The sequence below is a fragment of the Scomber japonicus genome, chromosome 12 (genome assembly GCF_027409825.1).
Source record: "Scomber japonicus isolate fScoJap1 chromosome 12, fScoJap1.pri, whole genome shotgun sequence".
Taxonomy (NCBI): Eukaryota; Metazoa; Chordata; class Actinopteri; order Scombriformes; family Scombridae; genus Scomber; species Scomber japonicus.
The window spans coordinates 26,828,762-26,900,582 of record NC_070589.1 but is presented as its reverse complement, the minus strand read 5'-3'; the positions used below and the strand labels follow the sequence as shown (position 1 = coordinate 26,900,582).

The following is a 71,821-nucleotide window of genomic DNA, read 5'->3' as shown; positions in this document are numbered from 1 at the left end:
ACTGAATTAATCAACCAACTGAGAACTTGTTTGAGTCATTCTTAAGAAGGAAATGTCCACATTTTCTGATTCCAGCTTCTCAAATGTGATTTTCTGGTTTGTTTTGTCCTCTAAGGCAGTAAAGTGAATATCTTTGTGTTAATTGTTATGGTCTGAACACAATAACACATTTCAGGATGTCACCTTGAGCTCAGGGAAACAGTAATCGAGATTTTTCACCATTTTCTAACATTTTACAGACCAAACAACTAATTGAGTGAATACTGGACAGCTTAATAGATAATGAGAAATGATTGTTAGTTGCAGCCCTAAGCTTTTTGTCTATAAAGTGTAAGTACATTAGGAAGAATTGTCACTGTAGTTTCCACAACCCAGATTTGTGTCTTCAAATGTCATTTTGTCCAATGAAAAGTCGGAAAACCGAAAGATATTCAGTTTATAATTAGAAAACATCAAATTCTAACATTTAAGAATCTGCAGCAAGCAAATATTTATGCTTAAAATAAAATAAAAAGTCTAAAACAATTATTCATCAATAAAATAGCTGTCAATCAATTCTCTCAAGATAGAGCAATCGATTAATGGACTTATTATTGCAGCTCACATTAGATATAAACAGACAATGAAGGCACCACACTCATGAACAATGCGCATGCGTACAACACATGCTTACAAAACAGGTCTCTGTGCATTACTTAAGCAAACTTAGCTTTAAATAACAATAAAACACCACAGTGACACATTTAGAGGTCAAAGCTTTCATGTAGCTCTCTAGTGTAATTATAACTTTAATTGTAATTAACTCACTGGTTCGGAAAATGAACTTATGCCCACAATGCTAACATTATCTAACAGCTAGCAGGCAGCATTATGTCACTCTGACCTTTCTGCAGCTACTTTAAAATATAAACTTAACTCTGGAAAAAACTAACATACCTATTAAGACTCTCATGGTTCCCAAATTAGCGTCCAATGTTGACTTGAATAACGAGTGTGGCTGCAGGAGTCTCCGAGCTTCATGAAGGTGATGTTCAGAGAAGTGGCTGGGAGTTGTTTTGAGCCTTTTTGGACCAAGCGGAGTTCCGTAGCGGGTTATTACGTCATTTTGTAGTTTAAAGTAATTGTAGTTCTTAAGGCTCTGTGTTCAATAACGACCTTGTTTAAACACTTTTTCTATTCTAATCTATTAGTTATCTCTACAGTTGTTATTGATTTTTATTTTACATTAGTGTGTTAATGAGGCTTTATTAATGTTTTATATGAGAGGGTGCAGATGCCTAAAAGCTAATAAAACTAAAGCTAATAAAATTGAATCAAGTTTAATTCATATAGTTTAACTGTATGAAACCAGTCATTACAGTTCATAAATAAGAAAAAAAATTTATAATCAATATTTAATCATTTCAGTAGAAAGAAAGAAAAAGAAACTAACTAAATAAAGGTAAAAGTGAAAGACATATTCAATTAAAAAAAATTCGGAATAGATTTTGATACCAGACCAACTTTTTTATACATTACAGAGACTCAAAATAATGATTTTTATTTCAATTAAAAATAACAAATGATGGGGTTGTTCTGGGATATTTTGGCTTTGTGGATATGAAACTTAAACAAAATAAAAAAGGTTTACAGGGCTATAAATATTTATATTTTGATACACAAAAAAAGGAAATAATACCTTTTTTTCAATACAGATCTTATGCGAAGTTTTCCAAAATACAACACAAAGTGAGCAATTAAAAAAGAAAGAATAATCCTCTTTATTAGTTCATGGCTATCTTTTTTAATTAGCTTTTTATTTTTTTAATCTTATATATGTTTAAAACAGATATAATCTTTATTTTTATTTAATTTTAATTTTATTTTTTTTTTATTTCATGTTATCATTTTAATTTATTTTATTATTATTTAATTAATTAATAATTGTATGATTTTATTTGTATTTCATATTATTATTTTATTTTATTTCGTTATTAGATTATTGTTATTTTATAGTATTATGTATTTTGTTATTATTTTATTTTATCTTATAGTATTATTTTATTTTATTATTATTTTATTATTATTGTATTAATTTATTTCATATTATTTTATTTATATTTTCAGGCTGTGTTATTGACCCGGAAGCTTCCTGCCTTGTGACGTCGGACAGCAGCAGACACCACGTGGTTTAGATAAAGAGATAAATTGAGCTGCAGCCTCATTAACAGCCTTTCTCTCTCTTTCTCCTCCTCGTTGCGGGTCGTTGGTGGTCTGTCGTGTCTGAAAAGAAAACCAGCGTGTGTTGAAGCTTCATGCACGGTACATTTTAATCTCCTCCTTCATATTTATCTGAGTTTATTTGCAGCTGATGTGTTTATTTGTCTTCTTGTGGTTTTTTTTTTTACCTCATTTCCGCCTTTTTTATTGTGATTGCTAGCTGCTTCAGTAGCTCCAGCAGACCACATGGTTGCTACTAATGAGCCATGTTTGACCTTTTTTTAATAATTCAGACTGCTGTTAAAGTTATAATCTTGCACCTGGATGCTGTTTTTAGAGTCAAATGTCTAAATAAATGGCATTTTAATGAGGTACTACATGTGGTTTATTTAATTACATGAGCTGACCACAGGCCTCAATCCTGGCTTTGGTTTCTGGGGTTAGTAAAAACAAAAGTGAAATCCTGCTGCACCTTACTATGGCTGCAACTATCTGATTAAAGGGCAGATTCGCGCTTTTTTTTATGAAGTGTATTGAAAACACAGGTGCTTAAATGAACTTTGAAACCTGTTTTTTCTTGCTGTAATCTTTCCTCTTGTTAATATTTGAAGCTAATATGAAGCTTCAGCTATCCAAAAGGAGTCAAATCAAGTAGATATCTTTAAATATTTGTCTTTTTAGAGCCAAAGTTCCTTTTTATGTTACTATACTTCATCACAGCTCAACAGGGAAACACAAAGAGGGAGTTTGGTGTTAAAAAGACTGTAAATGTGGCAGATATATCCACTAACTCAGTCTGTTGAAGCCTCATATAAGCTTCAGATATACTTTTAGATGCATTTTTGCACAGAATAACTAGCTTTTAGCCTCCATCACTTACATTGAAAGCACATTTGAGGATCTTTCTTTATAGCCAGTATGAACAGGAGGGATGATTTACAGCTATTTCACTATTCATTTGGTCACCTGTTTTAAGATTGACTTGAAAAATTGTGAATTTCCTGATTAACCGATGAGTAGTTTGGTCTATAAAATGGCAACCAGTGTTCCCCCAAAGCACAGGATGCAGCCTAAAATGTCTTACCTCTACTAATGGTCCACATTTAAGATTCAGTTAGTCATAAAAGACTAAAACAAGAAAACATTAACATTTTATAAGCTTGAATTTGAGTATTGGTGTTTTAACTCAAAGTGACTAATAGATTTATCACAGTAGCTGCAGATTGAATTTAAGTCTGCATGAGTTTTTTTTCTGGTGCCTTCAGTTCCTTACAGTCAAACCTTAATGATGAGTTGCATGTGAGTCCGTGTTTCAGCTGAACCTCATGATTATTCTTTCACTGCACTGATGGGTTTGACAGAACGATGATAGACAGGATGTTCATGGTTTGTTCTGCAATTGAGACTAAATGTGTTTGTTTTTTTTTCAATTTTTTTAGGACTAAACATCTGGACTGGATTGATCTCTATAAAGTTAAGGTCAGTATCTTTTTGGTTGTTACATGTGCTGATAACATGAAGATGCCCATTGCTATAGAACAATCAATAAGCCTGCACTATATATGTAAACTAGGGCTGCTACTAGCAACCATTTTTATTTCTAATGTAAAAAAAAAAAGGTATTCATAATTTCTTAGAGGCTGTGTTTAATGTCTTCAGTTGGCTTATTTTGTCTAAATAACACTCAAATATGAAGTTAATCTGTCATTTATGAGAAGGAAAAACAGAAATTGGACATTTTAGAAGCTGCAGCCATTAAATGACAGTGATCAGTGATTTTTGAAAGTAGCTGCATATTATGAATCCATTTAATCATTTTAGCTTTAATATAAAAGATTCAACACAGCAAACTCAGATCAACTCATCTTTGTGTTTTTACTCTTACAGGTAATGTGAACGTGTGAAATGCATCCAACGCTGGAACACCTCAACTTTGAAATAGTGTAATTTTATAAGCACTTAAGTAAAATGTTATCTATCTTGGCATGTGTTCATTTGTAGGATAATTTTATATCAATTAAGTCTCCACATGTCTGAGCCTTAACTCCCTAATTAACAGCATAGAGGTTTCTTGCACAACTCAAACTACTAAGGTGCATAGAGAAGGAGGGAAAGTCAAAGCTCAGCAACATTTGTACTATAGAATAACTTTTTAGATAAACATGCATGCAGCCAATGTGTTATGATGACCATGATTAAAGACTGCAAACTGGAGCTTTGACTTTTTGGATTTTAAATCCCAAATTATACATATCTAGTCAAGTATTATGATGCATGGTGAATTAATTGTATGTATTAACCTTAACGATTAATAAAGTGTGTTGTGGGAAAATGTGTTGCCTCTTATCTTGTATATAAATGAGGTTGTAATGCGCAGGTGCTTCATAAATAAGTCCAGTAAATGAAACCGCAGTGGTAAAGACTGATGGGTATAATTAAAACTTAAACACTAAACAGATGAACAATACAAGTATAATTGGTTTTAAGTAGGTAACTTTAATCCAGTTTATTGCATCTTTAGTTAAAATAACTTGAAGCTTTTTTGACTCGAGTTTCAATATCTTTTTTTTTTATTGAACAGCATCAGAGCATGTTGGATCATTTATTTAAAAAAACCATACAGTGCATAATACTGTTAAAGGTCCAGAGATGAAGCTGTAATCTTGAGTTAAGCAGAAATACAAAATGCTGATAAGGATTGATAGAGGTCATGAAAAATTTATTATACAAAGCGAAACATGATCCAGAACATTCAAACTTAGTCGGATAAACTCTCCCACCGTAAATTAAACTGTTCAAAGCAGTCTTAAAAAATATATACTTTATTTAGATTTACATTTATGGACAAAATCACTGAAAACTTGTTGAAATGTTTTTATAAAGGCAGGTGGGACGGAGGTGGACGCTGAACAGTGATCACATGTCAGGAGTCAAGCTGCAGATTTATAAAATAGTGGTGAAGTGATCTGAACTGTGTGGGTTTGAATATTAACCAGATTCTGTTCAGACTGTGATGCGTTCAATGTCTCTACAATACAATAATACAAACAAGTGTCCCAGTTCCCGATTTGACTTGAACGTGTCTCAACCCTCCTGTCAGCCTCCCGGGTTAAATTGACCCCATCTCTTTTGACTGTTCTTTCCTTCCTTCCTTCCTTCCCTCTTTCTTTGCTCCCTTCCTCCCTCCCTCTCCTCTCCTCCCTTCCTCCTTACTCCTTTCCTTCATCCCTCCCTCCCTCCTTTCTTCCTTCCTCTCTTCCTCCTTCCCTCCTTACTCCTTTCCTTCCTTCCTTTTTTCCTCCTTACTCATTTCCTTCCTCATCCCTTCCTCCTGTCCTTCCTTGAACTTGAACTGAATAAAGGTTTTTATAAATTTATCTGAAGGCTTAGTTTATTAGTTTATTACTGGAATGAATGAGTGAATGTTCTGCTGTTTGGGAACAAGTAGTAGTTAAAGTACAGTGTTTTCTGGTAATTATATTTGCCTTGTTCAAGTGTTCCTACTCCGTAAGGAACACAAAAAGTAAAAAAATAATATAATACAAATATTAAGAGTATTTACAGTCCTGTTATACAGATCAGGTCCAAGAAATTAATTTCTCGCGCCTGCGCCTCCGACATTCAGTCAAACTGAAAATGTTTCAATGCGTATCTACAAAGCTCTGAGCTAGTGCTTCGGTTTGTTCTGTATTTAATTAAAGGACGAGTTCACAGTTTTTTCAAGTCTGTCTTAAAACAATCAGGTGCTCAAATTACCTCATCTTTTTTCCACAAAAAATAATCCCTCTTTGTTGATGGATAAAGGTTTTCTGTTCAGCTGTAGGAGCTAAACAAAAAAAGGCAATTTGACACAAAAAAAACAGTAACGCTGAAAAATATTGACTTGATTTGACTAATTTGGACGGCTGAAACTTCATATTAGCTTCAAATAGACTTTTTTTTAACACATTTTTGTGGATTTTGCCTTCCATCACTTACACTGTAAGTACATTATGAAGGTGTCTTCTAATAGTCAGTATGAACAGGAGGAATGCTTGAAAAAATGTGAAACTCTCCTTTAAACACAGCTCATATGTTGCCTTTAAATGTCGTTTTAGAGCGCTCTCTTTTACACTCAAAGTTCATTCGACGCCCCATTTTGTGCGGCACAATTTGCCGAATTGGAATCAGCGTTACTGGTTCCCATTGTGTGTTTTCCTGTGAACCGACTCTTCTTATCTTGGTCTTGTGAAATGCCTTCGAAGAGTCGAGCCATGAAGGCGAAGCCATTCTGTCTAATATAAGACTTTGCAGCGAAGGTGTAGAGGACAGGATTGGCACAGCTGCTGATGAAGGCCAGAGCCGACGTCACCGCACGACTGGATTTAGCGATATGATCCAATCTGCAGACAAACAGAACATCTTAGACCCCAAGTAAGTACATTTATTAGTACAAATGTCATTTACTGCTGTATACAAGTACAAATCTGAGGTACACTTGAGTATTTACATTTTGTGCTACTTTATATACTTCGCCACATTTCAGAGGCAAATATTACTGGATTACATTTTTTTCCACAGCCATCGTTACTAGTTACTTCAAATCTGAGCCTTTTTTTTTTTTTTTTTTTTTTTTTTTTACATTTGAGAAATAAAAACACCCTGTACACATTTCTGTTAGCTGGGTTTTTCCTAATGTGACCTACAGTATACAAAAATGGAAATAAAAATGTTTTAAAAAAATGATTTTTGTGTACTCTGGATCACATTAGGAAGTCATTTAAGTCTGGCTTAAAGACGAAGGAAGGAAAGGAGGGAGAGGGGAAGGATGGAAGGGAGGAAGAAGGGAGGGAGGAAGGGAGGAAAGGAAAAAAGGAAGGGAGGAAGGAAGGACGGGGAAAGAAGGTAGGAGGGAGGGAGGAAACAAGGAAGGAGGGAGGGAGGAAGTAAAAGAGGAAGAAAGGAAGGACAGACGGAAGGAAGGAAAGAAGGAAGGAAGGGAGGAACAGTTCAGTTTGACCCAGGAAGACGACACAAAGGTTAATAGTGTTATTTCTCACACTGTATCGGTGAAAGTATGAAAAGCTGTTACTCACACTTCTCTTGTTGATGAGTTCTCATCGTACCACTCAGCCGCCACCTTAAAACAAACCGACACAAAGTCACTCAAAAGGTCACGATCATTTATCTAAAAGCATGTCGTGAGATCCATGATGTTAGACAGAGATACTCCGATCACACACCTGTATCATGTTGATAACGTGGTACGGCAGCCAGAAAAGGCCAAACATCACCACAATAGCCAGGATGAACTTCTCGCTGCGGACGTTACGGCGGAACTTGGTTTGCCTCAAGCGTCTGAGGATGAGGACGTAGCTGGTGATGATGACTGCGTAAGGGAGTATGAATCCTGCCACGGTCTCAAAGGCGTACTGAAACCTCACCTGCACAAAAAACAAAACAAAACAGATGTTCACTTTAATGACAGCGTGGACTTCTGCGGGACATGAACAGATCTGTCAAAACGCAGCAGAGCAGGCAGAGAGCGAGAACAACATGCAGGAGCTTGTGTTCATTCATAAAACAAAGCTGATACTTAACAACTTTTATGCAAAACTGAGCAAGTCCCTGCGTATATATACTTGTTAAAAGGTTTCAGTATTTTTGCCATGGCATGTTTCTAAAACCCAAGTGTCGTCTCTAGAAGTCTACTCGAGGAAAAGAAGGAAATAAATGTTCAAATCTTAAATGTAGGAGTAGTAAGAGAGTCTTTTAAAGGAGCATTTCACTGATTTAGTATTATACTTCATTAAATCGATGCAGCAGAACCAGAGATTACCCACATAACAAGTGACTTAGCTTGAGGCAATTTATAAAACTTCATGCAGCTCCCTCTGAAGCCACGGAAAAGGCTTTAAATAACTTAGTTCCCATGCACAGTAGTATTCTCCAGCAGCTGCAAACTGCAAACTGCAGACTTTAATGTGTAGGAGAGGTGTTCTCAAAACAAATGCAGTTTTTTAAAATGTTTGTTTGTATGTTGTTGCCATATTTGTGGTTTTCTTTTCCTACTTTCCGTGGAACATTTTAGCATTTAAGGAAGAAGAAAACAATGCACTATTTGGTAATGAGGAACTTGATCTCACTAATCTCTTACAGTAAGTTATAATAATGTGACAGAGATAAAGTGCAATATCCGCTTAATTTACTTTATGTCCTTTATAAGTAATATCCAAACCATTCGACTACTTTCTGCTAATAATCCCACAATGAAAGGCTCCAAAAAGGTTAATAATTTTTCAAGTTGGTCTTAAAACAATGATCAGGTGTCCATAAGAACGCTGAAATAGATTTACCTCACTCTCATCATTCCTTCTTTTTAAAACTCGCTTTTAAAATAATCTCCTTCAAATGTTCAGTGTAAGTGCATTATGAAGGGATCTTAAAAGTTTTTTAATAGTTATCATTTGGGCACCTGAGTATTGTTTGAAGACAGACTTTAAAAGTTGCGAACTTGTCCTTTAATTCAACTATTTACACTTGTGCTTTTCCATCCTTCTAATGTCTAATTTTTAAGTCCTGTTTTTTCTTTTTTTGAAGGATTTTACCAATAAATCAAGACATTTTTAGTGCTTTTAGTGCTTTGAATTTTCATTGAAAGCACATTTAAATCATATATATTATGTATATGTGAATATAACAACATATCCGTCACTTAGTATAAAAGGAGTGTCTGAAAAACAAGCAAACAATGACACCTCACATCAGCCAAAGTGTAGTTCAATGTAATTAAATCAAAATTTAAAGGCAATAATGTAATTTTGTCAATGCACAGTGCTTTTAACCTTCATATCACATCTCAGATAATATATTACTCTTGTAAATAATGTCAAGATTATTTTATTATTTTATTATATATCTTTTACTATTATCGTTCTGATGTTATGTGTTTATTCTTTTCTCGTATTGCTGCTCTTCTGTTCTGTTTTACTGTCCACATTGCTGCTGTAATAATGCAAATTTCCCCATTCCTTCCTAATAAAGGAATGTCTTATCTACCTTCTTGAATTGACGTCACGTGAATGCCCGCATGTCGTTAACACCTGCAAACACTCATCTAACAACTATCTGACCCATCCAATCCATTCGAGTCTGTGCACGCCACCGCTATGATTCCTCAAAAATTAGGATGTGGGATGTGGGATTAGTCATTTGTTTTCTTATTGAGTGAGATGATTAATATGACTCATGAAGAAGAAAGCGGTATCGAGCTTGTCATCCAACTCTTTACAAGAAAGCTAATAACTGTATTTACTCTACTTACATGCCGAGGAAGGTCGTGTTGGGGCGCACACACCAGTCTTGTTTTATTCATCTCGTCTTTGTCTTCTCGAATATCTCGAAACACCAAGGAGGGGACTGAAATGACCATCACCAGCACCCACATGCAAATGAGCACCCTCAGCACGATCTTCTTCCTGAACAGAAAGGTCACTTTCATCGGAAACACCACGGCCACCAGCCGGTGCACGCTCATCAGCATGATCAGGAAGATGGAGGCGTACATGTTGGCATTGCAAAGGTAGAACAGGATTTTACACATGGGGTCACCGAAGACCCACTGCTGCTTGGCCAGGTAGATGATGAAGAAGATGGTGAGGGCCATGATGAAGCCGTCGGCACACGCCAGGTTGAGGATGAGCATGGTGGTGATGGAGTATCGTTTGGCCCGTGCCAGGATGCTCCATATGATGAACATGTTGCCAGGGACACCCAGGAGGAAAACCAGGCCGAGGATGAGGGCGCCCAAGGCCGTGGAGAAGTCATTGCTGACAACGCTATCAAATTCATGGTTTTCTGGAGTTGTGAAATTTTCCGTAGGAGGCAGTAAGGTTGTTCTGCTGGTCATGCTAGGAGTTTTTGATAATGAGGACATAAATAAAGTTAAAACAGAGTCAATAAGCTTTAAAGTTCAACGTTACTTTCCCCCCTAAATATTCAAAGTCAGAGAAACATGTGGATGCCTTTCTGCAACTAGACTGTTTGTTCAGAAAATCTCAAATACTCAAATATTAAAGAAGAAAGAGGAAGAAGAAGAAAACCTTTAGCAAAATACGGTTATTTACTTTCTCTTTGAGACTGAGGCGAAGACATTGATATCAAGCTAACGTCTGTGTTGAGCGGGAGACAGACGGTGATTAGCTTAGCTTAACATAAAGACATGTTTACCTGACTCTGTCGACAAAGCCTACCAACAAATATAAAGTGCAGCTGAGTCATTATATAACCATTTTTTAACCTGCGTGAAAACAAAAACAACAATTTTTAGTTTTAGGAGTTACATGTTGAAGCTACTGGCAAACATCAGGGTGCAGTATAGATTTTATTGTAACCTTGTGGTTGTCATTTTTCCTGTTCAGAGTCTAAAATTAAAACCTTTATCACACATTATCTGGCAACATGTGCTCTGTCCAGAAACACCCCTCAAAACTACTCGACGGACTAAATGGAGTAAACCCTTACTCATGAAGAAATAGCTTCAACTCGAATCTCCCTCCAAAACCCTCCACAGCTTGGCTACCAGAACCTCTAAAGCTAGTAGATAAGTACTGAGGCATTTTCTTCTTCTTCTTCTTCTTTGCCCATAAGCCCTGTTGTTCTTGTTTGTGCACACGTTAAACAGATGAGATACAATGTTGTATTTAATGAGTCTGGTAGGCAAATTTTAGACTTTAGACCAAGCCTGGGTAGCTATTTCTCCAAGCATTTAGCGTTTATGCTAATCTGTGCTAAACACATCCTAAACCCTTACTCATGAAGAAATAGTTTCAACTCGAATCTCCCTCCAAAATCCTCCACAGCTTGGCTACCAGAACCTCTGAAGCTTTTATATAAATCATATTTAATTTGTTTGTTCTGTGCACAAACAGAAGTAGAAAAAATTACAATGTGCGATTTCAGCGGTAGATAAGTACTGAGGCATTTTCTTCTTCTTCTTCTTCTTCACCGACAAGCCCTGTTGTTCTTGTTTGTGCACACGTTAAACAGATGAGATACAATGTTATATTTAATGAGTCTGGTTTGAATCTTTAGACCAAGCCTGGGTAGCTATTTATCCAAGCATTTAGCGTTTATGCTAATCTGTGCTAAACACATCCTAAATCCAGCTCTCAGTCATGAAGCATATTTCTCAAATGCTAACCTTTTTCTTATAAATGCACAGTATGTAATTATCTCCATCAGTATTTTTCCACACTTCTTAATGTGCAATATTGTTACTAAATGCCTGTGTGATGTGGACTGTGTCACTCTTCTTTAAAGTTGACAGGAAAAAGATGTTAAACGTTAATTTCCTCTTGAAGGAAATGATTTCTAACTGCATGACAAAAAGAGGTAGTAAAAGAGAAAAGGCTTAGAGTTAGAGTGAAAGTATGCAGGTTGGTGTAGTCATTTCATATCTAGTTCAGAGATGAGTTACTTGATCCCTGACAGTACCTACGTTTAAAAAATGAAGATGACGATAGAGAAAAATAGTTCACCATCAATTGAAGAATATGCAGTAGCACATATTTGCCCAGTGATGATGTGTTTACAGAGCTAGAGGACGGCTGCCATCCTGACGTAACCTCTAAAATATTTCACATCAGACCCTTTGGCCAAACAGTGTAGCTCAAACTGAAACACAGCATGCTAAAACACGTCACAAATTAGTAGTACAGAGTATAACAACAGCAGTGTTTCGACACAGTCTTTGATTTACTTTATCCTCTGTTCTTTATCCTCTGTTCCTCCGAGTCCTCACTTTCACATGGAAACCAGGACCACAGAATGCAAAGGTCACAAAATGTTGACCTCTGAGTAATAACATAGTAAATTTACACACGTTAGTAAAACATGTTACATACCCTGACCAACTGTGACTTATAATACACTTGGGACAGTGGAAGAATACAACATGAATGATATAGAGAGAAGGTAATTGGCTCAGAAGATGATCATATCACGATAGAGCGATAAGACATCAGATTCTTATTTCCTGATTAAATCCTAATTTCCTTGCTCTGGTTCTACAAAAGCAAACTGTTTATATCCCCCTGATGGTTTTATAAGAGAATAAAGGAGTAAACAAGGGGGAATTAAAGTCGGACTTACATCACGATTAAGAAATGCAACGGACGAGCATCGATGCTGTCAGGTGAAAGCATTGTTTGTCAAAAATCACAACATAAGAAAACAGTTTCAAAATCTCAATAAACTCATTGAACTGTTACACCCATGCAAGACTGTACTCTCATTATATTAAATTAAATTAAATTCAAAAGCACTGTTAATAAAAGATCTGTTAATTATGACATAATAATGTTGCAATGGATATATTGCAGCATTATACTGTTGCAATGAACAGAGCGCTCAAGGCCGAAAAAAAAACATCTGCGTATTTGTGTTTATATTACAAAATAAGGTTGAATGATTTAATAAGGGGCTGATACATTGGAACATTTAGCTCTTAGTAAAGCTCTTTTCTTATCTCTGGGTAACAAAACTTTAAAATCATCACAATGCTGCAATCTTCTCTACAGTAAACAATAACAGTGGTATTAGTCTGTAGTCCAAAAGTATTAAAATACTGAGTCATGGGTTTGTAATTCATCATTTTAGCCAAATAATCAAGTCAGGAAAAGTAAATAATTATCTTAAGTTGGGGAAAAAATGAATAGGAATGCAACACAGAATAGAAAATGTGAATGAAGATGAGAAGATAAGGGAAGAAGTCCAAACTAAATCAAGGAGTTGATAGTTTTCCCATCGACGTCTTGACAATAACTGACCTTTAAAAAGGAGGTGATGTCTCTCTCTGTTTGTTATCCCGCCGCTGCTCTCTGCTCTGTCCGCCTCTTACTGTGGCTCTTCTCCCTTGTGGGACAGTTTCTGTGAGCTCACTTCATAATAAACTGAATCATGTCCTGCCCCACAGGCTGCAACATGCTGTGATTAGACAGAGGGAGGCAGAGAGGTGTGTCCTTCCTTAAAAACTCTCACTCTCCTTCCTTCCCTTTTTATTTACTGTAAATTCTCTCTAACAATCAATCTGTGGTATTTATGCTTTAGTTCTTAATGCTTTTTGGTTTTTTGTTATTTCTGTTAAGCAAATAGGCTTCACTTCTTAAAACATGTCACGTGTCACATATCAAAATGCATGTCTTGAGGTTCTTTTCACTCTATCTGAGTCAAGTGTTGCGTAATGTAAAGGAAGAGAGGAATATGGTGATTCAAATGCTTGCACAAGCCCACATACACACACACACACACACACACACACACACAAACACACAGACACGCACACACACAAGTGCAAACATGCATAAAAGTTAGCACACACGCACATAAAAATTCACACCCCCACTAGTTCGTACAGGCCTCTGAAATCGACAGGAATGCTGCTTTCCGATGGGGGAGAAGAAGAAGTGGAGAAATGAGGAGAAACCCAAAGAAGTTGGTTTCTATCCATCCATGGCATCCATTGTTTGCAGGATGGGCCTGTGCAGAGTGACGTCACGCTTTCACATCAGTGCAGACACAATGGAGATGATCAGATAGAGGTATTTGGTATTTAGCGAATGGGACGTGTGAAATGGAGAAGCTGAAGCCTGAGGCACTGATCAGGATGATGAGATAATTTAGGTGGAGTAATAATGTTATTTTACTGAAGTGACAGAAATATGCTGCCACAAGTAAATTCATTCAAAAGTTGACTTATACTACTTAAAGTTTTTGTACTTTAATATTTAGTTTATCAAAATAAGTCAAACAGAAACAAATGAATCCTCCCCCACACTTCATATTTCAATTAACAAAAAGGTTTCAATGAAAAAAACTAAACCTCAATAACTTAAATCAGAACATAAATAAACTATTCAATTATACAAAATAAATAAATAGTAAATGAGATTTCTCTCAATTTTTGTATTTTACTATAAATAATTTCTGTGAGATATATTTGATTTGATCACTTTGGGTGTAATAGTGATATTAATAATATCTTTACTTATTAGATTTAGTGTAAGTATAAAAATGTGTCGTTGTTGCCTAGGTAACAATGTGGGGAAAATTCATTGCTAGCTACAGAAGCTCAAAAAATAGTGATTAAAGAAATTAAAGGTTGAATCTGTTTGTTTTAGGGTGGAAGGTTATCTTTAAATAACTCTGCAAACCATTTGAGTACAAATCAGATCCTGTTTATATGTCATGTTTATACTTTTAGACTCATTTTTAAACAGCAAATAGTAAAATGATTCAAAACTGAGCTATTATTTATGTTTCTTCTCATAGATCAGCAGTTGTTAAGACACTTTTAAATTCTCTAGTTCACTTTCTCTCCAGGATGAACACTGTCTAGCTAATTAATGAGCCTTAAGCGGGGTGTTTTAAATTGGGAGGGATTTTTTGTGTGCCTTTTAACTTCTGTAAATGCCTAAGCCTCAGGCGTCTAGTAGTAAAACTGACCATTTCTAATCTATTAGTGGGTCAACAAAGGTTATCAGTATCCTTTGGTTGGTTCCTGTATTATCTCATGACTTTGTTACTTTCGTTATTACTTTCTTGTCCTCTCTTATTCAAATGTCTACTAGGAGTTGCAGTGTGCTTCTCCATGCTGGCATGTACAGGTAACTATGGTAACTATGGTAACTATGAAGTAATATAGTTACGTCTTATTACCAATGTATTACCAGGGGCTTGGTATTAACAAAGGGTTATGTTGATATACAGAACGTTTTGTTACAGAGGAAAGCAGAAACACTTTATGATGAAACACATGTTGAAATATTTGTAACTTGCACTTAAACTTAAGAAAAGGGTAGTTAGACTTTTTTGTGTTCCCAGGTAATAAGTGTAATTCAGGTGTATTAGCTCATTATTATCATTACTGTAGGTTATTACACCACTAATGTCACTTTATTACCATTTATCTCAACCCAAACCATTCAAAAATGATTATAAGCTTGTTATTTTATGGTTATCGACATTTTACCACACTAAACTAACTATTACTAAACAGTTCTGTGTCACTGTTACTTTTACACGTGTTTCCTCATTATTATCACTTTGTTCTCACGGCCTTACAAACAATATTAGAGCAAACATTTTCACATCTTATGAACCCTAGATGAACCCATTGTTAATGCCACGCTATTACTTAGTTATTACTTTACTTATTACCATGATATTACTTCATCTTTATTATCAGAATAACACCCCCACTATTACATTGTTATAACAGAGGAAGAGCATATTAATATAGATAGATAGATAGATAGATAGATAGATAGATAGATGAATGGATGCAAATACAATAAAATAAAATGAAATACAATAAAATGTAATGTACAAAAGTATATTAAACTAATTGGCAGTGTTGATTTTAGTGCAAATATATATATATATATATGTTTTTTTCTTCTATTTTTTAAGTATAATTTTGTTTAAATGTTATAATCAAGCATTTTTCCATTTGTGAAAACAATATATGATTACTTTTTAGTCACTAGGTAGAATCGATTCATACATTAATCCCTGCTCTTGTTTATTTACGAATTTGACATAAATATCACAACTTCAAACACTTTCATGTAGCACAAATCAAATGTGTTTCCTCCATTATTGTACTTAAAGCCATCCGTTCAGTCAGTCAATCAGTTCGACTCTTTCGCTGACTCAGAACACGCGTCTGTCAATCAAGAAGTTTCAAAAACATTTCCACTGATAACAAAAATGTGTGCCTTCAGGCTCTAAACGCAGAGCTGACATTTGGGGAAAGTTACTGTAGACTCGGGGAAGGTTTGTGGGGGGAAGTAACATTAAAACTTGTTCTGCTTTTAACCACATGATGGCAACACATTCACAAGAATCAGCAGTTCTCTTTCTTCCCATCCGCCCATAAACTTGACACTTAGCAGCTCCTCCTGCGTGTTGCACTCATCCGTCACATCGCAGCAGTCCCTTAAACAATTTATAAGCCGTTAAGCTGCACAGTTTCACCTTCCCCCAAAACAGTTCATTTCTGAGGTCTGGCTGTGTCTGAGCAACTGGAAACGTGACACTTTATTAAATTTAAATTCAGTTTTATTAACCAGTTAAAATCAGGATTAACCCTTTACATACTGTTCAGGGTCAAACTTGACCCATTTTTACATTTGAGAGCTGTAAAAACACCACATACACATTTATTTTAGACTAATGTGATCCACAGGATACAAAAATGGAAATAAAATATGTCATTTAAAAAAAAAAAGTCTGCAGCTGATACACATTTTTATATATGCAAATGTACAAAATTGAAAAAAGAAATCAGCATTCAAACATGTTGTTGTATTCATCATATTCTATCAAATGTTCTCCTGGACCATAAAATAGTGATTGTGAAAGTCTTTTTTCTATAAGATGAATCAAACAGAAGGATTCATTTTTCACTTTTTAACATTTATTAATAACTGATAGGGGAATTTATGAATGGGATTTAGTGGAGAGGCTAATTATGAGTCAGGCTATGAACAGTATGTAAGGGTTAATTTCAGCTTGATCACATGTAAAATCTCATTTATATTAATGGAGGGACAAAACACGTAATTATAATAATGGACTCTAGTACATCACCCGCACCCACTACAACCTCAGTAATGATCGTAAATGTTCATCTTTCTGTATAAGCTTTGTAAAGGAAGAAATTGTGGTAGAGCTCTTGTATTGAATTGCATTAGATTGCACAGGTGTTCCTAATAAAGTGCTCAGTGAGTGTATGTGAAGCTTTTGTTGGTTTTTGTCACTGTATCATTGGCCTTAACCAGCACAGTGGAAACACAGATCAATATGTTTTATTTCTTTTGATTCATTTAAAAATAAAGTTGATTTCTAACACTGTTTAGGACTTCATCTAAGGGCAGGTTTCATTTGTCCCTGTAGTGGACGAGAGCCAACAGAGTTACAGCTTATTTTAACACTTATTTGGCATTTAGGGTTGATTGAAAGTCTGTTGTTGTGGCCTTTGAATTCCTGTTAGACTGTTTGTGAGGAACAAATCTGTTGTGGTCGAATAGGCTAAAATTATGGAATTAACACATAAAAACCTAATTTCTGGCAGGTTTATTTGACTTTATTTTAGCAGCATGCCTTGTTGGTTTTAATGGCTTTCCACATGTGAAGGTAGTGTTAGAGATCTAGATGCTATCTTCAGTAGATCTTTGACAAATTATATAAAAGGTTTGATCGTTACGCTACGAGGCTGTTTACACTTGATTTTAAAATGAGTTTCAGTGATCAATTGTACAGCTGAGACATACTGTTGGTTATCATACATCTCCAAGGTGTCCAGCTGACCACTTGTGTTCAGATTTGGTTGCTGCCTAAGTCACTTGTGCTGGAAGATCAAAGGGCAGACAAGCGGCAGATTAGCTTGACACAGGCTCGCTAAGAACTATCATAAATATACAGGTTTATCCAGCTGTTGACATTGGTAGGACAAAGTCATCGGGTGTTGGTGTCCTGTCAACAAAACCACCACTCTGTCCTGATTTGACGACGTATCTTCCTGCTATGTGCTTGTCAGGGATGCATCACGACCACGGATGTATTAAAAGATCTGGATACCCGACCAAAAGTGGTGCCTATGTGGTCCTATAAAAATTTCTCAGCTGGTGAATACACCAAAAAAAAGTTGAATATGATTATGTGCAGTCATGTTTCCCTTGCAGGCCCCACCCAAAGGTTCCCACTCGGCCCACAGACTTTACATTGTGACGACAGAGATTTTTAAATAACTTACTAACCTCCATGGATCAAAAATTCATCATAGGAAGAGTCATAATTGACCTTGTTTGGAGTTTGAGGCTTCCTATCAACGGTTTTACAGGCGTCTCTTTTATTATGGTGGTGTATGAGTGTAGTAGATTTGCTGCCACAGAGGGTTTTTCCCAGCAGATACCACAGACAGGCAGGTGCCATTTAGACCTTTTTTTATTTGAAACTAAACTGTCATGGAGCTCCCATGTGCGGCTGCCCAGTGCCCAATCCCGTTTCCACTGATGACACAAACTTAAAACACAAAAACCAAACTTAAACTTCTTCAGTTGCACTTTCCATGTGCAGCTCGTCCCAGTCCGGCCACTACTGCAGAAACAAAAGACAAAGGAAGGTTAATTTGTCAACTCACCTGGTGCTGCTCCTGCTGAGTCTCTCTCTCTCCTCCAGCTGGCTAACCCAAACCACGTCCATCTCCACAATGAGGAAAATGCTTTTTGGGGCATTTTTCTCTGCAAGATCACTGGGAAAAATTGCAAAGCTGAGTGGCGGAGCTCTATCAGGCTCTTATAGTACTTGATCCATGGCAAAAATATGCCAAAAAAAGTTTCTAGCTTCCAAGTTCACTTTTGCAGTATGTGGCCCAGTGGCGATTTTAGACCCTTTTTAGGGGTGCAGCCAAAATAAATAAATAATTATTGCATTTTTCCCTAAAAATGATTTTGCGAGCCTGTCTGTTAGAGATGAGACAAACACTTATGATACGGGGTCAAATTGTTTTATTAACTATTGTCCTTTCTGTAGAAATCTGTGATTGTTTATTCTGAACCATTATTATTATTATACACTATAGTAGACCACTCTACTATGTATTGATATTTGTGGTTGTAATTTACGTTATCCAGTGAAATAATATGTCACATTCTCATTAAGAGCTAACCCCCCTAAAGGTCTGATCCTAGAATCGCCCCTGATGCGGCCCTCTGAATATGCTCAACAGTGGCGTGCACAGACTTCTTGAAGGACAGGGGCGGAAAGAAAAAAAAGGGCACATATAGCATGTTCTCGCCACTGAAGAGGGCACTTTAGTGTGTTTTGCCAACCAGGAGGGCACCTTAGCACGCTTTTTGGCTCCCAAGAGGGCACTTTAGTGCGCGTTTTTCAACAATTGGGCCCCCCTTTGTGCACACCACTGATGCTCAATAGCGTTTCCCCCGCTGGCTTTTACTAACATAAAAGTTTTACTAACATAACACCTCCATGGATCAAAAATTCATAATACACAGAGTAATAATTGAACAGTTTTACAGATGCCTTTTTTACAATGGTGGTAGATTTTTCGCTGCAATACCACGAATGACCACTGGGGGAAAAACCGGCTGCAAAACTGAGCAGCAGCGCCTTATCCAGCTCTTTTAATACATCTATGATCAGGATGCTTTTGTGTTTACACTGCAAAAAATATGTGAATAAATGCGTCCCAGACCAGCCTGTGAAGTGGTTTGAGTAATTGGATCATAATGTTTTTTGGGTGATGGTTTACGCTTTTTATTTAGTGCCGCTCAGTTGTGATCCGATCACCCAAAAACAAACCAAATGTGCACAGGGCCCATGAAAGTCCATTTACCCTCCACTGTAGGCAAGTTTTTACTTCTTTTTTTTTATAAGGAGTTCCCACTAATTTCATAATGTAACATCTTGCAAAAAGTTATTACATCATGCATTCAAATTGTTATCAAATTAGTTATTATTGCAACTTTTTTTATTGCATTACAGATAGTTTAGCTAATAGTTGTAGGCAATAGTAACCTAAATAGCAACTAAGCCAAGTAGGGATTTCACTCATATCCAGTAGAAGAGGGAAAAAAAGTCTGGGGAAGTCAAAACTTGAGCAACACTCAAACAATAAAGAACAACTTTATTTGACTTTATCTAAACATGTTGGTTTAACAATTAAGTTGTTTTATTTTATACTACAAATGTTGCTCCCAGAGCTCGAAGGCGCCTCCAAAAAAAACTGGGACTCATACTGGACATAGTTTCATGTGACTTTTTTTTTTTTTTTTTTTTAGTTTTTAAGAATTATAAAATACATCCCTTGTTTTTGTTAAAGTGTCCAATGATGCTTTTTCTTTTTTTTTTAAGATTTGGCAGGCAAGTGTTATGTCAGATTGTGCTAAGGGCCCCCAAAATGTTTTACACTGGCCCTGCTGGTAGCACTTTTCCCTCTGCAACATCTTGAGATCAGTCCAGGATCCAAAAGGCCTGCCCACACGACCCCATGAGGATGACAGGGAGAGTGAAACAAGCCCCCGGTTACACGCCAGTATAACATAAGCCTAATGATTGTGAGAACCGGAGGAGGGCGAGGAAGGAGGACAGAGGGGAGAGACGAAGAGAGACGAAGAGAGAGAGAGAGAGGAGGGGGAGTAAAGGGGGGGGGGGGGGGGGAATAAGGAGCTGGTCTTGAGGCAGCAAGAGCCAGAGAGAGAGAGAGTGTGTTTATTTAAGTTTTTCGTCTCCTGACTCAGACAGAGAGCAGACTGCAGAGGATAATGAGAAACAGATCTTTTTGGTGGAGAGGAAGAGGGGAGGGAGGGTAAGACTTGAGAGAGAGAGAGAGAGAGGAGGGACGAGGAGTCGGTGGGGAGAAGAGAGGAAAGAGGAAGGAGGAGTGGGGTAAAAAAAAAAAAAAAGAGAGAGAGAGAAAGAAAAAAAAAGAAGAAAAGGGGGTGGAGAAGGAAGAGTGACAGCCAAAAAAGGGGGGGTTGTCGTGTTCATCGCCACAGGAAATAGGCCCTCTTATGTTCACTAGCTGACACACTGACTGACATCACAGCCCCGGTGGCCCTGCTGCCGGACTACAATGGCAGGTTTTGGAGACAGTGAGCAGCTTGCCATGAGTGGAATGATAATCATATTGGGGTTTTTTGGAGAGAGGGGAGGGGGGGGTTGTTCCTAAATGTGTCCAACAATTATTAATACTCAAGATGCTCAGGAATCTTAGTGTAAAGAGGATTCAAAAGTGAGTTTCTGGTTGTTATAAAAGTAAAACAAAAGCCACATTTGCACAGTTGGATTATATGTTTTGGTGTATTAAGTAGATGTGAAGTGAGTCTGACTAAAGAGAGAGAAACCTCCAGAGTGAGTGAGTGAGTGAGGAGGAGGAGGGAGGGAGAGGAGGAGGAGGAGGAGGAGGAGGGGGAGGAAAAGGGGGGATTCATGAGTGACAGGGAGAAGGCCCTATGGGGAATGAGTAACGGAACAACTGGAGCTGGGAAACCCACCCAAAGGCAATTAAGGGTAAAGGACGACAAAAATATTTGATAAACTTTTTTTTCTTCTCTTCTCTCTTCCTCTCTCTCTCCCTCTCTCTCTCTCTCTCTCAGCCTTGGACAGGGGGGGAAAGAAGAAGAAGAGGAATAAGAAGTAGAAAACTGGGGATGACGATGGAGCTAGAATGAAAGACCCGACGGTATTTGGGAAATATGTTTCGGTAGAGACTTTAAGAGCTCCTCAGCAAAGATTTATAATAAGGCATCAAGTCTGAAAAAAAAAAAAAAAAGTTGTAGACTTGATCCGAGCAAGAAGAAATCCTCATCGTGTGGAAGCAGCGTGGAAACGTTGCTTAAATTACACCCCCCTCAAAAAAAAAACGCAAAGAGAAGGAATATTTGCGCAATGGCACGCACATAGGACGCAGCCAAAAAAAGTTTCTCTCGATTGTTAAGACGCACCGAGGGGACATTGAAGTCGACGCAGGGAGATAAGATTGTATCACTCTAATCTTGTATCCTGTCCGGAGGGGAGATGGGGGCTGCGACGGGCACCGGCTGGGAGGAGGGAGAGTTTGAGTTCAAGTTGGTGTTTGAGGAGGACCCGCCGAGGCAGAGCCAGGGACCGTCCCCGGTGCGCACAGCCGAGCCGGAGAGCTCCATACCCGGGGAGGAAAGTGAAGTCGCCCTGCTGCACCTGGACTCCGGCAACAGCAGCAGCAGCCTGGGTTAGAGTCAGCTCTTGGATAGTTGTGATGTGTTGAAAAGTTGAGGGGACCCACTTGATACAGGAGGTCTGACAGTTTGGCCTCTAATGCATGGGAACTTTTTTTTCTATGTGTGTGTGTGTGTGTGTGTGTGTGGTCCAGGTATTCCTCATGTTTTGGGGACTGTGTAAATCTACTTACACAGTCATGTTGTTGGGGGGGGGGGAGAAAAAAAAAAGGAAGCTCACTTAAACATAAATCATTTTCACGACAACCAATAATTTTAGGTTGAAGTGACTTGTTTTTAAAGTTAAAGTTAGTTTAGGGTTATGTTAAGGTTGGGGTAAAGTTTGGGTTTGACATGTAGTGGTTATGGTTATGGTTAGGATAAGGCTCCAGGAAATGAATGTAAGTCAATGTAATGTCCTCTGAAGTGATGGAAACATGACTGTGTGTGTGTGTGTGTGTTTGCTGTGATGAGGGCCTTCATCTGCATGCCTGTGTTTATGTGCAGTGTGTGTGTGTGTGTGTGTGTGTGTGTGTGTATGCGTGCCTCTTTCTGTAAGCATGTGAGCATAAGTATATTTTTATTGTGTGTTTGTCTTGTGTGTGGTATGCATGTCTCTCTTTCTCTCGCTCTCTCTATGTATGTGTGTTCATATTGTACTGTATTCCTGTTTAGTGCATTTGTGTGTGTGTGTGTGTTTGTGTGTGTGTGTGTGTGTGTGTGTGTGTGTGTGTGTGTTTGTGCGTGCAGCCCCAGACTCAATGTGTTTCTAATCAGCTGTGCGTGTGAGTAGAGTTAACAGCTGCCATCTGGGAAGGAACCTCAACCTCTGTGTACTGAACACGCACCACATACACACCTCCCTCCCATTTTCACTCTGCCTCCATCTCCACTACTTTTTTCACTCCAAACACACACATACACACACACACGCACACACAAACACAAACACACACCTCACATCCATTCTCTCGTTTGTTTCCCGCCTACACTGGCATACAGTTGTATTACCACACCCAAGGCATGAAAGTGAACTACAGGACAAACAAGAGAGAATTTTTTCACTCTAGGTGACTGATTTTCACTTCTCGGAGATGCACACGCAGACTTTGGCTCGAGTCTTGTTTTAGCTCTTCTGACACTCTCACGTCACTACTGATGTTCAGGATTTTTTTTTTTTTTTTTTGCCCCCAGCTCTCCAGATCTCTCCGTGTAAACATCTATGCTTTCCAACTTTTTGGGCTTGCATGTCAACTTGAAGCAACTCTTGCTGCTCACTGCTGTTACTTCAGACTAGTTCAACAAAACAGTGAGTTGATTTATCTGGATGACGTTCATAGGCCTAAACATGAGAAATATCAATTAAATCGCAAAAGTCTGAAAGAATAAACATGATTTTGTGGCAGAAATATGACTTTTTAAAGCTTTGCTATCTGTTAATAATCTAACAAGATCTCAGATTTATCTTAGAGGGCTTTGTGAGGGTCCTGACCCCTGAAAGGTTCAAGTCAGGACACAGAGTAATTTCCTATTTTAGACCTGTTAGACTTCAGATGAGGCTTCCCAAAACAGAAAATGACAAGCTGGACTGTGCTCAGTAACAGTTTGGTAATAAGAAACCTGAAGAGATCAAATTCACCTACAATTTACAAGCAATAGGCAACAAATAGAGCAAAATTTGAGAACAGGAAACAGTTTTACAGCAGAAATGCGTCTCTTTTGTTTTCCGATGCTGTTAATCATCTCTTGATCCCCAGGGTCAAAACATCACTTTTTATGAGGTTCAACTTAGGACACAGAAGAATTTATTTATTTTTTGATCTGCTCAACTTCCGATGAGGCTTCCCAAAATGAAAAAGAGACGCTGATTGTGCTCAATAACAGTCAGGTAATAAACTCCTCTGATGCTATGTTCAGAAATCTCAAGAACATTGTTTCGATAGTTTGTAAAATTGGCAACAAATGGAGCAAAATCGGATTTTAAATAAAAACATACTTTTGCTTTCCTATCGATTAACTTTAGATTAATTTTGTGAGCCTTTATGTGGGTCTTGACTCCGCGGATCAAAACATGACTTTTTTGTTTTTCTCAGCTCAGGATACAAGATAAAGTAGACAGAGGCTAAACAAAAGAAAATGACAAACCTATTGCGTTCACTAAGTGTTAGGTAAGTGTTCGTGGCTCATAAACTCCTCTGCTGCTCTGTACACAAACATTTAAATCATTGTTTCATGTGAAAAATCCACCAAGTAGAAGAGTTGCCTCAGCACTGCAGCTTTAATCACTTGGAAATATTTTTGTTGCCAGGAAACATTTGAAGAGATTTTTCACCCCGAGTCTCTTAATTTGTTGGCAGTTGCTGTTGTGTGTCTGCTTTGCCCAAAAATTGCCTGTATGGCCCGCCGCCACTGCAGAGCAACAATGATCGGTTGGAGCCTCGCTCGTTAGAGACTAACTACTGTTTGGCTTTGTGTGGAGGCCGACCACACCATGCTGGGGAAGTGTTGTGGTGAGGACTGTGGCGCTGAGGGGTCGTGTCCTCATTTGGGGGGATGCTTGTTTGACAAAGTCCGAGACGTTTTGTCCAGAGAGCGTTTTCTGTAATTAAAACAAAAAAAAAAAAGAAGTGAAATGCAGCCATGCTCTCAATCATCTAAAGTCATTTTCATGGTTGTTATGATCAGCAGTAGAGTCTGGTTTGTGATTTTTTAGCGGTATGAGATTCGGATCAGTGACGTAACCAAATGTAAACGTTCGTGATGTGGTTACAATTCCCATTTTACCCTTGACTGAACAATCTGTGACTGATGCATGGAGAAAAAAAAAAAGCCTAGTTATTCATAGTAAATGCATGGAAACAAAACTACGTATATATGGCTGGACTGTGTATGAAACGCTAGAGGGTTTTTTAATTTGTACGTTGCATGGTTACCATCAGACATGGACATCGCAACATTTTCCAGATGTTCGTTTTTATGTAGGTTTAAGCTTTATCAGCACTTTTCATACTGTAATTGTAACCCAAAGATAAGCAAAAGCTTAAAAATACTTGCAATACATTACGCCAAGTTCTGGGTGTAGACTGTATGGTTCTGTTGTAAGAAGGTTTCAGTCAAGATTTAGGCTATTTCTAAAATGTTTTAGATAAATGCAGTAACTATTATGTTAATGATCAATGCTAAGTGTTAACAACCTCAGTACAGTGTATGTGGTAGTGTAAGTTTGAATTTGTAAATGTATTTGTTACATCGCTTTGATTTTATTAACCATTAGCCAATCTGTAGTTTCATTTTAAAAAGACACTGGATGTAACCATAGAAACGAAATATTGGATGTAGCCACCATGACCTTACCGATTGGTTTCTGGACTCCCGTTTCCAAGCCTTGAGTTCTGTATTTTGACTGTCGCCATTAGGGCTCGGTATCGTACCCAGAACAAGTACCCTTAAAGTCATACTGATACCAACTGAGTACTTCATTTGATACCCATTACAGGTTTTGTTCGCTTGCTTTTATCCGGTATAACAGGCGCATTAGAGCACTCTTTAGAGCATTTAGGTGGCATCTTGGCCGCTAAACTCAACGCAACTTGACCACCACAGACGGGCCGTAGCTGCTGTGGCAGTGGGCCAATCACATGTTGCATTAAATCGAAGAATGCTAGCATCTATTGGCTGTGAGCGAGTCCATACAAATAGTCGTTTTTTCTGGCTCTGGCTGCAAAAAACATCAATTAGAGGTATCGTTTGACAGGAGACTTTTCAATACGACTTGGTATCGATTTATCTCCATTGATATACCCAACCCCAGTTGCCATGTTGTTTTTTTGGAGCCAGAAGTGACCATGTTTAGATGAAAGGGAGGAGTCTACTCTTAGTCTTAGCTGCTAGCTTGATTAGCAAGGTGCATTGACTGTCTGTGGTTAAGTTTAATATCACTAATGCTGATGCTAATATTGGTGAAAAACAGGCTTAATACAAAATATATTTACTGGAAAAACTGAACTTATGACTCTTTAGAGGGTCTTTTAGTACAACTAAACATTAGACTGAACCAACAAGACCAACACTGTCGCTATGGTAGCAACCTGTCAATCACAACATAGCCATGCCCTAAAGTATATGCTGCTTTATCGTCTATTTAACTCTGAATTTTGCTTACAAATTAATCTCGTATTCAGTATATAGTCACGTTACTGATTTTAGGAGTATATCATTTAAAGCTAGAGTGCAGGACTTTAACATACATATAAATGCCTGTTACATTCAAGCCTTTGCCAAATTAGTTCACACAGTGCTGATTATAAGTCTATCACCACCAGGTTAATCTCTCTCTTGGCAGCCTGGTACCTTAACTTAGCATAAAAACTACAAACAGGGGGAAACCGATAGCCTGGTTCTGTCAGAAGGTTGCATCAATGAAAAAATAAACACCTGCATACCTACTCCAAGGTACAAAATATATTTGAATAGACAATACTTCAATCCAAGTCAGATTTTCATCAGTTAAAAGTGTTTGAAGAGTCGGACAGAGTGCACAAACCCTACCTGGAGTCTCCAGTTGTTGTTTGGCAAAAGAGTCACTGCATCTGGACAAGAAATAGTTTGGCACATAACCCTCCGGAAAACCACAGAATATCCTTTTTATACTCTAGTTTTTGTGCAGATTAAACAAAACAATCAATAACATGTCAATTCATGAGCTTTATAAGTGCTGATATGTGGATTTGTTTGTTGCTTTTGGATAGAGCAGACGAAGTATTCCCCCCTATTTTCATGCTAAGCTAAGCTAAGCTATGCTAAGTTGTTGCAGGCTGTAGCTTCATATTCACTCCACAGACATTAGTAATATCAATATTTTTATCTAAGTTTTGGCAAGATGGCAATAAAGCATATTTCCCAAACAACTTCTTTGAATGAAAGTGACAAAAATGCAGCACTTGTTTCTAAAGACAATAACTGTGCACTTCCAGGGGAACACTTACAATAACACGAGTTTCCCATATGGTAACAATTACAGCCCAGTAAATCAAGGACAATTGATGTGTAATGAATGATGTAGGCATGCTAATGATAAAAAAATTTTTGTTACTTACCACAAATTGTGTTTACAATATTTTGATTGACATCTAATGAGTCTTTCTCATGCCAGACGTGCAATGAGAGCAGATTTTAAAAGCTAGCTCTGTCATCATGCGGTTTCAGCATTAAAAAGAAGGGGGGGCAGGGACGTTAAAGGATAGGTTCGCAATTTTTTTAGGTGCCCAAATGGATGTTGAAGGAGGTTTTGCTTGCTGTGATGATTCCTTCTGTTCATAATAGTTATCAAAAGACCCCCTTAAAAAAATGAGTGTAAAAATGTATTTAAAAGTTTATCTGAAGCTAATATAAGCTCCAGCTGTCCACAAGTAGATATATATTTCAGTATTACATCCCTTTTAGTGCCAAAGTCCTCTGCAGTTCAAGAGGGAAACACTGTCCCTAAAAGCTATTTTTGGAAGCTATGTTATAGTTTGTGACGCTGACAGTGACTTCCTGTTTACATAGTTGGCTCATTCTTATTGGACAGTGTGACAAATGTTTCCTAGCAACCGATTTACACACCACTGGAGTGTTTACTAGCCGAGACATTTCTCTGAGATGTTTGAATGGTGCGTCCTGACTCAGTAAATTACAAGTTTGAAACTAGTTAGTAATTAGTTAGAAGAAAGAAAGTTAGTAATTATGAAGAATGACTTTACATATAAACTTACTGAAGGATAGAAACAGCTGGTTTATGTGTTTTCTGAACTTCCAAAGCTCCAGTTATCTATGAAAACAATCTCATATATACTGTATCTGGTGCCAGTATCATGTTTTATCACATTAAATCTGATTTTCTTTTTTTCCCTATCAGTTACAGACAACCACCTGGCTGCCACTCATGTTGGCCACTCAATCAGCATCCCTAGCCCACCACCCTCAGCCAATCAGAGGGCCGGGATGCATTCCCCGCCTCCACGAAGGGCTCCAGTCAGAGAGTTCAGTGGGACCTATGAGAGCCTGCCGGCACGCTCTGTACAGGTACATCAGCTTGTTTGCAAGACCGTTTTCCACCTTTGTTCCACCTCATTTTCTCCATATGAGCATCTCAAATATTTAAGCAAGCATGCGTTAAGAGTTATTCCAGATATTTAACCTTTGTGTCGTCCTCCCGGGTCAAATTGACCCCGTCTGTTTTGACTCTTCCTTCCTTCCTTCCTTCCTTCCTTCCTTCCTTCCTTCCTTCCTCCTACCTCCTTCCATCCTTTCCTTTCCTTCCTTCCTTTCCTCCCTTCCTTCCTTCCTCCCTCCTAGCTTCCTTCTTTCCTCCGTCCTTCCTCCCTTCCTTTCCTCCCTTCCCTCTTTCCTTTCCTCCCTTCTTTCCTCCGTCCTTCCTTCCTTTCCTTCCTCCCTTCCCTCTTTGCTTTCCTCCCTTCTTTCCTCCGTCCTTCCTTCCTTTCCTTCCTCCCTTCTTTCTTTCCTTTCCTCCCTCCTTTTCTTCCTTCCTTCTTTCCCTCCTTCTTTCCTCCCTTCCTCTTTTCCTTCCTTCCTTCCTTCTTTCCTCTGTTCTTCCTTCCTCTTTTCCTTCCTTCCTTCCTTCTTCCTTCCTTCCTTGACTCAAGGACAACAGGAGGTTTAAGAACACTGGTGAGGAGCTCTTGAATGAATATTAGTCTATTTCAGCACTAACTCATTTCTACTTTAAACAGAAACATAAAGCCTAGAAAAGGGCTCTCTCTGGATACAGTTAACTTCTATTCACTTTATTATTTTTCTTCATATGTGTTGTGTTTGTACATTTAGCTGCTGAAAATCATTATATCCCCACAGGGTAAGAGTAAAATTAGCAACCATGGATGATGTGAAAATTAGTTTGACGGTCTCTGTTCAGTAGCTCAGTCAAGTAAAAGTCTGTTTCATAGCCACACACATGATTATAATGTCACTGAGAAAATATAAAGACATGCAACTGAGATAGATTAAAAGTGTATTCAGTATGTTTAAAGTGAAATGAATGGCTGCCTGAAAGGTAGAAATCCATATTTTTGCTCAAACCACAAAGAATTAACTACAGTCAGTAATTATTTAGTTTAGTTGATCAAGTTTTTAAGAAGTGCCCTTCACAGTTTCTCAGAGTCCAACGTTATGTCTTCAAATTACTTGTTTTGTCTGATTGTAATCAGTAGTGCAACCAAATGTACTCTATTTACAATGGAAACACAGCAAATATTCACCTTTGAAAAGCTGTAAACTACACGGTCCCCCATGAATTTGGAATCATTTTGTTTTCAGACACATTCCTCTTTTTATTTTCTATTCATACGCATCAGTAATCACCTTTGACCAGGTGCAATGAGATTGATCAATACAATTTTGAGAATATATACACTTTATCTATCAAGAATAAATCACATCGTCACAATCATTTCATGAGAAGAGGTAAAACATATTTTATTCCAACTTTATGGGCGACTGTGTAAAAATGCTTTCTTTGATAAACTGATCAATGAAATGACTTCTTTTTATTAGTTCTCAGCTGTACTTGAACACTAAGCCAAAGCCCAGATGATGAAGTATCTCACTCTCATCTTCCCTCCAGGTTTCAGAGTCTCGTGTGGTCGAGTGTCCGAGCATTCAGATAACCACCATCTCACCTGAAGACGACCCAGCAACCACCATTTCCAGTTACTGGGACATGGGAGGCGGAGGTGGGTGGGACCGCGAGCGCCTTTACCTCCCCTTGCTGGACCCCTTTTCCTATCGTGACAGATGCCCCGGCTCCCTCAGCCCCAGCCCCGCCTCCAGCCCGTCCTCCCGCGGCTGGCTCAGCCCGGCCTCCAGCTGCGACTCCCTGTTGGTGGAGGAAGAGGAGCTCAACGAGGCCACGATCAATTTCGGGCTCTCGCCGTCCTCGAGGCCCACTTCGCCCGGGGGTAAGAAGCGTAGAAACTCCCCTCTGGCTTCCCCCTGTACTTCACGGAGGGGCAGTTACTCGGATGAACTGCAGGGGTGCAACCTCGAGGGCGGAGACTCCTCCCCTCAGTTACAAGCTCTGCCCAGCAGCTGTGAGCTCAGCATCCCTCAGAAAACCAGGAAGACGTCGTTGGAGCAGGTAAAGATGCTTTTTTGTGGTTTTATGATATGAGAACATTTTATTTCTTTGCTTTGCAGTTTAAAAGCCTCATTTTTGTCTACCAGTTATCTTCAAGGGAGGTGGATCAGGAGCAGGCTCCAGGCCACAGCTCCCCCTGCCCGCTGCCAGAGACGCAGCAGACCAGGAGAGAGCCCCCCTCGCTGGGCATGGACTACCTCTCTGTGCCCCCTGCTCTGGCCTGGGGCAGGACCCGAGCCAGTGCCCACAGTCCTCTGTTCAGGCAAGGACACGCAACACCACATATACGATAACATTCAGTAAAAATCACAGTCTGAAGCTCGCTAGTAGTGATAGGTGAAAGTTACAAAAGAAATAACAAAACACTTTCCTTTACTTCTTCTGATTTTGAGATTTTTGAGTTTTCATAACTTTATTTATTGGTTTTCTAAACAGATGACAATCAAATAGTGTACCAAGCTTCAACTGAGACTCTAAGTTATTACAAAACAGAAGGTAAGAGATAAAAAGGAAGAGAACATCTGTAAAAGAAAGGAAACAAAACAACACGAACAGATCTGGTCATGTATGAGAAATAAGCTGAGTAGTTAAAGAGAAAATATATATTATATTTGTACACATACAGATTTCGGGTATGCAATAATAAACATGAATAAATTAGATAGGAATAATGAGTGAAGTCTGAGTTTGAGAGTCAGGGACGGCAGTAAAAGTTAGTTGATCAGCACATGCTAGAAACTGTCCCCATGTTTCCTTATGTTCAATTTATAAATGTAAAGTTTTAGTGTTGATCCCCACAAATCCCATCCACCGTCACTGTGATATTGAAGGAAATCTCATCGAGTTGTCAAACCGAAATAAGCTGTATGGATAGATGCTACTAGAGAAAAGTGAACATGGCTCTTACTCTTTAGATATAATATCTATCTATCTATATCTATTTTTTAAAAGGGTTTTCCTTTGGTCACTTTATTTTTATTGCTACTTCATCCTTAAAGAGATGGAAGTTGTCAGTTTTTAAAAGTTGTTGACATGAAAACTAAGGGCTCAGTCACACCTGAATTCATAGCAATACAATTTTGAAGTGAAATACATACATTTATAAGAGAATTGCAGCGATCAATGTGTTCATGCTCTGAAGTGAAGTAAACCTGAACAGACGGATTCATAGAGTCTAAAATGAAGAAAACTATTTTATTAACTGTGTTGCATCATCCAAATGTGTAATCCTGCTTTGCCAAATATCAACAGAACTATCCACAACCAGGATATTCAATACATCGATATATTGCCGAGCTTTAAATGCAACTATAATCTTCTACTGATCCCATACACTTTCAGGTCTAATGCCTTGCCGCCACTCGACTGGCCGCTGCCGTCCCAGTTCGACCAGTACGAGCTGCGAATTGAGGTGCAGCCCCGTCCGCACCACAGAGCCCACTACGAGACGGAGGGGAGCCGAGGAGCCGTCAAGGCTACACCAACAGGGCATCCTGTCGTCAAGGTGAAATCCAAACCTGTAGATCTTAATGACTTCTTCTTCTGCTTCTATAATAAGAGCTCTGCTACTTTGTAATTTATAATCAAACTGAGGTAGACCTTTAGTTTGAATGTTGTGTTTTTATGATACTGGATCAAAGTGTTTGGACACACGTTGTGGCTCACTGCTGTCGACCTCGTCACAGTTTGAGTCCGTCCCTCACTCTGTGTCTCTCTGTGCAGCTGTGTGGATACACAGAGAGGAAGCCGCTCTCGCTTCAGGTTTTCGTCGGAACAGCTGACGATCGATCCATCAGGCCACATCCTTTCTATCAGATACACAGGTACTACACTTTATTCATATTTAAAACCAGACTTATTATCAAGTATCTGCATTATCTCTGCCAAGTATTAATAATCAAGATAAACAACATGAGACACGTCATCTGATCACTGCGGCTTTCACTGCTGCAAAGAGATTTACTGCATCCAGACTCTTCTGTATGTGAACATCAGCTTAATGTAGTTTAATGTAATTTAAAACATTTAATATTTTAAAGCATTTTATAGTAAATGAAGTCCCTTAATTTAAATTTCACATACAGCAGAAGACTTTACATGTAGCTACTGTATGATCTACTTTATTCTACTGTAAAGCTCATCTCCTATATTTTAGGTATTTTAGTCATTTTGACAATTTCCTCCCTAAACGGCATATATTTCTTCTTGTCATGGTCGATGTATGGATATTATTGTCAGTTTTTCCACACTAAGTCAAAGTGTAATCAAAGCAGCAAAGAGAAAATACAATTTAAATTAAAAAATATATATTTATTCAATATATTTTAGAGTACTGTGCAAAAGTTTTAGGCATTAAAAGTAAAATGATGGTGCTTTTAAATATAATGCCATGAATAATACAGAACCTAAAGGCATTCACTTAATGATATATATCATAAAAGCAACAAATCTGTGTCGATTACTCAATTAGTAGATCAACATGACATTAATCAGCAGCTTTTTAGATTATCGAATAATCATTTTCTTACGCAAAAACCTGCAGCTTTAATGTCTTTGTGTGTCTTTGGACTGATTATTGGGCAAAATGAGACATTTGAATACATCATCATGAGCTCTAAGAAATTTTCTGACATGTTACAGGTAAAACAATCAATTAAGAATATAATGAGCAGATTAATTATTATATATAATTGAAAATGATTGCAAGTTGCAGCCTTAAGTATCTGTGAACCCCAAAAGTTTGCAATTTCTGCTTGAAAAATGACTAAAATGATTAATGAATTACCCGTTAGTAGTAGTTATTGTTGCTGCTTATCCTGTGAAGAGCTCCTGATGTCTGAAGCCTATCCCAGCATGCACTGTGTGAGAGGAGAGGCAGGGTTCACCTCGGACAGACTGCCAGTCTATCACAGGTTTCTCCTCTCTCAGGGTGACAGGGAAGATGGTGGGCACCGCCAGTCATGAGAGCGTCCAGGCGGGGACCAAGCTGCTGGACATCCCCCTCAACCCTGAGAACAACATGACGGCACTGTGAGTGGAAGAGAAACAGAGCAAGTGTTCCCTCTGCAGGCCCACAGAACAAAAACATTATATTTGTGTGTGTGTAATTCAGCTTTTTACTGCAGTTAGAAGGTTAGTTGAAGCCTACAGTAGAGTTTTATTGTCCAGTAAGGAATATAATGTTGAGAAATATGAGGAAACAACACTCCACAGATACTGAAATGCAACTGTAACTTAATAACTGTATGAATGTGAAGCAAGGTGCAGAAACATGCTAATCAGACCTTCCTTTTTAGCATCGACTGTGCCGGGATCCTGAAGTTAAGGAACTCGGATATCGAGCTGAGGAAAGGTGAAACGGACGTTGGGAGGAAAAACACACGTGTCCGTTTGGTCTTTCGTACCCATCTCCCTCTAGCGCCTCCTGTTGCTCCTCCTAGTCGGGTCCTGGCTCTGCAGGTGGCGTCCCTGCCTATCGAATGCTGTGAGTGGTCGATCAGATGTTTTATGGAGGCAGATTCACATAAAACTTAACAAAGCAGCAAGTAAAAGTGTTATATTTGACACTCAGTGGTTTTAAATTTAGTTATACTGAAGCTCATCTTTAATTTGACTCAATTTGTCCTCCCTGCCTCAGCTCAGCGTTCGGCACAGGAGCTGCCCGTCATCGAGTCTGTCAGCCTCACTTCCTGTTCGGTGGAAGGAGGAGAGGAGCTCCTGCTGAGCGGCACTAACTTTCTGCCGATCTCCAGAGTCCTTTTCATGGAGAGAGGGACAGGTAAATATCCACAGAGGAGACACAATCCTCTCCTTTGTTGTTTCTGATCTTTTTGTCTCTATATATAGATACATAAGTAGATATATGGCTAAAAGTTATATTGTGAAGGTCCAGAACAGGCTTTCAAACATCACTGGAGTAAATCTTTTTCTGCTGTACAAACAGAGACTTCAGATTTGATTTAACCTCAGTTGAATAATAGTTATAATAATAATAATTATAATTCAAGCCACTCCATTCATAACTCAAAGTCAGTGTTTGAGCTCCTTCACTTTTTTATTCACTATCTCAGTTGTAAGAAGTTTAAATGCAAATCAACACAGTCTGTGCTGATCTGTTCATAGATGTGATTTAACAGCAGTCAGTCATTCAGTTAGTAGTAAATTATTAGTGTGCATGAAAACTTAACATCAGAGAGCGTTCACAGTCATTCAGAGAAAAACTGGCACTTGAGTACATAAGTGAGTTTATAATAAATAAGCAAGGAATGTGTATTCAGACCAATTATGATTTTAAAAACAGGATAGAGGTATTTAACGGAATTGGTAAGATGATGTCTGCAATCTGCATATAAGAAATATCCAAATAAAAAGTGTCTCCGCTGGATAGTTTTCAGGAGTTTTATATATGTTGCACTTTAAAAGCATAAGGACAAAGTGTTTTCTAGATTAAAATCAGCAGCCACCCAGCTAAATGATGTACAGGAACAGTAGATCACATGTCTAGCAGCACTGAGCCCATACATTAAAGAGATGCATCTGCAAATGGGAAGTAAAAGATATAAGCTTATATATTTAAAAAGCACAAACATGAACATGAAACATAAATAAAAGACACATTTTTAAATTTTAGATCAAGTTTTGGTAGATTTGTTTGCATAAATTGAATTAACTAACATTTTCATAGTCTTGGTTTGAGAGAACATTTTTTATTCATATTAAGCTGGAACAATATTAGTATTTCACATCTTTATATTTATGATTTAAACACAGCAGTTTATTTAAACATCTCACGCCTGCCTCCAGTTTTGAATTTTTCTTATTTTGGAGCCAAAGACTCTCTCAGTTATCAGTGGAAAATGAAATTTAAAAGCTTTAACTTTTGGCTGCACTTCTGTCCTAGTGGGAGCGACTTACATGAATTAAACTGTATCTGTGCTCGTCCCTGACTCCACCTCGTCTTCTTATCTATTAGATGGTAAATTACATTGGGAGGAGGAGGCTCATGTCGACCGTGACAACAGTAATGAGGTAACTCAGCGTGCGTGTGTGCGTGTGTGTGTGCGTGTGCATGTGTGTGTGTGTTTATCTGAGAGCTTTCCAAGAATTTCCCCAAATCCAAACTGACCTTTAAGTCAGCAGATACAGCTGAAGCAACGAAACAAACGTTTAATGCCTGCTATTCCTTCCAGTGTCTGCTGTGTGTGAGGGTTCCCGCCTACAGCGACATGTCCGTCAGTCGGCCCGTTTCCGTCAGTCTTTACGTCTCCAACGGGAAGAGAAAAAGGAGCAGCACCCACTGCTTCAAATATCTGCCCAGTGAGTGTCCGATCCCACCTTTCTGTCTCTGTAGTCTCTTCTGTGGTGCTTCTATCGTGGAATATTTAATCCTACTGTTTTATTCCTGATATTCAGCTGAGATTTAAATGCAAAACATATTTTTCAGTATGGGTAGCTGCAGTGGTTTAAGTCTGATTTGACTTAAATCACTGTTTGAATCACTGAAACACCAAAGATTCATAAGTCTGGGATCATAAAATATCATAAAGTCACTCAGTTAGTTAGTAAATTAGTTTAGTGGCTTAAATATCATAATATAAACATGTACAATAACTTCCAAACGTCCAAATAATAATCTATATACAACAATATTGTGTCAGCACTTTCATAAACTATGTAATATTTACTATGTTACTGGAACATGAAGCATATACTTAAATCATACACATCATGAGTAATCATCATGCTAAATTGTTCTTATGCACATGCAAAAGTTATGCTGTCAAATTTACTGAATTTCTCACTACTCACATTTTCATCTTTGATTAATCTGTTGATTATTGATTGATAGTTTTCTTTGTGAAATGACTGAAAAATGTGAATGAAAAAGGAAACTAATTTGAAGCTTTTATTGATGATATTAATCTTCTTTTATATTACCTTAATCCACCTTTTTCTTAAATATATCCTGAATGTTTTCTCTTTTTTTTCTCAAACCCATTGCCACATTACAGTATAAAACATATTTTTCACTTAGTACTCTTCAGGTAATAAAGTACACAAACACATACAGAACCAAAATGGAAAATGAAAGCAAATGCAGAAGCACAACATGATAGTCCAAAGCTTCTCCCCACAACACAAAACACCCCACATGAAATATATCAAGGCTTTCTATTACATATTGTTATCTGGTGCTCCTAAACACTAATAAATCTGAGGAGGCTACCCCACATTTAAATGAATTTAGAATCAGAGTCTTTTAGTTTGGCTAGCATGAACTCGTTTGAGGCTACCATCATGAGTTTGATACAGTCTTTATACATTATCTTTAGTATAATCCTGGCTGCTCAGTGAGAGTTAACCCAAACTCTGCCTTTGTAAGTCCAGCTGGTAGAATACATTTATCTCCAAGACGACAGAGAAAAGTCTCACATGAGGAGTAGAAAGGTGCCCATAGAAATATTACATTTCAAATGTTCATTGCTTTAAATAAGGCTAATCCTTTTAAATCTGACTTGAGTCCAAAAATATCCATGAATTTCTATGTATACATTGTCTCTTATTATCCCTTATTAACCAGCCCATGTTATGGATTCATATTCTATGTCCTGGTTCCTTTTGCTGCCATTTTGTAAAACACTGAGAACAATTGTACAACATCAGGAAGCTTTAGAAACTTTTCCTTCTGTCTTGTATTGAAACTCATAGACTGCACACAGCTCTATAATTGGAGGTATTTCCAAAAGTCCCCATTATTAGTTAGATTGTATTGATCCTTTAACCTCTTGATAGGCGTAGTAAACTTCCCCGAAAATGATCAGCAGCTGTGGCTAAACCCCCTAATGTGCCATGCTGTCCAACATACTGTTTCCTCCCTATTTTAGATGAGTAACCTTACTTATAATGAGACAGGCTCCCATGAGTGTTGATGTAATGGATTAATATTTCATTCAGGAGGGGACTGTGATGGATGGATGGTTTTTTGAGACAGAGCATCTGTAAATCTAAAAGGGGAGGTAAAAGGGAAGCGACCCCTCTATCTCCATCCAACCCAGATGTGGACCACTCCCTGACCAATGTTTGCTTAGTTTAACCATTTCAAAGGCAATATTGCACAAGTCCATATTTGGTAATGCCAGTCCACCCCTCCCTCTAGCGGTGAACAGCTTATTCAGACTAATTCGGGTTTTTTTCCCCCCACGTTCTACAACTAATCCCCTACTACCTCGTAATACTGCATTATACTGCACTGACTTTCTTCTTGCTGCAGTTATGTTTAAAGAGGAGGACCCGCTGCTGTCCCGGCCCCAGGTGCTGCCTCTCGATGGGGGGACTGTATGTCCTGTGGGAGGTCAACCAAGAATGGACAGGGGCTTCCACGTGAGAGGCGACCCCATGGCGGACGAGCGAGGCTTGGGCTTCCATCTGCCCCCTTACCCCTCCACCTACTCCCCTCCATGCCCGACCATCGGCTACCAGGAGGAGTACTGCTCTAAACCTGATTCTGCGGTGGAGGAGCCTGGCGGGTCCAGGGCAGCCCTGTCCGAGCGTCATCCCAGCTTTGAGAACCTGGAGCTAGGCTTCACCGAGCTCCTTCCCCCTCTGTACCCCCGCGTCCCGCAGCCTCCCTCCCCCTCCCCTTCCCCATGGCTGGACTCACCTTACCTCTCCTCCTCACCTTCTCCTTCCCACTCCTCCTCTCTCAGCCCGTTCCCAGCCGGCAGTCCCATCTCCACCTCCCCTCTCCCCCCGATCCCCACCTCCCCTTACCCACAGTACTCTGCCTATCCTCAGGAGATGTGTCCGTCCCCTCCCTCCAACCAGAACCCCTATCAGGACATCTGTCCAGCACCCTACTCCCATTACGAGGGCTGGGACCCTCAGGGAAGGGTGCTGGGGATGGGACATGTGGGAGAGAGGGATGCCAAGATTCAGGACTGCCCTCTGGAGTTTACCAACTCTGCTTCTATGCACCACATTACATTTGAAGAAGGTGAGTTGCACGTATTGATCACTTAACACCATAAAGTCAAAGAATCCTGAACGCTGTCCTCACTTAAACTCTTAAATAATACAAAGTTTCAGTCCTCAGACCTTCATCATTATACTTTGGGTAAACGTGGACAGACTTTATATGCATGGTGTTTTTTATTTGGTGCTTTTTGTCTTCATCTTTCCTGATGGAGGTCTGAGAACCGGAATGTTGTGTTCAAGTGATGGACAAAGTGTGGGATTCTTTGGTTTTCTTTGAAATTAGTTCAACAAATGTATAAAAATCACAGTGATGATTAATCAGGTGGCTGCATTACAGACACGCAGAGGAAATAGAGACAAATAAACAACAATAAACACATTTTTGCTATGTTTTTATGTACAGTATGTTTGTATTGATAGATGCAGAAGTGGGATGAATGGGTGACATCGTGGATGGAAAATGGTTGAATGAATGATTATTTGCAAAGCTTTTGATAAGGAGAGTCGGTCTGTGATGAAGTCACATTTTAAAGCTAGAATATGAAAGTTTAATGATATATATATATATGATTAGCATCTCTTATTTCCCATGGGTTAAGATGCTCTATTAAGAAGTGCTCATCAATTTTGTATGAATCATATAAAGGTGATATAAACCTTATTAATTTAGTAAGTGAAGTTATTTAGGTTATATTAACTGCTTTACACTTTACTCACTAGTATTTACTGCAAACTAGACAGGAAATACAACAGTAGACGCTCCGTCATTGCGGTTAGCGTTTAGACTTACTTGAAGTTAATGGATGTCAGTTTTAAGCCTGTAATTTGGGTTTACACTCTCTACCATCTTAGCCAGTTATTGATGTTAAAAAATGCAAGTTTGGTCAATTGGTTGAAGGCTGGGCGGAGCTGAAAGAGAGGAAGAGCATATGCCAGTGATTGCCTGAGAGATCTGTCTATCAACACAGCTGTGATCCATTAGGGAATGTTTTACGAGCCTCAATATGTGCATTAATAACCACGGCTAATGCCCGATAACTTGGATTTCGATTTGGCAGTCTTTACTCTGATTGTAATGTTCCTCAGAGTGATAATAAATATAATTTGTACTTGGATGTCGTGCAAATATTCATCATTATACTGGATATCTCATAAGTTTTGACCACACATGGCCCCCCTCAGCTCTGTGGAGATTTATGACTTCTTTCAGCTTCTTTTATCGTTTTCTTTCAACCTCTCTCATCAACCTCATTTCCAGTCGCAGCAGGAAGCAACTTTCTGTGAGAAAGCTTTAAAAAAGACCTGCTGTAAACTAACCACCCAGCAACAAAGTGTAGACAAAGTTGGAGAATCACTTGTGAACATATATTATTCAGCAGCTTAAAACCCAGATATCATTCTCAGGAGTTTGTAGAACAGGTCAAAACAGGTCGCATGTAACAAGTAAATGCTAATGTTGTGGCTGTTTCCCTCAAGAGGCCAAAAAAACCCCCTAATTAATGTTGCTTTAATCATTTAATAAAGTATATGCATATTTTTCTTCTAATACGACCTTTTCTTGGACCTCTGAACTAATTAGCTGCCTTTTATTTACTGTAAACAATTAATTTCTATCAGGATATTGTATCTCTGTGTAGGAGTAAATTTGTTTTTTAGATGCTGCAGTTATTGTTGCTATAAGTAATCCACTACATTAAGATTAAGGAGGTAGTTATTCTGTTTCTTGTGATTCAAAAGCTGAAGAAACTGCACCAATGTCACCAGTAGTTAAATACGTTACGATTGACAGGATTGTGATTTTTTTCTCCTCTTCCTCCTTCCACAGTGACGGAGTACATCGGGGAGGACATCCAGTCTTACCAGTCGAGCTCACAGATGGACAACCAGCCGAACTGAGCTCAGTGCAGCTCAGCGTCTTTCTATCCCAAAAAACAAAACGCACTTCAGATGCATCTTGAAAGAGGAATTTGATTACCAGGACACTGTTGTAATTATGACCACAGGTAACTGTATGGTTTTATAAAGGGAAACAAATGTTTTTAACATGTTTTCAATATAAATTATACATGAAACCATTTGGATTCAAAGTCTTTTCTTTGCAAAAACCAACACTAACAAGTTGAATCCACGCTAGACTTCAATCACATTTAAAGATTTCTCTCCCTCTACAATCTCTCTTAACCCTCCTGTTGTCCTCGAGTCAAGGAAGGAAGGGAGGAAGGAAGGGGGGAAGAAGGAAGGAAAGGAGGGCGGGAGGAAGAAGGAAGGGAGGGAGAGAGGGAGGAAGGAAGGAAGGAAGGAGGGAGGGATGAAGGAAAGAAGGAAGGGAGGAAGGAAGAAAGGAAGGATGGAGGAAAGAAGGAAGGTAGGAGGGAGGGAGGAAGGAAGGAAGGAAGGAAGGAAGGAAAGAAAGGAAGGAAGGACAGAGGAAAGAAAGAAGGAAGGAAGGTAGGAAAGAAGGAAGGGAGGAAGGAAAGGAAAGAAGGAGGGAGGGAGGAAAGGAAGGAAGGAAGGAAGGAAGGAGGGAAGGAAAGGACAGAAGGAAGGAAGAAAGTGGGATGGAGGAAAGAAAGAGAGGAAGGAAAGAAAGAAGGAACAGTCAAAACAGACGGGGTCAATTTGACCCGGGAGGACGACAAGAAGGTTAAAAACGCGGGTGTCTTTGTTTCAAGTGGTGCAATGATTTCCTGAAAGTGTCTTTATTTTAAGATTTCATCCATCCAGCTGTAAGAACACTCTTCTCCACTCAGTTCCTGGAGGTGATGGAAACTTTTTGAGTGATGGTGACAGGATTTAAGATCCCATGTAGCCAAATAGCAGTAATTATTTCATTTTTTTCCTCCCCTGTATTGTCAGATTTATGCATAGTAGTTTAATAAAATGACTTATTAGCAGAGAAACTGACTGTTAACAAAAAGAAATTATAAAAAAGGCCTGAGTGATCGCTTAGTGGGTAAAAGTTTATCTTATCTCAGTAGATGTTGAGGCTGTGGCGAGTTTAAAGGTGACCGAGCTGTGACTCTTTCATTCGTTTGAAAGGTTTGAATGAAGGATAGTTTGTTAGACCTTCTTAAAGCAGAGCAGGGTTCATCTTGGAGGAGGAACAGTGCCACCTGGGGGGGGGAGGGGGAAAACTCAAGACCAGAGCGCCTCTAAATCAGCAACTGTTTGAGTTATCATTCACTTCACTGTAAAACTTCACAGGTCTTATTTTCTGCTTGTGTGCACTTTTAACACTAAAAAAAGCGCAACTACGAGAAAGACAGAGAAAAGTTGCAAAACACCAAAGGTAATAAAAATGCACCATCCTAACAAAAAGACACTAAAGCAGCGTTATAAGTTTTCTTGACAGTTTTATGGGTCTATATGGTCCGACACGGCCATAAATGGGCATGTTGGGAGCTTGAGACCAAAAAAAGCCTAATGGTAAGGGATAGATATAGTAGTTTGGCTTTGGTGTAGAGCTTTGAACATCTTTTAAGATGAACTTACTCCTGGAATCTGAAGCCGTAATTTCTTCCTGACATTGACTTTTCCAGTTCCAACTCCTACTTTTCTCTCTGGCCGCCGCTCAGGAAAGATAGTTACACATGGAGAGTTCATGAGAGGTGAATGTGGCTCCACGTACAAGCTTCTGACCAAAATGGTGAATACATTCTCCCTGAAGAGCTGCAAATTATGTTTTATTTCGTTTGTTTGTATTCAGTGAAAAAAGAGATATTACTCTAAAACATTTTGGTTTTAGAGCATTTTAACATTTTTATAGTGTGGAACATTCAAAACTATTATCTTTAAGACAGACATTTACTCAGCTATATTAAATTAAAAAAAACTAAATAACTGAAATGTCAAGTACTGTCAAGTTGGGTCACATGTCTAAGATTATATTTTTTCCCCATGTCTCTCAATGTCATTTTTATTATTATTTGTAATTTGATTATGTGGACAGAAAAGTTTATTTAGTCATTTACTGCAAAAATGCATTAAAAAGTTCATGTGAAGTTTATATGAGGCCTCAGCAGTCTGAGTCTGTCATATCAAGTGGATATCTGACACATTTACAGTCTTTTTAACATCAAATTCTCCCCATTGAGGGAATGAGCTGTGGTGGAAGTGTAGTAACAGAAAGAGAGACTTTGGCACTAAAAAGACTGTAACGCTGAAAGATATCTACTTGATTTGACTCATTTGGACGGCTTCAGATAAACTTTTAAATACTTTTTTGTTGCGCAGAAAGAGGACTGTGGATTATAAGTGCATTATGAAGAGATCTTCTAATGGTCAGTATGAACAGGAGGAATGATTACAGCAAGAAAAACCTGTTTAACTGTCCATTTAGACACCTGATTGTTGTTTTAAGACAGTTTTTTAAGACTTGAACAACTGTAAACTTGTCCTTTCAGGGTTTTACTACTTTGGGAAATACATCTTCAAAAGCTTTATTCATGAATCAGACTGCTTAGTAATTAAGAACAGGCTTCATCCTGCCTGAATATGCCCAACACATGTTCAATTACATCATCATATCTTACAATGTTATCTAGGAATGTGGGGTAATCCTTTATCAACATCTTGTTACATGAAGTGACTCATAGTGTCACCAGGGGGAGATATTATCTCAGGCATCGGAGTAAGCTCACTGTGACTCAGCCTGACGGACACATACAGGTTCACACATCAGCAGCCAAATGGACCCTTAATGGAAATGCCTTCACATGCTCATTAAGGGCCTGTGTGATAATAGAAGGACCATTATGTTGAAACCTAGAGTCAGTCAGTCCCACTAGACAAGCTATCTATAGGGTCACTGAGCTATGTGAAAGTGATGCAAAGTCGTCAGCTGCTTCCTGGTAATGTCACTTAATACAATTTAAAGCATACAGACTCTGTTTTACCAGAACAATACTAGTTAGAGCTTCTGTTTACTGCTTCTATGCCTCTAATATTATGCTACCACTAGTAAACTTACATAAACTAATACTTTTTTATTATGATGTAGTATGCAGTATTACAGTAAAAGTACTGCAGTATTATGAGTGATGTAGTATGCAGTATTACAGTAAAAGTACTGCAGTATTATGAGTGATGTAGTATGCAGTATTACAGTAAAAGTAGTGATATAGTATTATATATGACATCATTAGATTGTTAATAGTGAAGCATCAGTGTTAGAGCAGCATGTTACTGTTGCAGCTGCTGGAGGTGGAGCTAGTTTATACTACTTTATATACAGTTTATACTACTTTATATACAGTTAGCTAGTTTACACTACTTTATATACAGTTAGCTAGTTTATACTACTTTATATACAGTTAGCTAGTTTACACTACTTTATATACAGTTAGCTAGTTTATACTACTTTATATACAGTTAGCTAGTTTACTCTACTTTATATACAGTTAGCTAGTTTACACTACTTTATATACAGTTAGCTAGTTTATACTACTTTATATACAGTTAGCTAGTTTATACTACTTTATATACAGTTAGCTAGTTTACACTACTTTATATACAGTTAGCTAGTTTACACTACTTTATGTACAGTTAGCTAGTTTAAACTACTTTATATACAGTTAGCTAGTTTACACTACTTTATGTACAGTTAGCTAGTTTACACTACTTTGTATACAGTTAGCTAGTTTACACTACTTTATATACAGTTAGCTAGTTTAAACTACTTTATATACAGTTAGCTAGTTTATACTACTTTATATACAGTTAGCTAGTTTATACTACTTTATATACAGTTAGCTAGTTTACACTACTTTATATACAGTTAGCTAGTTTATACTACTTTATATACAGTTAGCTAGTTTAAACTACTTTATATACAGTTAGCTAGTTTATACTACTTTATATACAGTTAGCTAGTTTATACTACTTTATATACAGTTAGCTAGTTTAGTCCAGTGGGGTCCAACCTAGGGTTCGGGCCCCTCCAAAGGGTCAGCAGATAAATGTGAATGAATGAAGTACACATGTGAAGTGCAAGTACCTCACAATTGTACTTCAGTACATGTACTTAGTTACTTTTGACCACTGCATATAAGTTACATATTTGAACTAGTTTGAGGACGTTTTGAGATAATTGGAGGCAAGATTTCTTCCATAGAAGGTCGTTCCAGTTAAATCTATGAGCCGTGACCATCATGTAAACTATTCTGTTCACTTCAAGTGGAAGCAGATAGTTCAGGGTAGCAGTTGGAAATTTAGTAAATAATATCTTAAAAAGCTGTGTAAATAAAAAGGAAACTATTTGCATGGCTAAGTACCACAAGAGATGAGTGAGGAAATAGGTTCTGTGTAATTTAAGTGAACATTTCATCACATTAAAAGCCTCCTAATCCTAACTTATTGGCACTAATTTACTACCACACAGATATTTATGTTAAAACCCATACTATCCTTGCTGTATTACGAATTCTATAATATTTCTTACCAATTTAGTTTTATGACTTATGTGATGAGATATTTGATATTTAGTTCATTTTACATATCAGGCTACTAGCTCGTAGCTGACTGATGCCAATAGTTATGTTAAGAGCATTTTTTGTAGAGCTTGTTCTGACGTCACAAGAGGGGAAAAACAGTGATTTAAAATGAATTAAATTATATAATTAATAATGGTTCAATTTAATTTATCTGCTTCAATTTCAAGATCTTGATACTGTGGATATTTCTACTGTCACGGCTTAACGAGGCACCTGAATATAACTGAACCATCGTTAATTTAACCCTCCTGTTGTTCTCGAGTCAAGGAAGGAAGGGAGGAAGGAAGAGAGGAAGGAGGAAGGATGGAAGGGGGGAAGAAAAGTGGAAAAGAAGGGAGAAGGAAGAAAGGAAAAGAGGGAGGAAGGAAGAAATGAAGGAAAGGAGGGAGGAAGGAAGTGAGAAAAGGAAAGAAGGGAGGAAAGGAGGGAGGGAGGAAGAAAGTAAGGGAGGAAGGAAGGAAGAAGGAAGAAAAGGAGGGAGGAAGGAAGTGAGGAAAGGAAAGAAGGGACGAAGGAAGGACGGAGGAAAGAAGGAAGGAAAGAAGGAACAGTCAGAAGAGTCAATTTGACCCGGGAGGACGACACAAAGGTTAAAAGGTAACACCTGTGGCTTTCCCTCCATGATTACGTCCAAACTACTATGAAAAGTGTGATATTAATACTATACTGATACTACAATCAGTGTTTGTGTTCATGTTCCCACAATAGTATTTTAAAATGCCATAATCTGACCCAAGATGTATGATTACTGTGCTGTTGGCCAGAATTTGCCTGAGAAAGACGAGCTCCACAGAGAGACATTTTAAAGGATTAGTTTAAAACATTATCCCTGTTTTGTCTTGCACTGCAATGTTTGTACTGGACAACAGGATCTGTAATGGATAACACAGACAAGTAACATTAGAGTGATTCACTGCACAGTTAAAGGATCCCTGTAGAAACAATCTGCTGTATTTATGGACAGAAATGAACATCGGGCAGTCATCTTTATTTTCATGCATGTCTGATTATCACATAAACTTGACCCTGAGAAGAAAACAGTTTCCAGAAGTTTGGAGTTTATATTTCAGTTGCGGAGAGAGAGGCAAAGTGTTTTCAGGTTTCAGTGCCTATGACAGATGAGTTAAAGGGGTATCACAGTGATTTAGTGTTAAACTTTTAAAACCCACAAGAAAGATATAAAGGACAGGTTAATAGTTTTTCAAGTTTGTCTTATAATAACACTCAGGTGCCCAAATGAACACTAAACAGGGTTTTCCTCGCTGTAATTGTTCCTCCTGTCCATACTAGCTGTTAAAAGCTCTTTTCAATGTAAGTGATGGAGGACACAATCCACAGTGTGTCCAGTCGCAGTCGTTTAAGAGTTCATGTGAAGGTTATGAGGCTTAAGCAGTCTGAGTTAGTCATATCAAGTGGAAATCTGACACATTTACAGTCTGTTTAGCATCAGATTCCCTCTTTGTGTTTCCTTGAGCTGTGGTGGAAGTACAATAACAAAAAGAGGGACTTTGGCACTAAAAAGACTGTAACGTTGAAACATATCTACTTGATTTGACTCATTTGGACGGCTGAAGCTTCATATTAGCTTCAGATAAACTTTTAAATACATTTTTACACAGAAGGAGGACTTTGGGTTTTGTCCCCCATTGTAAGTGCATTAATGAAAGGATCTTTTAATGGTCAGTATGAACAGGAGGAATGATTACAGTAAAAAAAAAACTAAATGTATGTGAGCTCCTGACTGTTGTTTTAGGACAGACTTGAAACATTGTGAACTTTTCCTTTAAGTTATCATACCAACCATCACAACAGAGTAGTCAATTAAAAAAACACAGTTACTATGATGCAATGTGAAACTCTCATTTGAAGAAGTGGCACAAAACACATTTCCCTAAAACTGTAACAGCCTGTACGCTTGGCCAACCAACGTTAACGGTTTAAAAAGGACCAAACACATTGTGAACTGGCACTCTCATATCCGTTCAGTTAATATGAAGCTACAGCCAGTTAGCTTAGCTATGCATAACAACTGGAAACAGAAGGGAGCAGCTAGCATGTCAGAGTTAACTAAATCTGCCAACCAGCACCTCTAAAGCTCATTAAGTAATATATTAAATCTCGTTTGTTTTATATGAGCAGAAACAAAAAGAGGAAAAAAACAAGTTGCAGTTTTTATAGGGAGATATTGGTGCATTCCAGTTGTACTCAGGAGTCTGAATTTCTGAGTTCCCAGTGGGAAATCTCAACTGGAACGCCCGCTGAAGTCTGATCTCTGACTTGGAAAATTGGATGAACTTAACCAGCCTCGATGGTAGCCCCGTCCATTAATAGTGTCAAAGTTGCAGTTATATCCTACTGGATCTGGCTTAAAAGAAAAGATCCCAATTGGACTTTAAAATGACCAGCAAGACGGGTGAAAGCGGAGGGGAGCGAACCTGGGACGCTGGGTGTCGTTGTTGACCCCAGTGGAGTAAGTAGTTTAGTTTATTTGGATCCCCATTAGCTGTTACCCAGGCAACAGCTACTCTTCCTGGGGTCCGTAGCCTCTTCTCCACTCAATAAGAAAAGTGCTGACTTATCTGAGGGATTATAACTGAAACATCCTATGAGCTCACTTATTAACTAGCAGTTTTGTCTTATTTGTGTCACATTAAATCAGTCGTACACACAGAACTGTCCAATTTCTATCTATGGACATGTTGCTACGCTGTTAATACGCGCAAAATACAGTGAAATGTGTTTTTATCCACTGGTTTTGCTATCAGTGGATAACTGGAGCTCTAACTGGTTCTCTGACTTCTAAACTCAGATGTGACGTCATTCCCAGCTCTGGCGTCCAACGTCCGAGTTCACCGGAACGCAGCACACATGTTGCTATTTCTTAGTCAAGAGAGGTGACTTCCTGAAGTGTTTTGTCGTCACTCTGAAGTTGCCAGGCAACCAGGCAAATAGCCCTATACATAACCCCCCTCCCCTTCCCCCCGTAAAACCACGACTTGTTGTTTCACAGCCTGAGAAGTACTCCCGTGACATATCAAGTGACCCTTCTGTGTTAAATTGGTTCCTCTTTAAAATATGTAGATAATGGGAAAGTCTACACTGACAGGAACAAATTACAACACAGTCATGAGTCATTTTAGGGTCAGAGGACACATAAAGTATGTTGGAATACAATGATATCAGTGAGCAACACAACAAAATTGCTTCATTTGTTCCTCAAAAACTGCTTGTGCAGCTGTTTTCCATCCAGGCGCTTTTGGCCCAGAGAGGAAGGAGGTCAGAAATCAGATCATCGAGCCAAGCATGAAGCTATTTCTGTGCGAATATGAAGATACATGAGATTGACCTTAAGCACTGAAGGAATGGCGGGCACATCTGTGAGTCTATTTTAATTAGCTGTATGTTTTCCATCCAGTATTGTGTTGTCAGTAAAGGATGCATGTTGTTACCCACTTGATTCTTGGCAGCGGTGAGAACAACACAAGTGGAAACATGATGCTGTGCTTGAGTTTTTTCTATGGCCTCTTTCATTTTGAGATTGTATCACGCTATTGTAACGCAGCTGACTTACTCTCTTTGTTCTTTTCAAGGGTTGAGTAGGAAGGCCAAGAATTAATTTAGTTTCTTAAGAAGGGCAGGAAAGGCCCCTCTTCACAGGAGTCCATGTGTTGTACAACAGTAGCAAAGCTTACTGGGAGATAGTGTAAAACAGACACAAGCAGTGTGAGATAAAGGAAAAAAAGCTGGGATTCAGTCCTTCTCCCGTCACCATATTCTCAGCTACAGGAATGTTTATAATGAAAACAAATTTAGCTGTTATTTTCTACATATCTCAATCAATATTGGGCTAATTGCCAATTGCCCCCCCTCCCTAGCCCCAGCATGTCCATCTGGGGCCCACATGAGTTAAATGTAAATGGGCTTGAACTGCATGGGCACATTTTCACTGCAATTCTTTTCAGCTCTTGCCAAGATTTAGAATCTTAGATCAGGAAATATGAGATTAGTTATCTTGTTTTAAAAGTTATTTCTACCTTTTGAGATCATTGTATATCCTTAAATTTAGCATTAATATGTCTTTTATTCCTTAATTTGTCAGGAAATCTTAAATGTAATTATTTATTGGTAAAACAAGTCGCACAATCAATTTCTACTGTTCTCTTTCACTATATAAAAAAAACTTGTTTCAAGGTACAAACTCAAGTTCAAGCACTTTATGAAGAATGACAGATAGACATATTTAAAAACGAATCAACAACATTGTATTCAAAGGTAATTGCCCAACAGTGCTTCAACTTAAATGGACACTTTGATTTTCACTGCTCAGACACAGGTGACCCCAGCTTCTTGGAAATTTAATGTCACTGGAAAAGCGTAAAGAGTTATCATTAAATTAATAGACTGTAATTTTATCTCATTTAATCAGCATGTGTGGAAAAGGAGCTCTTTAATTCTGTATAGAAAAAGAGAGAGTGGACCTGCACACACATACAAAGATAGGCAGAGCTACAGTAGTCAAAACACATACCAATGTCTCCTGTTATTTTCCATAACTCCAGCTTGCACGTCACCTCGTTCTCCCTTATCATACGCTGCTCCCAAACTGTCCTTGATCTCCTGCATACTCACACCACATATCCTGCACTTTAGCTGAATCTCTTCACATGCACTCTGCCTCGAACTCTTTCACAGAAAATGGCCTTTGCAACTTGACCTTTGCCATACCATATATAGGCTACATGATACCATACCTGACACACAAGGTGAATTGTATGACATGTAATTGACTACTTTTTTCTTTTTTTTAATTGTGCAGAAAAAAAGAGTGCAGATCAGGAAAAACATACAAACAAACAATCAAATGAGACAGAATATACATAATATTAGTAAACAAAAAAGGAGGTGTGTGTGTGTGTGTGTGTGTGGGAAGTGTGCGTGTGTGTATCCGTCCTTCGGTTATTATGTCAATTGTGTGTCCAATTGTGTGTCCCTTAGTTGTGGGAGAGGAAGATTCAGCTCTCCTTTATGAAGTTGATAAATGGAAGCCAGATTTCATTATACTGTTTAATTGTGTCTTTTATTGTGAAGGTCAGTTGTTCCATATTTATAATTGACTACTGACACAGTAAAGTTCTGCCAGATCCTACTTAATATGCTACTCAGGAAGTTCAAGTTATAATCATAAACTACAAATAATAGTCATGAACTGCATTATCATCTCACAATTGAAATTAAAAGCTAATATGTAACTGTCTTTTACAAAATAATGTAAAATATACAGTACTGAAGAAATCTATGACCTCAGTCAGAACTCATGATACATTTATAAAACCATTCCTATTTGCAATTATATCTCAAAGATTATATTTTATTGCCACAAACACATTTTCCTTCAAAGTATTAGAAAATATGAGGTGTAGTCAATAAACTCATGCACTAGTTCTGTTGTCGGAAACATTGGCTCAAACAACAGCAGAGCTGCAGCCATACATAATGGACCATGCTTATACTCACTGTCCGTATTAATGATGTGTTATTTATAATTCATAATGTAATGTTTATCTTAATATTATATCTTACTCTCTTTTCTTTTCTTTTTTTTTATTGTACTTTGCTAAGTTGTTGACTACATTAGCTTTTAGCTCAAGGCGATGCAAGTACAGCCTCACACAGCAGCTGCAGACCTGTGTTTAGATGGCAGTTCTGATATGTTATATAAATGACTCAGATGTACCAAAAGAGATTTAAAGCCGCCATTTTGTATACATATCACGAGGCTTGCAGATTGGTCAAAATGAAGTAAGAAACCAGATCGTGAGACTACAGTACTATCAGATTTTGTACCTTTTTTTTAGCATCTAATCTGCTTATCAGTCTAAAATCACATTACTGACACCCAGAAACACAAAAACTGAAGCCCAGGACTCACTGAAAGCAGGCCTGTTGTTTGTAGCCTGGACTTTGTGAAGTACACTCCTGGATTATCGGCTCTGTTTCTGCTCTATGTTCACTAACTCCTAACATGCCAACAGCTGGATGGACTGTTCTGGTAGCCAGAGGGTGCAACCCTTCCTTGAATAAAACAAACTCTATGTCATTGTGTCTGAACTGGGCGTCGTTGCTGTCTCCTTTCCTGGCCAAAGTAAAGGAGATTTATTGGCAACTGAATTGTTGACTCTGTTCCACTCCTCCTCCTCCTCCCCTTCGCAGAAGTGGTGGCCACCATTAGTCACATCATGTTAAGTGGCATGAATCAGAGTCACTGGTCCTGACTTTTAGCCCGGAGCCCTGAGGTACATTCAAGCACCTGTGGGACATCCTGGGCTGCACATGGAGCTGGAGGCAATGAGTCAGTGAAGGAAGGAGGTGGGGAAACATTTAAAGTGTGGTGAGAGATAAAGTAAACATGGAAGTGTGCATAGAGCAGATGCTTGTTGTTGTCTCGGTTTAATCAGCCGATAACTGAAACAATGAGCTGAGAAATGTGTTATCAGTGGTAACGGTGCCAACAACCGCGTGATGTTTACTTCAGTGTTAATTAGGGCTGTCAAATGATTCATCATTTTTAAAATAGCATTTTATCACTAAATTTCTTTTTTTTTTTTAAGTATATTTTTTCAGGCTTTTTTGCCTTTAATGTACAGGACAGTGGAGAGAGACAGGAAACAGGCAGAGAGAGGGGAAATGACACGCAGGATAAGACCCCTCGGCTCGGGATTCAAACCGGGGTCACCTGCAACGAGGACTGTAGTCTCAACACATGGGGTGGGAGCGCTACCTGCTGAGCTATGCTCAACCCCATTTTATCACTAAATTTCAATAGTTAATGACGAATCACTTATTTAAAAGTCTAAAAGATACTTTAATGTTTGGAGACATCAGGAAAAAAAAAACCACTTAGAAAATACTAATACTATAAGTGCATTTAAACCATATTCATTTTTAAAAATCCACAATCTTGCATATGTTCTTTCCACATATATATTCTTGCCATTGATTGTAACTTGCAGATACACATATATCATAACAGGAGCAAAAAAGCTTACGTCACTATGCAGAGACGTGTGCCCAGCATTTCTCTGAGGCTGCAGAACGATGGGACATTGCGAGGAAAGTTACAACAATGTGTGCAGACGGTGCAGGAACACGACAGCAGCAGCAAGACTCCTGCTATACCAACACATACCAACACGTACCGTGCATTTCACACTTTCACCCAGTTTACAGAGGTCGATTGTGACAGTGGTTTAGAGTCAGTGAGTAACACAATTAACTTGCATAATGCTTGACCCTTAATCGCATCACGATTAACGCGTTAACGCTGACAGGCCTAGTGTTAATATAAGAGCCTAAGGGCTCAACAGCAGTTGGTGCGCACTAAACAGGCCATTCGGACCAAAAGCTCTTAGTTCAGTTTGTTTTCGTTGGTGTGAAAGCATCAATTGCACTCGGGTGTGCACTAAATCAAGCGGTCCGAGACCTCCAAAAAGAGGTGGTCTCGGTCCGCTTGACTCCGCACTAAATGCCGGCCTATCGGAAGATGAGGGAACGTCAATCAGACCAATCTTGATTCGTTATCAGGTGTGAACGCGGACCACACCGCAGCCTGTATGCTACATAGTAACAATTTTACTACCTGGTGCAGACCAAATAATCAAACTAGTGGTGTGAAAACGCCCTAAAGCTAAGTCAGGCAATTCACACCTTTTGAGCTAAATCATAACATCAGCATGGTGACATCCTCATAGTGATAAAGCCAACAAGCTGATGTTTATCGGGTCTTTTTGACCATGTTCACCATCTTAGTTTAGCATTTAGTATTGGCTAGTTAGCTCCAAACATAAAGAGCTAACACTGATGGGTTTGGTTTTGTAGGTATCTGAAAACCAAAGTGTTGAACAAAAGAAACATTTGACCTGATGATGATGGCTCTAGATGAAAAGTTTAGTGTCGCATTAACTTTTTATGTAACATAAAACATGAAATTGTATGGATTGCTAAGAATTCGTCCAGTAGTTGTCGAGACATTTCCCATCCAACCACAAATCTCAACCTTACTCTGGCGCTAGAGGGAAAATGAGGGAGATATCATCTAGGAGCGTGAATGTCTGTACCAAATGTTGTGCCAATCCATTTAGCAGATGTTGAAATTTAATAAATAAGTGAAAACTTTGACCTAGTGGGGGCACTAGGTAAAAAGTCAGGATTACCAGAGTCTATGGGATTCATTCTCTGGGCTCTGTTGATCTCTGCAACAAATATCAGGGCAATCCATCCAATTATAGTTGAGATATCTCAGTCCAGACCAACGTTGGACCAATCGCCATCAATAAATCCACCGAGTGGGTAACATGGCAACAAAACATGAAATGCAACGATCACACACTCGTCTGTTTACAATGTGGTTTTATTGAAACACTGGATTACATTTTCTTACAACACTGATGTGGTATGCACACTTTAAACATGAAGTGTGGAATATAAAAAAGTTAAAGAATATAACAGTAACATCAACAGAGAGAGAGGGAAGCATCGTTTTTTATCTCTTTCTCTGAGTTTTTCCTTTTTTTTTATTTTTTGTTACAGCAGTATAAAATCATAAGACCCAATCGATGACAATCTAAATTAGTTAAGTGCTGTGAGTTTTGTTGCTAAAAGATACTTTAATGTTTGGAGACATCAGGAAAAAAACCCACTTAGAAAATACTAATACTAAGTGCATTTAAACCATATTCATTTTTAAAAATCCACAATCTTGCATATGTTCTTTCCACATATATATTCTTGCCATTGATTGTAACTTGCAGATACACATATATCATAACAGGAGCAAAAAAGCTTAGCCTAGCATTCATCTTAACATCACATAAACTATTTTTGTACTACTTCAAGTCTTATAACTTATAACAATGGAGTCTTAAAACAGTCAGGTTAACTGATGAATGACACAACCTGATCAGCTGCACTGCGTACTGTTGGGAAAACTAAAAAAGTCAGTCCCATCTTGTTAAGTAATATAATTACTTCAACAGAAATTTACTGTACCTTTCTTTGAACCATCTTTCCTCCAATTGATTGCTTTTTCCCCCTACAACAGCTAACGTAATCTTGGAACTGTACAACTAAAATGAATCGATTCTTTATTTATTTCTTTAACCGAGAAAAGTAATACTGCTCGACAGTCTCTTTTTTTCCTGAAATCAAATTGAAAACAGACTTAAGGCAGAACATTGAAATATACATAATGCAAAAAAATAAAGCCACCATTTACTTTGGTTTTCCTTAATTCCTCATCACCGACTATGTTTACATGCACATAGTATTTTGGGTGTTAGCTTGTATCCCTATTAGAGTTAGACATTATTTTAATAGCTTACTCATCCAGATAACAAACATTCCTGTAAATATATATAAAAAAATTTGCATATTTTGAATATCTCAATGGGCACCTACTTGGCAGTGATCTGCCATGAAAAAGGATAAACATGTATTTCTTGGATATTAATGTCAACATGTTCCAGCAATCACATTCTCTCATATTCAAGATATGAGCCTATCCAAGCCACTGGAAGCAAGGTTCGACATTTATACATGCTCCAACACGTGAACAGAAATCCTCAGTAATTTATCGGCGTATTGTTGTACATGTAAACATAGCCACTGACCTCAACCTCTCCCTCTACTCTCCGACCTTTCTCTCTAAGGCCCTCAGCCAGGCAGTATACTTCACACGAAATCAAATTTGGCAGGTTTGCAGAGACAAGACTTTGAGTTTTTGGACCAAAAAAAAAAAGCACAAGATTTTTGATTTGATTTCACTCAGACTGACCAGTTGAATTTATCAATATCTCTTTTTTTTTTTTTAAAGCTTCATTTGTTGCCCCCAACACACCATCTCTTGGTCAAACATAACACAGGTAATATGGGAGTCTTGTATTTTATGCTACAAGAACTTAATAACATTTCAAACAACAAATGGTGTTGCACCAGATTGGAAAACACAACTCAAACTCTTCATTCCCATCATGACTCAAAGCTCCTCCAGTGGGTGTGGATGCAAACTGACCGGAGTCGTGGCGAGTACGCTGGCATTTGTTTGCAGCACCATATATTTGACAGCAGTTCCACAGCCTTTGAGAACATACCAAATTCAATTTCATTTGGAGCATACTGCAGGCCCGACATCCTTTCTCTTCCCTCAAGCGCTGACAAACACCAGGCGGGCGGAATAGATTAGGTCGGCCAGGTAGAGGATGAAGTTGACAGCGGTGAGCACAGCCACCGCCATGAGCTTATCCCACACACACAGCCCCGCGGTGGTGGAGCAGGAGCTGGCCCTGTGTTTTGTTCCGCCATGCTTGGGGTCAAAGTTGAAGATCGGCCAGATGATGGTCGCTGACAGATAGAGGACCACAGCCAGCAGGGCGTATGCAGACAGGAAGCGGGCAAATGGGAAGGGGAGGCAGCCGGTGCACTCTCCCACGCAGAGCAGAATGATAGCTGCTGACAAGATAAAGCAGATGCAGTAGACGGACATGCAGTACTTGAGTGCGTCGTGGCGGTCGTACAAAACGGGGTCGCTGACGAAGACAAAGATGATGCAGGCCACGAAGGTCTCGCAGACTTTCAACAGGCCAGGGGCTGTGGCCATGTAGCCAGCAACCTCACCTGGACGCGCCTTGCTGATGCTCACCTCGCTCATGTAGGCGATTGTGGCCAGGCAGGAAAAGACGGTTGACACGATGCGGTAGCTGCCAACCTCACCCTGACCTGAGGAGCCTTTGAGGAAGTAGAGAGGGAAGATGATGGAGGCAGACAGGCAGAGCAGGGCGGCATAACAGGCAAAGGTGATTGGGAAGTTCTTCCAGGAAACCGGAGCTCTGGCTTGCAGGCCGAACAACTCCACCAGGATGACGAGCAGAGTCCCGGCAAAGCTGAAGGCCCAGCAGAAGATGCACCAGTCTCCAGTGCCGTGGTAGAGTCTGCCGCCATGAATGGCCACGGAGAAAGCCACACAGGCGAAGATCATGGCTGCCAACCTTGTCCATAGGAGAGGGCTGGTATGGAAGACTATAGCCATGATGGAAGATGTAGGAGGTGACAAGAGAAACTGAGATGTGGTTGTTTTATTAGGTTTATTTTTTTGGGAATCCCTTCCTCAGATTTTCACCGTCAGCCACTCGAACAGAGAAAACTGCAAGAAGTAAAATAGAGAAAAAAAGAAAGAATTAGTAAGCAATATTTATAACTTCTAGATGAAGTACAAGCTACGACCACATGAGGGCAACAGCTTGCAACTCAAACATGCTCTGCACTCCTACATCCCATTTACTGAGAAACACAATGATGTTATTGTATTTTTATGAATGGTTGAAACAACAAGTGAAACCATGAAAACACAATTTAAAACCACAAATAATGACTTCACTGTGGTCCCCCTCTCCCCCCTCCCTTCGCCCCCCTCTCCTCCCCAGTCACAGCACATTTACATCTGGCCCGGCCAAATCATCTGGCGAACACTCCACCTCTTTCTCTCTGGTAAGTTTCTGCCTCATATCAAACTCCAGACTGCTTTCTCAACAGCATTCCTGTACTGAGAGCAGACTGTTTCACTCTTGACATTCCTCTATGCTCATGTCCTCGCTGGTGGGGTGTGGCGCCGCAACCTCCACCGACCCCACAGTGAGTCTGTCATCGTGCTCTAAACAGGGACCGCCTCATTTGTTCCACTCCCACTCAGAGATTTCATCTACACTCAAAAAGTCTTAGCGAGGACTTAAATCAAGTGCTGTTGGAGGAGACCTTCAAGCTCTCAAACACTCTAGAAATGTAAATAAAGCTGGGTTTGGAGTAATAATTTATGTTTCATGTTTTTCCCACCAAAAAAAAAAAAGTACAATTATCTTATTTTCTTCAGTCCTTAACATTATAGCTTCTCTGTCTCCCCCAATTAAAAATCCACAATCTATGAGTATGCAAATATCATTCATTCTATGTCTCCTACTTCACTGTAAAGTCTAATGATCAGTGTTTGTGTAATGGAGGCTTCACATTTACATATAATAAACATCACATTTGTGTAAGTTGTATACTGGACCATGAACACGCCTTAAACTCAGACTTAAAGCGAGCTCAGAGAGACTTTCCTCCGTCAGCAGCTGAATGTGAAAACAACCTTCTAGTATCTGCAAGGTGAAGCTCAAACATAACACGACAACAGACAACTTCCCAAAGTTAAAGAAGTCTCGGTTGTTTCACAGTAGACATTTTTCTCTGATGATTTTGTCTGCGCTCTTTACAGGGGCAGGGCTCAGTTTGGAAAAGTTGACGTACTTCTGGACACCAAACTAAACTAGCTGAGTTTTTTTTAAAACTCTTTAAACTCTAATACACAGTAGGTCCTTAGAAATACCTGAAGATGTTTTTATTAAGGACGTGAAGTCATATACAACTCTCTAACATCTTAGAAAATAGGACGGTAGCTATTTACATTATTGGTGGCAGTTTTTCATTTCTTTCAAAATAAGATACACAACTCTATGACAATGAGACAAAGTAAGTTTTCCTGAAGCACCACAATGCTACAAGTGATGATTACAGGATTATAGTAAATGGTGAAATGACGCATAAAGCATTACCTAACATCAACCACTGTAAGCTAGTCATTTATGCAGATACATCCCTGACTGTATTGAATTGAGCAAGTTTGTTCAGCTTTTCATTTGTAACAATATGAATAAGCTAATGTGACTTTTTTGATTGCTTCATCTTTAAAATGTCCTGATCAAGACTATCCAACAACTCAAAGTCTTTAAATTTGTTGTTTTGTGCAAACCAAAAAATGTCTTACAGTGACCTAAAAGAGAGAAAAAAAGCAAAGCTAAAACCTAGCATTGATAAATGACTTAAAAGATCACTGGATTATTACAGTAGTTGTACAAATAGATACTTCACTATTCATTTTTCCTTGATGGACTCACTAGGGGCTCCACCCAGCCGCTACCCTCGTGTTTCGATTTTGTCACAAAATGGCGCCAAAACTCAACTCCCAGATTCATAAACGCCCTTTTTCTGAAAAAAAAAAAGACTGGTGTTGCCACGTTTTAAAAAACACCCTTGAGACATGTAATCAGGTGTGAAATGGTTGCATTCATCTGTGCCCAGTGCAAGGCGATGAAGGGTTTTTTCCAGTCTAGACAAATGACTCAAACCACAACAGCTGTGATCTAATGAGGCGACTGCTATTAAAGATGATATCCTCTTCCTTGCTCTACCATGGATTTCTACTGACCCTTTCACTGTAACGTCTATATTAAGAAGGTCTTGCTTTTTTACTTCTGTAGGGCCGACACCGAAAGCTGAACAGTTTTTGATTCTTTAACTGTTTGTGACAAAATCATAGCATTGTAAAAGCTGAAAAAACATGATTTTACACTGAAAAAAAGATATTAAACGAGATAAAATGGATGTTTTTACAGTGCAGAAACACTTTGACCATACTAGCTGTCCTCCCTCCCATCTCTCCTGACACCAATTGTCCTCTTGGCTCCATAAGCACTGCGTTTCCAGTTTACACAGAGACACAGTTATAAACAAGGAGAAAGCGCCTGTTTACATTAGTCCTATTAAACACCTATGAAGCAGAGTCGACTGGGGAAGGGAAAAAGCTGGACTCATGTGAATACAAAGAAAAAGACCCCAAAAAAAAAAGAGAGAGAGAAGTGGAAAAAAAGAAACCCCTTAAAGCTCCTGCAGGATGACTCACTCAAAGCCAAGAGGGAGGGGATGGGAGTAAAAAAAAAAAAGAAAACGAGGAGGGAGGAACTCGGGGGAAGCCCTGTGCCTCGGCCGCAGAAGGACACATAGTTTAAACAAAGTGATGGAGTGGAATAGCACAAGAGTGAGTCACCATAGGGCCCCTCTCTCTTTCACCACCTTCCTTTCTCTCCCTCTTTCTCCTCATCCCCGCTCCCCACCTCCTCCTCCTCCTCCTCCTCCTTTATTTCTTGTAAGATTTTCCAACTTACTGATGTGTCCCAGATGTGCTCCAGTCTGGCTGCTGCTGAACAACTGGTGACTTTGTCATATTTGCCAACTTCTCTCCCTTTTTCCTCTCTTTTCCTTTCCTTCCTTTCCTTTCCTCCCCTCCTCATGGTTCTCTTTTGGCGGTGACTCCCCCACTTTTCCATCAGTTGTCCCCCCTCTTACTCCACTCCCCCAGCTCACTATACTCCCACTCCAGCTTTAAAGTCAGGGTACCAATTATGTCTCATGTAAACCACTCAAAATAAACGTATACACGGGGGTCATAATGGAAAAATCAATGCTGCCACTCCTCTCTCTCCCGCCATTACTTTGCTGCTGCTGCTGCTGCTGCTTATGGAATCAAGTCAGGAAAGAAATAGGAGAGGAAAATAGAAAGAGGAAAGGAAAGGTGGAAAAAAAGAAAAAGAAACGAGGGCCCACTGTTTTAAAAAAAAAAAAAAAAAAAAGAAAAGAGAAAAAAAAAAGTGTGGCTTTTCATAGCACAGCATGGAAAACATGACAGGATCACAGAAACAGGCACACTTCCCCAAATGGAGAAGGGCTGAAAATAGGTTCACACATCAGGCTTTCAACAGGACAGCAAACAGGACGTGACACCATCATGCTCCTTTGCACAGTCAGTTTTTCATGTCAACCACACACACACACACACAGATACACAGATACATAGATACACACACACACACTCACATCAGGAAACACTGTTTGTCTCAGGCACAAGAGGTCATGTGTGTTGCTTGTTTGGTTGTCATGACACAACATCCCTAACTCGATTTCACTCGTAATCCATTTAGGACGGATCCGTAGGTTGAAGTACAAGACGGCCTCTGTTGGCAAACTATCTCAGTGTGTACGTGTGTGTCTGTGTGTGTGTGTGTGTGTGTGTGTGTGTGCGTGTGTCTTTAAGGGCTTGATAACTGTGTATCAGGGTTTAACAATTGTGTGTTTGTAAGCGTGAACACAATCTACCTTCACATTTGACCTTTTTCAAACCAACAACAACTTAATATTCAGCCTTTTTTTTCTCCGCCTGAAGGCCGTTGTTATCAGGGTGGAGAATCTGAAACAGCATTTAAACTATGAGGAGACATTTAAAAAAAAAAAAATCTCTCTAATGAAACGTACACTGATTAGTTTTGGAGGGTGAGCAGCTTTTTCAAGGCAGGCTGACCCACCACACCTACATACTGTATATCAACGAAGATGGACATAAACAGTACAATTCTGCATTTGAAATTAGAAATCTAGATCAGTAAGGCAAAAAATAAATATAAAAAAACAGAGAGCAGAGGGAAGCCCTGTAATGCTCTCTCTGTGTGTGTGTAAGAGTGTGTAACAGCTGTGTTTGAGGCTCATGCAGAGCTTCATTCATTGACAGTGAAGGTGGGTGTGCCGCCTGCCGCACCCTGCTCTCACCACACTACAGCTAAAACACAAACTGACACAGAAACATTGGCCCCCCCAAAAATGTAATTCCCCCCCCAACCCCCCTTTAATAACACCTGTTGCATAGAAAATCAACATTTTAAAACATTTTTGCTGATTTTTTTAAAGTTACAAACCACAAAAAAATGATATAATAGTCTAGAAATATTAATAAAGTATTATAAAGTTGCAATAAACTCACAAATAAGTAATTCACATATTAATTAAATTGTACTGGGATATTTTTACACTAGGTTTTCCATTTAATTTTAAACTCTCATCATTCTGAATTAATTCAAAGAGTGAACACCACGTTTTGTTTTTGTTTTTTTTATAATTGTGAAAATGTCCCAAAACGTGCAAAAATACATTTGAACACCTCATTGTGTTACATTCCTCTCAGGAGGCATGCAGGTCAACAAGATGCAACAAGTTACAGTTAATAAAAGTATTTATCCTTGCACAAAAACCGCAAAAAATATTTTCTCTCGTCAAAGAACCAGCACATGAAATGTAATGGTGTTATTATCTGATGGTTTGTTACCTTTCTGCAGCTGTTCTCTGCTTTCCTTCAGGACATCCAGCACCACTGGTTGGTAGATTGCAACTCCGGACTGCAGCTCCCCTTCACTTGACTTCTACTATAGCGGCTCAGAGAAGCAGTTCCCCGCCCAGCAAACCAAATTAGGGAATCAAATGTCTGCACCGTTACTCACATCTGTATGAACTCTCCTCCTCCCTCCCTCCCTCCCTCCTTCCTCCTCCTTCGTCCTCCACCCTTTACAGGACCACATAACACACCCAGTGTGGCGCAGAAGTTCATTGCCAACCACATTTACCACGTTTTTGATTGATTGGCATCGTTAAAAAAACCCAACATTTAGCCTATAAAATATTTGATTTTATTAATTAGTTGTCTGTATTATATATTAAAGATTATTTGTAGCTGATTTAAAGGATTTTTAGGTTATAAAAATAATATGCAAAAAGTGTCAGTGAAACGAAAAAGCTGTTTCTAAATCGCTTATAAATTCATGACTGAAAACATTTTGTAACTTTTTGTTTAGATTTATTAAACTCATATAGTCAAATTTGGTCACTATTTGTAACACGTTTAGACCGAAATAGTGCTTTCTAGTCTGCCTCAATAAATATGTGATTAAATGAATAATACTAAAAAAAGGATTAGCACATAACTATTAGATTTATTAGGCTATTGTCCACTATAAAAATACACTTTAAACTCTTATGATTTTATCTGAAGGTCTGTTTCAGTGTTGGAGAGCCCCCCCCCCCCCCATGAAGAAGACAGAAATGTGGTCATTTTTTATTTCTTTGCCTCCCATCGTGGTTACTATCAACACAGCTCTCACAATGCTAAATATTTGTCATCACTGTTTCATTACGTCACTTACTTTGAGATTATTTGTCTGCGTTGCCTAGATACGGCGGCAGTTACCCCTAGCAACCAGCTGTATTTACCGGTTCCGTTGCTGAGTTGATGCGTGTCCTAAAAAAAAAAAAAAGTGCGTTTCCTGCAGCGAGAGGCAGACAAGAAACTATCACATGCAAATCATCACAAGGTGCTTTAAATCGAAGCTTGACAAGCACAGTTTCAGGAGGGGGGACACACACCAATTACACCCCTTCCGGCTCCTAAACAGACATAACCATTTGCCCCCTTGTTCGCTCGTGTCTTGGCTCTATTCTGTTCGACTTATCACACATTTGTTAATAAATGTTAAATGTGTTAAACTACTGATTTACAACCTTTTTGACATCTTACAAAGAGCAGGGGTTACATTTCAGATGTCTATGAGTTGTTATCAGCTCCATTAAATCTTGACACCCCCCCCCCCGAACTTCTCACATGTTCCAAAAATTGTTGTGTACTATATCATAACTTTGTTTTTTCTTCTTTCCTCTCCCATTAATAACCTCACGACCTCTCAGATTTATCTAGTGGACATTTGGAGGGGTCTGACCCTTAGGTTGGGGACTGTATGTAAAGTAGTTGAAACTACATTACAGTAAAAGTACTGCAGTATTATGTTATGAGTGATGTTGAAACTAGCTCTACCTCCAGCAGCTACAGCAGTAACATCCTGCTTTAACACTGAAGACTAACTATTAATAATCTAATGTCATATCAGACAGAGAGGAACAAACCATTACTTTTATTGCAACACTGGGACTACATTTAATACTAAAAGGACTTTTACTTGTAATGGAGTATTTTTATATTGCTGTAATGACACTTTCTCTACCACTGATGATCCTATAATTACCCATATAGTGTTACTCAGTTCACAAACAAAGCAACATACTAGTTATTAGCTAAAACTAATTTTGCTGAGTGAGTAAATAATTAAACAAAACAATTAACTCTCACCAAAAAAATATAGTGTGGAAATACAATCAAAATGAAGCAAATGTCTAAAATAATAAAGACAAACTATTATTAATGAAACAACAACCTAATTAATAATTAGCTCCTAGGTACAGTCTCAATCCTTCTTTCACCACCAGATATCTGTGATTTTATATATCGAAGTGCATTTCCTTCTATGTGATGAAAAAAAAAGTAAGTCATTATAATGAGAAACTTTCTCAATATAATGACTTCTCTTATGACTTATTAATTAGTATATCATTATTTTGAGATACTGTAGTATCGCATATTGAGATAGTTTCTCATTATTTTGGGTTACTAGGTCATATTATTTTTGAGATACTAAGTCATTCTTTTGAGTTATAAGTCATTATATTGAGATAATAAGTCATTATTATTACATACTAAGTCATTATTTTGAGATAATAAGTCATTATTCTTACATACTAAGTCATTATTTTGAGATAATAAGTCATTATTCTTACATACTAAGTCATTATTTTGAGATAATAAGTCATTATTTTGAGATACTAAGTCATTATTTTTATATATAAATCTTTATTTTGAGATATAAGTCTTTATTTTGAGATACTAAGTCATTATTTTGAGATACAAAGTCTTTATTTTGAAAGAAGTCATTATTTTGAGATAAGTCATTGTTTTGACATACTAAGTCTTTATTTCCTCATTGTAATAACTTACTTTTTCCCCTCACAATGGGATTCTATATAAATTAAACCACTCAGTGTTTATAGTTGTATTTTATACATAATTATAGAATAAAAATGAAATTAAACATATATATAATAATATTTCTATCACCACCACCAGGCGGCGCCAGATTTCAGTGAACAGCTGCGGCCGTGACGTAGCTGTTTCCACGACAATTTTTTCACGACAGAAGCGTCAGTTTTCGGTCACTCAGCTGAAGGTAACATCATGGCGTCCGGATCAGGAGAGCAGTCCTCTGGACACGATGCAGAACTGGACCAATTATTGGACAGTAAGAATTAACATTACGTCTTTATATCGACCTCTACGTTACCTACAATATCTGCTTTTTGGATGTTGTTAAAAAACCAGCAGCTAATTGAGTGTTTGAGCCTTCTCTGTGCCTCTCTGTGTCAGGTTAAATCCTGTTAAATGGCTCCTAAATGTTGTCAAACTAGTAAATCAAGTTGCAGTCGAATATCTGTCCAGCTGCAACAATTATTCACCGAAAACGAGAAGCTAAAAAGTTGTCAGTGTTGGTATGTTTGTGATGTGAGAGTGAGCAGGAAGCTGGCTGTCATCCATCCTGATCCATAGAGCAGGTTTCCCCCAAATTATAATGTCGATAAAAAATGTCCTTGAATCTTCTTTTTGTTTATTGTGACATATAATGTTAAAACCCAGTGGTGTAAAATGGCGACTGAGCTGTCAGTGAAGGTGTCAGTGTGATGGTGTGATACTGTGAACTCAGCTGGCAGTGGAGGAAGAAGTACTGAGATTAATACAGTACGAATAATATAAAGTGTTAGCAGCTAAATGTAGTTAAGGTATTACAGTACAAGTACATCAGTATTATGAGTGATGTAGTATGCAGTATTACAGTAAAAGTACTGCAGTATTATGAGTGATGTAGTATGCAGTATTACAGTAAAAGTACTGCAGTATTATGGGTGATGTAGTATGCAGTATCACAGTAAAAGTACTGCAGTATTATGAGTGATGTAGTATGCAGTATTACAGTAAAAGTACTGCAGTATTATGAGTGATGTAGTATCCAGTATTATGAGTGATGTAGTATGCAGTATTACAGTTAAAGTACTACAGTATTATGAGTGATGTAGTATGCAGTATTACAGTAAAAAGTACTGCAGTATTATGAGTGATGTAGTATGCAGTATTACAGTAAAAGTACTGCAGTATTATGAGTGATGTAGTATGCAGTATTACAGTAAAAGTACTGCAGTATTATGAGTGATGTAGTATGCAGTATTACAGTAAAAGTACTGCAGTATTATGAGTGATGTAGTATGCAGTATTACAGTAAAAGTACTGCAGTGTTATGAGTGATGTAGTATGCAGTATTACAGTAAAAGTACTGCAGTATTATGAGTGATGTAGTATGCAGTATTACAGTAAAAGTACTGCAGTATTATGAGTGATGTAGTATGCAGTATTATGAGTGATGTAGTATGCAGTATTACAGTAAAAGTACTGCAGTATTATGAGTGATGTAGTATGCAGTATTATGAGTGATGTAGTATGCAGTATTATGAGTGATGTAGTATAAAGTATTACAGTATACGTAGTGGTTTGGTCCCTCTGACTCTGACTGATATATTATTATATATGACTGTTACGACCCCGACATGACATCACTAAATGATAGTAGTGAAGCATCAGTGTTGGAGCAGCATGTTACTGTTGTAGCTGCTGGACGTGGAGCAGCATGATACTGTTGTAGCTGCTGGAGGTGGAGCAGCATGTTACTGTTGTAGCTGCTGGAGGTGGAGCTAGTTTACCTTTAGCAGATCTCGTCGTAATGCACTTACAACATTCATAAGGATTACCCCAAATTCCCAGATAACAAGATATGATGATGTAACTGAACATGTGTTGGGCATATTTAGGCAGGATGAGGCCTGTTTTTCATTACTAAGCAGTCTGATTCATGCATCTGAAAAAGCTTTTTAAGACGTATTTCACAAAGCAGTAAAACCTCAAATCTGCTGAATTAGACAGTTTTAATTTTTTTGTGTGTGCTCTGCCCACTAACAGGCTACGAGGCAGAGGGTTAGTAACCACGACCCCAGTGCTAGTGCCGCTCATCTCCTTTTTTCTTATTCAGCAAACTTTGTTAAATAAATAAACCGTATATTTTATGGCTTTACTTCACTTTATGTTGGTTTAAATGTGTCTTAAGCACATGGTAGAGGTGTAATGAGTAGTAATTCATCGATGCATGGAAACCTCATTTGCAACATTTCTTTAAAACACATTGTGAAGTAAAAATACTCATTTTATTGGTTCCAGCTTCTGAAACAGTAACATTTGGCTTCTGTGATAGTAAATTGAATGCATGTGTGTCTTAACAAAGCTCTGTGAGATTGGGATCAATATTCTTCAGGATTTTCTCACTCTCTTTTATAGAGAATGAAAAGAATCACAACCCTGGTATCTGATATATATATATATATATATATATATATATATATATATATATATACCCATATTAATATTTGTTGAAACATGAAAATAAGACTTGCAGCTGTTGTTCCATCTTATCTTTGATTCATAAAATTGAAGATAAAAAGTAATCTTTCCCTCTCACGGCTCCCAAAGAGCTGGAAACATTCAACACTGGACAGCTCCAAAGTGGCTTTACAGCATAAACCAGGAACACTTGTTGCCATAGCAGCAGCAGTAAAACAAATAAAAGCTAGGATGGGGCATCTGTTTAACTTTTAGACTTAGTAAAATCATTTGAAACACACTGGAGATTGTTTGGAGACTAAGTCTAAGTAGATAACTACTGAATTCTCACATCTGGGTAATATTGATTCCTTGTCTCTTGCTTTCAGGTGCGCTCGATGACTTCGACAAGACCGCTGCCCCTCCGGCCCCTGAGCCTGGAGCTCCTTCAGCCTCAGCCAACAGCGGAGCAGAGAAGGTTTGTGTGGTGATGTTGCTGTTTTAATGCTCACATCTTTCCCACTAAAAGCTATAACGTGTGCAAACAGGAGATTGATGGTCTTTAAAGATAGTTTTTATTAAAAGAAAAAACATATCATGATAGATTTTTATCTAGTCAGACTTTTTCAAGAGGCTGTCAGGAATGTTTAATGGCTCCGGTTGTCATTGTTGTTTTATTACTTTTTTAATGGTGGTTGTGTTACTTAGAGAGCTTGCATTTGAGTAATCAGCAAAGTTAAGTGCAGTAAAATCCACCCCACAGGTTCACTAATCATCATGAAGTGCTCTCTTAGTTTCAGGGGTATTTTTTGGGGCAGGAAATATGACAAACGAAGCATAACTGGAGCTATGATTGTTCATTACAGTCAGCAAGATTTCCACCTCCAGACTTCTTGAATTGGTCATAATACAGTTTAGCGTTCTTAGTCTTTCCCCTCTTCTCTTCTTCACGTGTTTTCTGTCTGCATTTCTAGCCGCCCCTGCTCGAGGACTGCAAGCTCTTCGAGGCTCTCTTCGAGGGAGACATGGCCGCCCAAGCCAAGGAGGAGTGGGAGAAAGCCATGACTGAGCTGGCCCAAGAGGAGCCAGATCTGCTCCAGCACTTTCAAAAACTGTCAGAGGCTGCAGGCAAAGTCGGTAAGGTCTACACTTCTCTTTTATTATCATTGTTTGTGATTTACACGTGTTTGTCTGCTTACCGTTTTGTTCCTGTGCCCTAAACGTCATCCGTGTGTTCTGTGTAGGCACTGACACCGCCTCCCAACAAGAATTCACTTCCTGTCTTAAAGAAACTCTGCGTGGCCTCGCCAAAAATGCAGACAACCTGCAGGTGGATCAAATGAGCATCAAACATTAGATTTGATACGAGCGATGCAAACGTAAAGCACCTTACTGACTGTTGGTTTTGTTTCCGTACAGACCACTGGACTCGCTGGAGACGATCTCGTCAAGGCTCTCGAGGGTCTAGGATTGGATGAGGGTGGTGAAGCGGGCGGTGAGGAAGGAAACATCCTGCCCATCATGCAGTCCATCATGCAGAACCTTCTCTCTAAGGAAGTGCTTTATCCATCTCTCAAAGAGATAACTACCAAGGTCGGTTTCTTTTTTAATAGCACTACCATTGTTTCCTGTCTGCTCCACCAGACCATCTCAGACTCATGACCATCTCTCACCCTCACAGTACCCGGAGTGGTTAGATGCCAACAAGCCGAGCCTTAGCCCCGAGGACTACCAGCGCTACGAGCAGCAGGCCAAGATCATGGGAGAAATCTGTAAGCACTTTGAGAAAGAGGAAGAGGCGGCGGGAGATAAAGACGGGAAGTTCGAGAACATCATGGAACTGATGCAACAGGTGAAGCAGAGCCGTCTCTTTTCTAACACTCTGCACGTTTAAACACTTCAATGTGAACATTACAGAGAAAAGAACCCAGAATCAATTATTATACAAGTGTTTTTTCTGTTGCTTTTTAAATATTTGGATTATGATATCACTCAGCCATCACTGCAGCTGACACACTGCAGATCCAGCCACTGTCACCAGGAAATGAGTGCTAACACTACGCAGACATCACACATTAGATTGCCGCCTGCTATTAACGCAGTAGGAGCCTGCAGCAGTGGATGACATGCCTCACACACTGATGTCTCAGTCTCACCTCGGTGTTAATAGTTGGTTTTTTTTTGTTATAAAACGGCACTCATTGGAGATCATGTGACTTTTTTTGTTTGCAGCTACAAGACCTGGGCCAGCCACCGAAAGAGCTAGCAGGAGATGCGGTAAGTTGACACTGCTCTGTCAGAACAGTACTCAGATTTATATTGAAATAAACAAAAACACAATTTATATGGCGTATATTTTACATTATTGAAATAGCAGTTTTGTGTTTCAATGCTGTGCTTTATGAAAGGAAATATAATATCTGTTCTGTCATTTAAGAATCCATTCATACAAACATAAATAGTTTCAAATGCTAACCTCAGGAGATGATTTTCTAGTATTAATTTCACAAATATAATCTTTTGTAATAGCATTGGGTTGTGAACAACTACGTGAAGGAGGGATGATACCTTAGACGGCTTACACTAGAAGTTAACAGTATTTTACATTGTAGGCCTATAATAATTACATAATCAGCTTACCATACAATAACTTAATTATCAACATCATCATGTCTGTGTATGGACTTATTATATGATACATGGACATGGCCTTGATCATTCTTTTGACCTCAATATTACCACACTCCACATTAGCAGCTAACAGGCTAATCATGTTACATTGGCTAAGTGAGTAGTGTCCTCCATTCCTCACTGTGTACGTCCTGAGTGGAGACGGCGCCGCTTATATTTTATTAAAGGTAAATAACTGTCCTGGCCCATAATGGCAGTCTGTGTTTTTACAGAAGTGTAGTGCCCCACTCCACCCCCCCCCCCGTGCATTATTATGCTATTATATTATCAGAGACAATACATCATCCAACAAAAGTAGTTATGGTGACAAGCCTAAATAACTGATATGTAATCTGATGTAGTAGATTTTCTGGAAAAATAAACCTTGAAACTAGACAAAATAACCAGTCAGCACTGTTTTCAGCTAACACAACAAATGAAATACTAGAAAAACAAAAACACTTTATCTTACTGATTCAAAACACTCACAAAGAAGTTGTTCATTGGTTTACAACATTGGCTTCAATGGTCCAATCCACCCAGTGATATGAAAGGAACAGCCACTGTGGTATAAACAGTATGACAGTGTGTGGCAAGGCACATTTATTTGCATAGCACATTTCAACAACAATTACTGCTTTACATAAAACATAAAATGCATCAAAACAGGAAGTAAAAGTAACACATGGCAAAATAAAAAGACTAATGTTTGTACTTTCATTTCACCTCAACCCAGTTTACACATGACATCATTCTTCCTCTTCCTTCTTCCCCTCCAGCCTCCCGGCTTTAACTTCGACATGGAGTCCCTCAATCTTGCAGGAGGCACCGGGGCCGGAGCGGCGGAGCAGTGCTCCATCATGTGATGAGGAGACAGCGTGCGGTCCGTCAGAGTCACTGAGGCCAGGATCACTCTGTGTGTGCGTCAGCGACAGGGAGGGAGTGATGGAAGGGTGGCAGAGTGTGACGCGAAGGTCAGACGGGAGTGTGACCGGACCGTCGACACTGTTCTCCCTCAGGTTGAAGCCGTGTGGAGGAGGAGGAGGAGGAGGAGGCAGGAACAAAAACCCCACCAGGAACCCACACACAAAAACACACAAACACACTCTCTACTGTCTAAAATCACTGAACGCACAACTGAGAACATTTTTAACATGTCAGCTGTTGCCATAGCTCCTCCACGGTTTGATTTACTGCATTCCTTTCAAATGAGAAACACTTCCTTTTCAAGTTGCTTTTTTTTTTTTTTACAATACTGTTTAGCCTCGCGGTCAAATTTAGCAAACCACTTCACGGGTATAAACAGTGCCTTCGCAAACACACTCTTAAGTCATTATTTTAGGCCTCGTCATAAGGTTGAAGTTCTGCTATCCTCCCGCTAAACACGCAAGATTTATAGTTTTTAAAAGCGGTGTGAATCTGCAATATTTCGACATCCCTGGTTTACACCGAGTTAGCGATCCGTTAATGTAGTGACTTCATTAAACTTTAGCACTCACCTGTCTCTGCACAGGATGTACAGGAGATGACTTAACGAGTTAATGACTTATTAATATGTAAAGAAACTGGAATGAATAAAAATGAGTGTACATTGTTAATTATTTAAAGAATGAAAAAAAGAGAAGACTAGTGAGCATTGAACGCCTCACAGGAGATTCCCAGCACCTACTGTAATTAAACCAGCTAATACCCCAACCCTAACCCTAACCCTACCCCCCCGCCCCCTCCCCTCGAGTGTTAATCCCCATTTCTAGGTATTGATTTGAAGTGATTGAGATGATGATTCCTGGATGCCTTTGCTGTGGTTACAGTGATCATTATAGTGTAGAGTTACTGTGCAAAGTGCTTCCCCATGTTGATCCCCTAGTGTTTTTTTTTAATGTGAAGAGTGACGTTTTTCTTTTTAAGTATGGGGAAGAAAAACACTTGAGTGACATTCAAGAGTGTTTACTGATCTAATAGCATCACATGACTTGCAGAGAAATACATGTTTGCCAGTGGACAGGTAGATTACTTAGCACGATGAATTGTATCAGATTAGCAGAGAAACATCCATAATTCATGCAAACGCACTGTTGGGGTAAAAACAAAACAGCCTGATGTTAGCACATTTTTAGCCATAGCTAGTGGGTTTGTTTACTCCAGCAGTCACTTTTCACCGGATGCTTTTTCCATAGTAGACAAAAGGTTTTTACCAACACGACTATAGAGACAGGTCTAGAAATCATGCAGCAAAACAAGGCAGGCAGGCTGGTCAGCAGCACATCACTAACTGTAAAATAAAGGGGTATTGAAAGGAGTTAGTCAGCCATGCACTGAACTGAAGAGAGACCAGATTCACATCACACACACACACACACACACACAGTTGAGGCTTCTGTAGTGTGGAGGTCTCTGTGGTTTTCATCACGATGGGATTCAAACTATTCAACTCTCAGGACCGACACAAACAGGTCCAGAGCAGTGGTACAAAATGCAACCTGTTATTGACACTATTTTTTTTTTCTTTTTGTTTTGTTGTACTTTGTAAATATATCAAATAAAATAATTCTATAATGCAAATGAATCTTCTTGTTGTGGATTATTATCGTCGTAGTTCATTGAAGGCTTTATTTAAACTTGAAGAATCGTTGAGGTTGCCTTTTATTTATAATGATTTACAAGTTCTTAGATTTAATTAATGATTACGAGTATACAAACATGTTAAACTCCATATCAGTTCAAACAGTTACAGCGTGAAACAGGGAGGTTAGTGATCAGGTCCATAGGTTGGTAGGATATTCAGTTTTATTGTGTGTTGGAAGTTTGTCCTTAGTAGTAGTTAGTGGTGCTAGTTTATGTTCTTTTTAGCCCTCTGTTTCACTGTTTTAGAGGTAAATGTGCTTTTTACTGCCTCCATTTATCAGACAACTATATTGAGTACTTTGCTGATTAATATAGCACATTATGATAGATTAACAGCATATAAAATTTGTCATTTTAACTGTAAGAAATACATTTAAATGAAATGTTTCTAAACCAAAATATAAAATTAGAAAAACAAATCTCACCGTGTTTGAATAAAAGTAAAGTGAAACGCCTAAATTAGATATAGTTAAACATTTATACACACATGTGCAAGGAGCAATAAAGAATTATCAGAGGTGACAAGGATTATATGACTTTAAGTGTGTTAAAGCTTCACTTTCACCTACTACATCCTGAAAATACACAGTAATGTATCAGTAATAATAATATTACAACATTGATGGGGTTCTTTAGATTTTCACATTTCCTTCCTTCCCCCTCAAATTCTCTCAAACGTGAAAACTTCCCATGATTTGCAGGAACCTGGATTTATGGATGTGAAACTTTCCCAGTAAAATTAATAAATTGATTGTCTGCTGAAGTTTCTGTCTCTGTTTCATTGTATCATCTTCCAGCTTAATTGAATTGTTGGTTTGAATATCAAAGTAATCTCAGTTTGTTTCTTCCTCCATATTAACAAAATTAACATTTATTATTGCTATTCACAAATCAGATTGAGAAGTAAATTAGAGAATTGTATGAG

The 71,821-nt window shown here is 38.6% G+C and overlaps 5 protein-coding genes across 5 annotated transcripts in view; 2 read left to right on the top strand and 3 right to left on the bottom strand.

Moving 5' to 3' along the window:
- Positions 1–1,047, bottom strand: part of LOC128368978 (epimerase family protein SDR39U1-like) — a 4,521-nt gene extending 3,474 nt beyond the window's left edge. Inside the window, exon 1 of the mRNA XM_053329915.1 lies at positions 937–1,047. Coding sequence (XP_053185890.1) covers positions 937–952 — 16 coding nt within the window. The 5' untranslated portion in view covers positions 953–1,047. The remainder of the gene's footprint in view (positions 1–936) is intronic.
- Positions 1,048–6,313: 5,266 nt separating this feature from the next.
- On the bottom strand, positions 6,314–10,087 carry ltb4r2b (leukotriene B4 receptor 2b). Its single transcript, XM_053330794.1, has 4 exons — positions 9,503–10,087; positions 7,422–7,622; positions 7,275–7,318; positions 6,314–6,581 (listed from the first exon to the last, which is right to left on the bottom strand). The coding sequence occupies exons 1-4, from the start codon at positions 10,085–10,087 to the stop codon at positions 6,314–6,316; spliced, it is 1,098 nt and encodes a 365-aa protein (XP_053186769.1).
- An 11,693-nt stretch (positions 10,088–21,780) lies between these two features.
- Positions 21,781–40,038, top strand: nfatc4 (nuclear factor of activated T cells 4). Its single transcript, XM_053329711.1, has 13 exons — positions 21,781–21,973; positions 27,856–28,022; positions 29,581–30,093; positions 30,180–30,355; positions 31,435–31,597; positions 31,816–31,916; positions 33,022–33,123; positions 33,390–33,577; positions 33,731–33,871; positions 35,066–35,121; positions 35,283–35,409; positions 37,364–38,086; positions 39,893–40,038. The coding sequence occupies exons 1-13, from the start codon at positions 21,781–21,783 to the stop codon at positions 39,961–39,963; spliced, it is 2,721 nt and encodes a 906-aa protein (XP_053185686.1). The 3' UTR covers positions 39,964–40,038.
- A 12,908-nt stretch (positions 40,039–52,946) lies between these two features.
- Positions 52,947–55,788, bottom strand: myadmb (myeloid associated differentiation marker b). The gene has a single exon (XM_053329302.1). The coding sequence runs from the start codon at positions 55,636–55,638 to the stop codon at positions 54,757–54,759; it is 882 nt and encodes a 293-aa protein (XP_053185277.1). The 5' UTR covers positions 55,639–55,788; the 3' UTR covers positions 52,947–54,756.
- Positions 55,789–63,339: 7,551 nt separating this feature from the next.
- On the top strand, positions 63,340–70,827 carry pex19 (peroxisomal biogenesis factor 19). The gene is made up of 8 exons (XM_053329303.1): positions 63,340–63,424; positions 65,991–66,079; positions 66,576–66,738; positions 66,846–66,931; positions 67,021–67,194; positions 67,283–67,453; positions 67,834–67,878; positions 69,051–70,827. The coding sequence occupies exons 1-8, from the start codon at positions 63,361–63,363 to the stop codon at positions 69,135–69,137; spliced, it is 879 nt and encodes a 292-aa protein (XP_053185278.1). The 5' UTR covers positions 63,340–63,360; the 3' UTR covers positions 69,138–70,827.
- Positions 70,828–71,821: the final 994 nt, after the last annotated feature.

What these genes read in the sequence shown, in the direction of transcription:
- myadmb (XM_053329302.1), bottom strand. Translation starts at nt 55,638, where the DNA reads ATGGCTATAGTCTTCCATACCAGCCCTCTCCTATGGACAAGGTTGGCA.
- pex19 (XM_053329303.1), top strand. Translation starts at nt 63,361, where the DNA reads ATGGCGTCCGGATCAGGAGAGCAGTCCTCTGGACACGATGCAGAACTG. An exon ending in ACTGGACCAATTATTGGACA is followed by an intron (nt 63,425 to 65,990) that starts GTAAGAATTAAC and finishes TCTTGCTTTCAG; the next exon opens with GTGCGCTCGATGACTTCGAC. An exon ending in CCAACAGCGGAGCAGAGAAG is followed by an intron (nt 66,080 to 66,575) that starts GTTTGTGTGGTG and finishes CTGCATTTCTAG; the next exon opens with CCGCCCCTGCTCGAGGACTG.
- ltb4r2b (XM_053330794.1), bottom strand. Translation starts at nt 10,087, where the DNA reads ATGACCAGCAGAACAACCTTACTGCCTCCTACGGAAAATTTCACAACT. An exon ending in AACACGACCTTCCTCGGCAT is followed by an intron (nt 7,623 to 9,502) that starts GTAAGTAGAGTA and finishes TTTTTTGTGCAG; the next exon opens with GTGAGGTTTCAGTACGCCTT. An exon ending in AACTCATCAACAAGAGAAGT is followed by an intron (nt 6,582 to 7,274) that starts GTGAGTAACAGC and finishes GTTTGTCTGCAG; the next exon opens with ATTGGATCATATCGCTAAAT.
- nfatc4 (XM_053329711.1), top strand. Translation starts at nt 21,781, where the DNA reads ATGGGGGCTGCGACGGGCACCGGCTGGGAGGAGGGAGAGTTTGAGTTC. An exon ending in GGAAGACGTCGTTGGAGCAG is followed by an intron (nt 30,094 to 30,179) that starts GTAAAGATGCTT and finishes TTTGTCTACCAG; the next exon opens with TTATCTTCAAGGGAGGTGGA. An exon ending in CTGCTTCAAATATCTGCCCA is followed by an intron (nt 35,410 to 37,363) that starts GTGAGTGTCCGA and finishes TTCTTGCTGCAG; the next exon opens with TTATGTTTAAAGAGGAGGAC.